The sequence below is a fragment of the Orcinus orca genome, chromosome 3, assembly GCF_937001465.1.
Source record: "Orcinus orca chromosome 3, mOrcOrc1.1, whole genome shotgun sequence".
Lineage (NCBI taxonomy): Eukaryota > Metazoa > Chordata > Mammalia > Artiodactyla > Delphinidae > Orcinus > Orcinus orca.
In genome coordinates, this window is record NC_064561.1 from 129,971,009 (window position 1) to 130,043,097 (window position 72,089).

The window sequence follows — 72,089 nt, forward strand, 5'->3', positions numbered from 1 at the left end:
GTATCTATACATACAGTGGAATACTACTCAGTCATAAAAAAGAACGAAATTTTGCCATTTGCAGCAACATGGATGGACTTGGAGGGCATTATGCTAAGTGAAATAAATCACAGAGACAAATACTGCATGATATCACTTATATGTAGAACCTAAAAAAATACAACAAACTAGTGAATTTAACAACAAAGCAGTAGACTCACAAATACAGAGAACAAACTAGTGGTTGCAGGGGGAGGGTTCATATAGGGGTGGGGAATGGGGGTACAAACTATAGGGTGTGAGGCTCAAAGATGTATCCTACAACATGGGGAATACAGCTGATATGCTGTAATAGCTGAATGGAAAATACCTTTAAAAATTGTATTAAAAAAAAAAAAACTGAACCAACAGTTCACAGAGGAGGGATTAGCAACACAGTAGAAATCAAAGAAAAGTAAATTAGAATGAGGTATCAAATTAGCAAAGACCCCAAACAGTATGAATGCTAGAGATGATGAAGTGAAATAGATTCTTACATAAAGGTTAACGAATGCATTCATTTGGGATACCGCATTCAATTTTTTTGCGTATATACTCAGAAGTGAAGCTGCTGGATCATATGGTAATTCCATTTTAAATTTTTTGAGGAAACACCACAGTTTCCCACAGCTGCTGGCACTGTTTTTATACATTCCCACCAATAGTTTACAAGGGTCCCAATTTCTCCACATGCTCACTGACACTTGTTATTTTCTGGGGTTTTTTGGTAGTAGTCATCCTAATAGGTGCGAGGTGATAATCTCACTGTGGTTTTGACTTGCATTTCCCTAATGATTAGTGATGTTGGGCATCTTTTCATGGGTTTTGTTGGCCATTACTATATCATCTTTGGTGAAATGTCTATTTCAAGTCCTTTGCCCATTTTTTATTTGGCTTTTGTTGTTGAACTATAACAACAACATATATTCTTCACAGATTCTGGATATGAACCCCTTATCAGATACATGATTTGCAAATATTTTCTCTCATTCCATAGGTTGCCCTTCCATTCTATTGATTACGTTCCTTTGATGCACACAAGCTTTTAATTTTGGTATAGTCCAAATGGTCTATTTTTTACTTTTGCTGCCTGTGTTTTGGGGTCATATCCAGGAAGTCCCTGCCAAATCTGATGTCATGAAGCTTTCCCTCTATGATATTTTCTAAGAATTTTTATAGCTTTAGGCCTGGTGTTCAGGTCTTTGATATATTTTGAGTTAGTTTCTGTATACAGTGTAAGGTAAGGGGCTTCTTCATTTTTAAGAACTACCAAACAGCTACTGGGGATGTAAACTGATACAACTACTTTGGAGAAATATGGCAATATCAACACTAATTGAAAATACACACTATGACCTCACGATTACAATTCTAAGTATGTACATTAGAGAAACGCTTGCATGTGCATATAAACAATCCTTTTTAAATAACCTAAATGTCCATGTGACAGAATTCTCAAGATGGCCCTCTCATGATTCCTGTCCTGATTATTCAAGCACTAATCTAGTAACTGCTATGAAGGGATTTTTAAGATGTATAATTAAGCCCTTAGTGAGCTGACATCATTTATCAGGTGAGTCCTTTAAAAAAAAAAAAAAGGCAAAATTTTCTCTCTTGGCAGCGATGAGGAAGCCAGACAGATTTGACACTGTTGCCGGTTTGCAGATGGAGAGTGACATGCAACAAGGCAAGTGGACTGCCTTAAGAAGCTAAGAGAGGCCCCTGGCTGACAACCAGCAAGGATAAGGAGGCATGAGCATTAAAATGGCATGAACTGTATGAATCGGAAGCAGATTCTTCCCTAGAGCTTCAGAGAAGAGCCCAGCGTCCAACTGACACCTTGATATTGGCCTATGCAAAAAAAACACAGTTGAGCCATGAGAGGTAACTGACCTACAGAACTGGGAACTAAGTTTTAAAGTTTTGAGTAAGAATAAAAATGCTGTATGAGATGTACTGTCTACCACTCAAATTGTGAGACCCAAAACAGTACTGCATACTACTACATGCATTCTTATAGCAGTATAAAATCATGGAAGGACACACTCATTTCCTGAGAGTCATTCTCTTTTGGGGAGGGTAAAAAGGAAAAAATAAAATGGAATGATGTATTAAAGGGTTAAAGGGAGCTCAATTTTATCTGTAATGTTATTTTTTTTTTCCTATTTAGTATATTGACATATGTTAAGTCAGGGTAGCAGGTATTTGGTATATTACTACTATCTTTCTATTTTAAAATAATACCCCCTTTACTACAAATCTGTAATGCTATATGGGCCAGATCATTAAAATAACTGATAGTTATTTTTATTAAGAATTCCTTAATGCATTTTCAACTCTACATTTCAGAGAATTAAACTTATCTTACTGTTGCACTCTAATCAGAAAAATCAGAATTAAGTTTGTTTTAAAATACATTTAATAAAATAACCCAGTTTTACATATTTTACATGAATAGAATATTTACAGATTTCTTTTAAAGCATTTAATTAATGTTTACTATTTTGCCTTTTTCACTATATCCTTCAGTAGTACAATATTGTCCAGTGTTCTCTGTAACTAAAAAATTAGCTTCTTGGGTAATCCTCCTGGGGGGAAAAATGAGGTTGTTTACATTTAATCTTATAGCAATTTTAACCAGCCATTGCATTCCAACTACCTCTATTTTTACTCGCTTTGATTTTCCAATAGCACTAGTTAAACATTAAGCATACAGTGTTCCAGAAGGAATTTATGAAAAGAGCAGGATGCACATGGACAGTACTTGTAACTCTGAGGTATACTCAAAAGTGCCCATGTCCTTTTAAAAAGCATGATGTAAGTATTCTCAATGGAAGTAAACATAGCTAAAACACCACACTCAACTTTATCCAATTTAAATTTATACAAGTAAACAGGTCACAGTCTACATTTCTTAGCTGCCCTTCAGTCACTAGCTCTATATTAGCTATCTGGAGTTTTCTGAATTCCTTTCATTTCTTGTGAAAATGAGAGTTTTACCTTGTTCCAAGGCCTCTGTTCTCTTCCGTTTTGTTGCCGCGGCTGGGTTGGACTGCTCTTTTAAAGCGTCCACTGGACAGTTTGGTCTTGGCAGCTGACATCCAGGTGTTGGCCCTGGCCGATTACTGAAATACTTAGTTTTCAATGCCTTTCAGAAGAAAAGATACCACAGAAAGTAAGGTTTTAAGTGAATATATGAACTGTGTTTAAGAAAAGCTAACCGCCAAAATTGTAAGGAGCATTAAAAATACTATATGAATACACCCCCTCCCCAAGCAAACTTAATTTCAAGTATTTCGACATGCAGATTACTACAAATAAACATCTAGCAGCCTAAGACTGATTGATAATTCCATTACTATAAGAAAAAGACACTACCTTCAAATTTTTCCACAATAGCCTATACTAAGTACAAAATATCTGTAGTAAGATATTGTAAAATTCATCTCCCTACACATTATAGGCTCTGTAGTTCAAAACACAGAGAGAGACTTGTTTAAAAAGAACTTCCAAGTTTATTTGTCACATCTATATGTATTCAAATTCCAAATCACATAAATTCTTAAAAATAAAGCTTTTAAAAAGATGTGATAGGTTGGAAACAATGGATTAAAATCCAACAATCCACTACAGATTAATAGAAATTTTACTTGGAAGGACTTACCCAAGGTTACTTCTATTTACTACCAGTCCAATGTTCTATAATATGATATTTTTACTTAGTTCCAAAATTCCAATAAAAACAGTTTTATTCTAGATGACAAAAGTTCATACTTTATCTGCATCATAGTACTGTTCAATAGCCACAAAAATTTAAGGTATTTCCTTTTGGATAATTCTTTTATGAACAAAAAGAAGTCATATAAATTTGTCAAGCATACCTCCCCCTACTTGCCAACGTATTATATGCAGTAATAATTTAGAGATTTCTTACTTCAGAAGAGTTGCATTTATAAAATATTACTTGCAAATCATAGCAGTTCCATAAGTAAATTAAACTAATTTTGAGCTACATAGAGATCTAAGAAGAGTAACTCATTCCAACTTTTAGATATCTACAAGCCAAAACCCATTAAAAAAATTCATTCTATCAAAATACAACCCAAGTAAGTCATCACAACTAGTATTTTTCTATATATTTTGAGTTTTACTATTAATGAAAACAACTTTCTAGATAATCTGACCTGGTCTCAAGTTTCTTATGATGGAGATAATATGCATATATGCATGAGTGAAAAGGTAAAAATGAGTTACTTGTTTGAAATTAGAAGAGTAATTCCAATGGTAAAGTATCTGGTATATATATATTAATGTGGCATGTACTGCTACAAAGAAAAGGCTTGTACAAGTAAATGCATTAAACAATGATTTGGTAGTCTGTAATAAAATTAAGTGAAAAAAAATCCACTTTGTATCCCTCATATATTGTACATTAATATGTTTTGTGAGATATGAAGATTTGTGACATTTCAATTGGTCTCTTCCTTTATGAAGGCAAATCATTGTACCGTGTTGCGTTTTTGCACTGCCTGTCCCTGCCCCAGTTTTCTGTGCTTGTTTTTAAAACAAAGAAAAAAACCTTTTCAAATCTATAGGTCTTATATTTTTGTATTGGATAACATTTCCCTCTTCTTTTATAAGAGCAGGTATTCTTGGTCTTCCACATTTTTCTTGAGTTTCATTCTTATTTCCTTTAAAAAACTCAGTTTCAGTGTTTTTCTGTTTAGAATACCTTTCAATCTCTTGTAAGTATACAGTTGTATCAGACTATACCATTTTCTCCCTATTATCACTTTCTGACTGTGACAATGACCAGAATGCATATTTGAACTGCATTTTATGGGGAAAAAACAAAACACTTTTGGCACTGATTTTACCACAAAATTTTACTTAATACATAAGAGTTTAATTGAAATATACCAATGCCTTAACAAATACAAAACACTTTTTTTCTCTCTAGTGAACTATTTGAAAGCAAATTAATTATGAAATAGCAATGTATTTATATGTGTTTAAGCAAGAATAAACTCTCCTGTACTTGTGTGCATCATATACTTTAATACCAGTCTGAATAGTGCTTGTAGCTTAGGGAAAAAATAAAATTTGTTACTCCTTAAAACAAAATAGAAACACATCTTTTCGGTATTTAAAGAATGTTAGAAAATCTTAAGAAATTCTAAAGATATGCTAAAATACCTGTGTGGCTGTAATTCGAGTACACGGATTAAATAAGAATAAGCCTTGTATAAGATCTAGCAAGTCATCTCCTGCTGCAATGAAGATATGCTGTAACGGGATTCCAGGGAAACTCTTAAATGTCACAAAATCTGGAAGACTACACATGTCCTGTAAAAATATTTTTATAATTCAAACGTAAGTAAAGGATTGAAAGGCATGTAGATCTCAAATGAATAAATAGAACTGTCATACGGATGATATGATGATCTATGTAGAAAACCTCAAGAAAGCTATTAAAAAACTCCTACAACTAGTGAGCAGACAAGGTTACAGGAAGGTAAACATAAAAAAATCAACAGTAGTTCTCCATACTAGCAAAGAACATTAGATACTGAAATGAAAAACAATGCCATTTAGAATCACTCAAAAAGAATGATGGAATGCTCTGGTGAAAATCTAACAAAACATGTGTAGGACTCATATACTGAAAGCTATACAACACTGATGAAATAAATCAAAGCTCTAAATAAATGGTGAGACCCATCATGTTCGTGTATTGGAAGATTCAACACCATAAGGATGTCTATTCTCCTCAAATTGGTATACGGGTTTAATGCAATTCTTGCCAAAATTCTGGCAAAATTATTATAGATATAGACAGGTTATTCTAAAATTTATATGGAAAGGAAAAAGAACTAAAATAGCTAAAAACAACTTTGAAAAAGAATAGAAGTGGGAGGAATCAGTCTACCTGATATCAAGACTTAATATATAGCTACTTAATTAAGACTGTGGTATTGACAGAGGCAAAGGTATCATAAACAGCACTGTCCCCTCCAAAGACATTTTTAATCTCATACCTCATATAAAAATTAACTCAAAAAGGATCACAGACTTAAATGTTAAAAGTAAAACTATGAAACTTACAAGAAAAAAAATCATCAGGAATATCTTTTTGTTAGGACAAGAGTTCTTTGACTTGACATCAAAAGCATTATTCATAAAAAGAAAAATGATAAAAACAGACTTGATCAAAATTAAAAACTTTTACTCTGGAAAGACTGTGAAGAGGATGTAAAGACAAACTACAGTGTAAGAGAAAATTTGCAAACCACATATACAATCAAAGGACGAGTATCTCAAATATATAAAGTGCTCAATACTCAGCCAAAGTACAAACAATCCAATTAAAAAACAAGGAAAAGACATTTCATTAAAGCTATACAAATGACAAATAAGTACGTGAAAAGATATTCAACACTATTCATTAGTCATTAGGGAAGAGAAAATCCCTCAGAATGCTTAAAGTAAAAAAGTGACAACACCAAATGCTAGAGAGGATGCAGAGGAAATGGATTACTCATATATTGCTGGTGAGAATAAAATATGGTACAGCCCCTTTGGAAAGCAGTTTGCAGTTTCTTAAGCTAAATATGCAACCCATGACTCAACAACTGCACTCCTGGTCATCTGTCCCATAGAAATAAATGCTTATGCTTACACAAAAGCCTGTATGTGAATTTTTTTGGCCGTGCAGCTTGTGGGATGTTAGTTCCCCGACCAGGGATGGAACCTGGGCCCTTGGCAGTGAGAGTGCAGAGTTCTAACCACTGGACCGCCAGGGAATTCCCTTGTACATGCATGTTTATAATAGTTTTATTTGTAATAGCCCCAAACTGGAAACAATCCAGATGTGCTTCAATGAGTGAACAGTTAAGACAAACTGTGGTACATTCATACCACTCATCAATAAAAAGGAACGAATTATTGATACACACAACAATCTGGATAAATCGCCAGAGAATTATGTTGAATGTGAAAAAAAAATCAAGCGGAGCGGCTGGGCCCGTGAGCCATGGCCGCTGAGCCTGCACGTCCGGAGTCTATACTCCACTATCCACTACGGAAGAGGCCCCGCGTACCGCAAAAAAAAAAAAAAAAAAAAAAAAAATCAATCCCTAAAGCTTACATATTATATGACTCCATTTATAACATTCTTGAAATAACAAGTTATAAAAATGGAGAACATATTAGTGATTGCCAGAGGTTAAGGAAGGAGTAGGAGTGGAATGAAAGTGGGTATGACTGTAAAAGGGCTCTTTGTGGTGATGTCCTATATATTAACTGTATCAATGTCAGCATGCTGGTTGTGATTTTTATCCTAACTCTGCAAGATGTTACCACTGTGGGAAGCTGGGTAAAGGGTGCAAGGGATATCTCTGTATTTCCTTCTGCATGTAAATCAAAATAAGAATTTTAAAAAATCCATGGAAAACATCAGTAAGCAACTACTATTTAGAAAATCATGTCAAATAGTACAGAATAAATATTATGAACATGGCTCTGGAGTCACTAAGACCCAGACTGCAGCCCTAGCTCTGACACTGGGTAGATTCAGGCAAGTTACTTAACCTCACTAAACCTCAGTTGTCTCATCTGTAAAATGAGAATAACAGTACCTACCTTAATAGGATTGTTGGGAGAATTAAATATAATTTATGAAACCCTACCATTAATGGCATACAGTAAGTGTTCAATAAATGAAAGCTGTAAGAGCTGTATTTCACAATTAGAACATACAGCCAACTTTCAATTAGAAAGTTGAGGAAGTAACAGCACAAAAGAAACTCAATTTCAGTTTCAGATAATTTCATTATCGTTTTAACCAGAAGATAAAGAGACTGATCAAAATTTCTCTTTTCTAGTAATTACTTTTTCCCCAGAATATGAGGCTATAATAGAAAGGAAAATAAAAAGGTCTTCAATTATAATTTTTTTTTTTTTTTTTTTTTTTTTTTTTTTTTTTGCGGTACGCGGGCCTCTCACTGTTGTGGCCTCTCCCGTTGCAGAGCACAGGCTCCGGACGCGCAGGCTCAGCGGCCATGGCTCACGGGCCCAGCCACTCTGCGGCATGTGGGATCCTCCCAGACCGGGGCATGAACCCGTGTCCCCTGCATCAGCAGGCGGACTCTCACCACTGCGCCACCAGGGAAGCCCCTTCAATTATAATTTAAGAATGAACAAATGGGACTTCCCTGGTGGTGCAGTGGTTAAGAATCCGCCTGCCAATGCAGGGGACATGGGTTCAATCCCTGGTCCAGGAAGATCTCACATACCGTAGAGCAACTAAGCCTGCGAGCCACAACTACTGAGCCCGCATGCCTAGAGCCTGTGCTCCACAAGAGAAGCCACCGCAATGAGAAGCCCGCGCACCGCAACGAAGAGTAGCCCCCGCTCGCCACAACTAGAGAAAGCCCGCGCACAGCAATGAAGACCCAACGCAGCCATACATACGTACATACATAAATAAGAAAGAAAGAAAAAAGAATGAACAAGTGAGAATTTCACTGAACTGTAATATATAAAATTTAGCAATTTATATTGTTTTAAATTTTATCACAGATTTAGTATTTCTTTTTTATAGACATGTAATGGTTTAAAAATAAATAACAGGGAGTTCCCTGGTGGCCTAGTGGTTAGGATTCTGGGCTTTCACTGCTGTGGCCCAGGTTCAATCCCTGGTTGGGGAATTGAGATCCTGCAAGCCATGCAGCATGGCCAACAACAACAAAAAAATTATAATACTAAAAAATCTTGATTGTGTTAGTGAAAATTCAATAAATACACCCAAATCCATCAAGATATTGATAAACTAACATGGAACATCCATAAAATTAAATATTATATGGCTTAAAAAGAAAAAGGTCAATAATATTAAGTGAAGAGCAAGTTAGTTGCAAAAAAAATTTGTATGGTGTGATCCCTATTTTGCTAAAGAACAAAAGAAAAAGCAACTCTATATGTCTATATGTGCATTTGTGTTTGTGTGTGCATCCTCATAGCAAGGCTTTACAACAAAATAAGAGTGATTAACCCTGGAATGGGAATTACTGGGATGGGGGAGGGCTATAAGTATATAGAAGGCTGGATGGTATATCATAATTTTAACTTTTACTTTGTATAACTTTTGCAATGAATATATATTATTAATAAATTAAGACAATTAGTACATTTCTTTAAGTAATATTCACGTTATACACTATACAGAATTCTAACTAAATTTCAAAGAACATGTATGAAGGCTTACAGGCCACTGTTCTTCAGTTGGTGTGCCCAAAGTTTCAAATATTCTTGTTAGTTGATCAAGGTCTGAATCTCCTGGCAAAAAAGGAACCTGAAAGAAAGTGAGAGGCAGCCACTTCAAGATAGTTTTTGATAGCTGTTACATAAATAATACTATAAATTTAATTTAATAAGAAACACTAAACTATAACAAAAATTTAGTCTGAGGCATACTGGATACGGCATTAGATCCTGCCATTGCTATCCAAGTAAAGAGTACCATACTGTCCATTTTATTCACGCCTCTCATCTTTAATAAACACTTACTATGTAAGAGGCACTGTGCTAAGCCCTAGGCATTTAAACAAGGGAACAAGACAGTCCCTGCTCTCCCCTGGGGTGGACATGGTGAACAACGATGATACCAGTAAAGCAGTATTTACAAGATGATGTGTTCAGTGAGAGCACAGGATAGGATCCTAGCCCATATGGGAACAGCACCTAACCCACTCTGGACAGGTGAGGGAAGGCTTCCTACAGGAAGTGGCCATGAAAGTTGACAGATGAAGATGAGAGTTGCCGCAAGAAAAGTCTAAGATGGAAGAAGAAAACTATCCTAGCAAAAGGGCAGGTGCAAAGGCTGGGAGGCAAGAGAACACATCTCTATTCCAATATTATTTAAACAATCTCTTGGCAAATTCTTTCTTTGAAGAGGTATACTGGCCAACTTTAAGAGGATAAATAATTATAAGTTACATATATACAGTGGAATATTACTCAGCCATAAAAAGAAACGAAATTGAGCTGTTTGTAATGAGGTGGATAGACCTAGAGTCTGTCATACAGAGTGAAGTCAGAAAGAGAAAGACAAATACCGTATGCTAACACATATATATGGAATTTAAGAAAAAAAAAATGTCATGAAGAACCTAGGGGTAAGACAGGAATAAAGACACAGACCTACTAGAGAATGGACTTGAGGATATGGGGAGGGGGGAAGGGTAAGCTGTGACAAAGCGAGAGAGAGGCATAGACATATATACACTACCAAATGTAAGGTAGATAGCTAGTGGGAAGCAGCCACATAGCACAGGGTGATCAGCTCGGTGCTTTCAGTGCCTGGAGGGGTGGGAGGGAGGGAGACGCAAGAGGGAAGAGATATGGGAACATATGTATATGTATAACTGATTCACTTTGTTATAAAGCAGAAACTAACACAGCATTGTAAAGCAATTATACTCTAATAAAGATGTAAAAAAAATAATAATTATAAGTTAAACGTCAGTAAGCTGATAAGAAATGATCAAAATCTTTGCTACACAAAGACATTATTTTCCAATTCATTTCTCAGACATGTAAGTATACAGGAAAGGAAAAAAAAAGGAGTTTTCTCTACTCTGTGAGTTAAGAGGCCTTTGGCACTGTTAAAGGCAATGAAAAAGTTTATAGAATCACTGGGAAGACATGAAATTAAGTACCAAGTCTCCAACATTTTTATTACTGTGGACCTCTACCAGCAACAAAACATAACAAAAACACCTCTGCCAGTTATCAATATACTCCAAATTCACCCTTTTTGACTCTCCATAAAAATGGATCTGGGCCCTTTAAATATTTTTCCTTTGCCAAGTGAAGCTTTGTCAGTAGAGAATGCAGGAGAGACATCACAGGAAGGAAAGTTTTGCTTCCTGGTTCCAGTCGGCTTGCCTGGCAGGCTCCTGCACCACTCTCAGCTTCTAGAATTGGTACCAGGTTCCTGCAGTGTGACCAGTTTCTTCAGTGTTCAGCTCCAACAGTGCATGGAGGCCAGCAGCTTCCCTCTAGAATGCCCTGAAGATGGTTTTGTAGCAGTGCCTCTAGAGAAATGCTTTCCTCAGCACCTGAAATACCCTGAACAGCTTTCCTCAGCACCTAAGAGGACAGATTTCCAGCAAGTTCAGCACAGCTCTACAGCAGCTTCTCGGCCAACCAGTGAGCCACACTGTACCCTCTTCAAGAGGTCTAGATCTCAGCCCTGGGTGCCCTGTCATTGGGTGCTGTCCTTAGTCCTAGCGTTACCCCTAGGTATAAGGGTGACTGCTCTTTATATCTGCTATTCCTACATTCTTTAGAGTTCTCCTTATTTTTGTTAGTCAATCCCTCATTACTACAACCTCTTGTCATAGTTAGTAATTCTTTATATTAAACTTCCCTTTTCAAATTAATGTGTGGTTTCTATATTCTGATTGGACCCAGACTTAACATAACCCCTATTTAAAATATGTATTTATAATAGCGTGCTATAATGTATATTAAATGTGAATAAAATAGAAACTAGAAGGGATATTAAATAACATTTCATAAACCTTTTTTTAAAATATTTATTTATTTTTGGCTGTCGGGTCTTAGTTGTGGCCCATGGGCTCTGTAGTTGCGGCATGCGGGCTTAGTTGCCCCGCAGCATGTGGGATCTTAGTTCCTCTGACCAGGGATTGAACCCACGTCCCCTGCACTGGAAAGCAGATTCTTAACCACTGGACCACCAGGGAAGTCCCCATAAATCTTTTTAGACATGCTCACATTTTCTTCTTATACCTTCTTCTTCTACCTTCTTATACCTTCTTATACCTCTGCTACTTTGCAAACCACCAACGTAAATTGTATTATGAGATCTGAAGACAGGGACACTCATCATCATAGCCTTAGTTTTGTGAGCAAGCTTGCAATTTAATCAGATTTTAAGGATGGCTGTTTTTGTCTGATGTAAGAAATTTAAATTAAAATGAGCTGCCTAATGCGTGGACTTTGGATCCCTCACAATGTGTTCTGTTGTCTTCAATGTGGCTTTTGAGAAGTCTGATGCCATCTTTTCCCTAATCCTTTACTTTGGTTTCTGTGTAAGCTTTTCATGTTTTTTCTCTCTGTGGAAATAAAGGCTTTTTCCTAAGAACCCCCGGTATTCTGAAATTTCACCATGTGTCTGGGCATGGGGCTTCTTTCATTCATTGTGCAGAATCTTTATGGCACTTCCAACCTATTCACATCCATCAATGCTGGGCTATTTTCTTATGAATTTCCTACCCTCGATTTTCTTTCTTCTCCTTTGCTGTATTCTAAGATCACTCCTGGATCAATCTCCTAATTTTCTTATCTTTTCCCTACTATAGTCCATCTCTTTTATCTTTTGGTTCTATTTAATGAAAGAGTTCTTTAGCTTACTTTTCTACTATTTTTGTTTGCTTTTAGTTATCCTTTTTGAAAAATTTCAAGTATACTTTATTCTTTGATTGTTCCTTTAGTAAAAGAGCATCATGTTCTTGTTTTATGTATGCAGTATATTCTCTCAGTTCTCTGAAAATTTGGTGCAGATGGGGAGGCGAGGATGAATTTTCTTCTGCTACCTGATAGTTTCTATTTTTTCCAAGTTTCTTTTTTAGTTTGTTTCAGTCTGTCATTCATGTTGGACGCTTTCATCAAATACCTGATGATCCTTGCCAATTATCTGGTTATCCTTACATGTTGGAAGCAGTCATTAAATACCTGAAAATCCTTGATAACTATCTGGTGATCACTGGCTAACCATTCATATTTAAAGATAAGGTACTAAAAAAGCTGATTCAAAGCATTCTATCTATGAAAAGAGCTTCTTAACTCATGGCCTTTATCTAGAAAGATCGGACAGGTAGCTTAATGCCAGTTACCTACGGGTCTATTCTCTGGGACCGTTCAGTTCTTCCAGTGAAGGATCCTCTAATCTTTTACCTGAGTTAAAATGAGTTTTACACTGGCTGCCAGGGTTCTGGGAGCTGAACAGGGAAATAAGTTGGAGGTTTTACTGTTTAGTTTGCAGACTTTCATGTAATGTGTGTTTTCACCCTGGCATCTCACCCCCATCCTTCACTGTGTCTAAGGATGCCCATGTCTAGAGATTCCTCCTTCAGTTTCTTTGGAGAATAAACCTTTCCCTGGTGGAGGAATAAGTCAGGAGGAAGTATAGCTGGGGGAAGGAAAGTAACCTGGTCGTGTCGGGGACCTTGTTATTAAGTGCTCAATATACAGGTTTTTCAACCAACCCTTCTGTTTTTAGTCCTGCACCTCATTATTGCCATCAATGATCACTCTCATTGCTCTCATTAGCACTCTCATTGCTAATCCTCCAGGATTCTGTGTGCCAAACAAAATTTGCGTTCAGTTGGTATCCGTTTCTGAAGACTTTTAGCCTTCTTCATTTCTGGCTTCATATCCTCTGGCATAGTGTTACAGGCACCTCCTAATTTCAAACATTTATGTTTGTTTCTTTTTAGAGATAATTTCTGAGGGGGGGGAGATTTTTGCCTTGCCATCTTAAAAATCCTCAAGATATAATTATCACTTTATTTTAAAATGTCTTCATTGTATTAAGCATCAATGCAACGTTGACTAAAAAAATCCACTGTCTGGGACTTCCCTGGTGGTCCAGTGGTAAAGAATCTGCCTTACAATGCAGGGGACGCTGGTTCGATGCCTGGTCAGGGAACTAAGATCCCACATGCTGCAGAGAAACTAAGCCCACGTGCCACAACTACTGAGCTTGCATGCCTCAAGTAGAGAGCCCGCATGCGGCAAACTACAGAGTCCATGCACTCTGGAACCCATGTGCCACAACGACAGAGCCCACGCACCCTGAAGCCTGTGTGCTACAACTAGAGAAGAGAAAACCCTCATGCTACAACTAGAGAGAAGCCTGCACGCCACAATGAGAGATCCCACACGCCTCAACGAAGATCCTGCATGCCGCAACTAAGACCCAACACAGCCAAAAATAAATAAAATAAATAAATAATAAATAAATCTTTTTTTAAAAATGATTTGGCCTCCCAAGTCCTAGTCAGTATTTTTATATTTGTTTGTTTGTTTGTTTGTTTATTTTTGACTGCATTGGGTCTTCGTTGCTGCGCACAGGCTTTCTCTAGTTGCGGTGAGCAGGGGCTACTCTTCCTTGCGGTGCGCGGGCCGCTCATTGCAGCAGCTTCTCTTGTTGTGGAGCATGGGCTCTAGGCGCGCAGGCTCAGTAGTTGTGGTTCGCAGGCTCTAGAGTGCAGGCTCGGTAGTTGTGGTGCACTGGCTTAGCTGCTCTGCAGTACGTAGGATCTTCCCGGACCAGGGCTCGAACCCGTGTCCCCTGCATTGGCAGGCAGATTCTCAACCACTGCGCCACCAAGGAAGCCCTTTATTGTTCTTTTATCCTGTTCTATAACAGCTTCTTAGAGGACACCAGAATTTAACCAATACAATTGTGACTAAGCATATGAATGAAAACTTTTCAGTTTTAGGAAAAAGAGTCCAATTAATCCTAAAAGGAAGAGAAGTACTGAGTTCAACAGTACAGGAACCCAAGAGGGACTTCCCTCTGGTTCTTTTCAGTATGAGTCCACTCGTGACTTCTCTTTTAAAATTGTGTTGAGATTCATCTTTTTAAGAACAATGACATTGTAGAAATTTATTTTTTCTTTCTCAGGTCTTTACAGAGAGGCAGGGATCACAAACCAAATATCAGAAAATCAGCAAGTTTTTTAATGCAATAGGCATGAACAATAACGTTCTTGAACATCTGATATCCTATAGCCTCTAACACCCATGTGAATCCAGAAGCCTATGCAAAAACTGATGGAAGCTCTGTTCTGAGCTGATACAGCCAAACTGAAGTACTGGAATGTCAGAGGGCTGAAGATCAACCACAGGCCAAGCCATTAGCTCTGGATCCTCACCATCTGGATGAAGTAAGAGTATGGCAGGCAGCTGCTGGTTGATCAAATTTTTGTATCACCACATCATCTCTAGGGAATGCTCTAATGCAGGCCAGTAGGATGCCCAGTGACCTTCCTATAAAGCATAAAATGTCTCCCCCAAACTACTTCTTATTTACAAACTAAAATGGTTATCTTTGAAACTATCTAGACCAGATAGTGGCATTTGCTCAGTAGGTAATATCCAAGTTTAGATTTTTTATTAATCACTATGTCTCATAACATGATTAAGAAAAAAGAACATAAACAGATCATAAATTAAAAAGTAGATTTGTGTTATTTAGTGACATAATACTCCACTAGTATAAATATTTCTCAATTCCTTTTCAGAGGTCAGAATGCAGACCAATTTGCTTCTAAAATGTTTTAAACTATATAGACTACTTTGGTTGGATATAGGCTTATTATTGCTCCTGTTTTCTAGTTATTAAACCTTCTATAAAATTTATATAGGAAAAAAACACTTTAAAGAAGTTAAACGCTTATATTAGCAAATCTTCTGAATTATCCTGGCTTTCAACTATTATCTATTTGGACTGCAGAATCTCACCACAGATTTAGAACTGTGTGGACAGCATTTCCAAGGATATTTTCAAATGAGTACAGAGACAGTTTAAAATAGGAAACATTTTTCTTTAATTGTGCTGGAAAAATATATGGCAAAATGGTACAGTTCTTCACCAAATAGGGCTGCCTGTCAACTCCTTCATAACCTTAATAATAATTCCAACAACGATGCCAATGGTTAGCAAGACTCCAACTATGACTTCAACCAGGTCCACAATTTCTAACCCATTTATTCTCAACTGCTATCTCTCTCTCCTTACTTTCTAAATGGAATGATCAGTCATAACACTAGGGGCTATGGAATTCCGTTTCTGTCTTGGTCATGAATGAACTGGGCTTTTGAGAGTTAACAGATTCTCAAATGTACCCTTCCAGTAAACTCTGTTTTTGTGAGTAGCATAGTTGTCACACCAGGTGATTCAGAGGACCCATTACTACAGGGATTACTTATGTCATCTTCAAGCCTAAATGTGAGGGTTTCTTCTACAAGCATTCAGAAGGGTGAGCATCTCAAAATGATGCATAGAACTCACACTAAACTAAAAAAGACATTTAAGAAGGTATCTTCTCTCTGGCATACAGAAGCTATTTTCTGTGTTCAAGGAAATAAATAGCTGTATTTTTGTGTTTTGGGTTCACATTTCTTTAAATACACATGGCTTGAGGAGAGGGGGAGTAGAGGCTGGAATCTGGAATGTAAGAAGGAAAAACACTCAGCCTCAGTGTGATTTCCCAATATTCCTCTGCCTTCATCATTGAGAAGGGCTAAACTAAACTTCATAGCTAAAGAAAACTTACCAAGTTGGCATCTTTCTCTACAGTGAGGGAAGGGAGAGGATGTTTCATTGTAAGATGGTCTCAGTTTGAGAAATGCTATAGGACCACCATGTCTGCTCTGCTTGAACAGAACTAAAATGCTCCTCTCATACAATATTTAAAGTTATGCAGAGTTGCATCTGCAGTGGCTGGTATTACGTATCTCTTAAAGTGTACTTTTAAACAGCCCAAACAAAAAAGTACCAGAAGTACGTAAGTTTATCCTAACACTTTTAGTTACTGTAGAGACAGTACCATATTACAACCCAATGAGTTTTATTATAGTTACATTTCAGAACACAGAATGATCTGTAATAAAACCTTTATTGTCCTAAGTGGGAGATCTCATCTCGCATTAGCATTAATAAAAAGGTTGTACTTGGCAGAGGTTTTTTTTTTATTAACCTGTTTGTTGGCTTTTTGTTTCAAGGATGGTACTCCTCTCTGGGAATTACCTCTGGGAAGATAATTATTACACAAATTATAAAAACAAATTCCTATAACAATACTGAAGTGTGTACATCAATTCCAGACTTACCCTTAGGAGCAACTCTGCTAATATACAGCCAACAGCCCACATGTCCACACCTACACCATACATTCTAGCTCCAAATAGTAGCTCAGGGGCCCGATACCACCTGAAGAACAAAAAGAAATACTGTCATTTTAGGATGGAATTAAAGTATTTCTTAGAGAAAATTCCTCAGCAAAACATCATCTACTGATGACATGCACTTTTATGGATATATTAACTCAAGAAAAATTGGCTATAAAATCAACAAGTTCCATATTACTGCCAGGAAATTACATACACCCTTAGTCCATTCACTCTCCCACTTTGAGATGAGTAACACTTTCTTTCTCCAGGAACCCTCAACACCATCCTTCCTCTCAGCTGATGACCTTATTTCCTACTTCACTGAAATAATGCAAGTAATGAAAAAAAATTTCTACAGACTCACCTTCAGTCATTTGTATTCTCAAAATCCACCTTCCCATCCATAACTACAGATGAACTATCCATGATTGTTTTTAAAGTCAATCCCTCAACCTGGGCACTGACACCCCACTCTCCTACCTATTTTCAAGGATATTGCTCCTGCAATTCTCTCCTCTTTCTCCTACATCAACTTTTTGTTCTTACTAGATTTTTAACATCAATGTCAAACATACCATTATTTTTTCTAGCCTTAAAAAATAAACTAAAATATAAAGACACAAAAAACAAAAACTTCTTTGGACCCCACTTCCCCTAACATTTACCCCTCATTCTCTGGTTGTCTGTTCTTACTGTCTCCATTTCCTCTTCTCTCATCCTCTTAAACCCGTTTCAGTCAGGCTTTCATCCCACCACTCCACCAAAATTGCTCTTGTCGAGGTTATCTAAATTGTTAATTCTCAGTCCTCACGTTAATTTGACCTATTAGTAGCATTTGATTTGCAAGAAGAGAAAGTATGAGAAACGAGTAGATGAAAACCAGTGGCACACAATACTCATGTATGTGGGTCCCTGTTTTCCTGAGTCCCCAGTGTTCCTGAACGATGGGCTTAATCTTTCCAGAAATTACATGAACAACTACCTATATATCCCTTACTTTCTACTCAGGGCTCAGGTGACTGACACTCAGTGAGATCTGGAGAAAGGTGACAAAGTAATTTAAAAGGATAGAGAATCTGATGACTTCTCAGATCCTTACAAGAGTCAGAGAAATTAACAAATGTCATCCTGACAACATAAAAGCTACCACCCCTATCTATTTAATGTGATTTCTAGTTTTTATACATAAGAAGTATAAACAGAAAATGGAAGCAACTAATAATATGCAAAACCCAAATATAAATGCACTGCTTTGTTTAGAGAATTTTCATTCACACTGAATGATATAAAATGTGGAACCAAGACTGACCAATAAAATAAACACAGGCCCCCCAAATCACATGCTTATGTACAAGAATAGGCACTACAGTTCCAACCTACCTAACTAAACTGTATAAGAAGTATAAATTAGTCCCCAAAATAACTTGGTAAATCTCTGAGGACTGAGTTAAATTCAACTCCGTTTGAAGGAAGGGCTGTATATTTTTTTTTTCACTGTGGTAAGATATACACAATATAAAAAAGGGCTATATTTTTAATAAAGTACCAATAGTAATCCCTGAACTCTGCCAAAAGTTCAGAGAAGACAAATGATGCTCATCTGTGTAATCACAATCATTTGCGTATATCCTACACAATATAAGGTTTCAGTTAGTTAAGGAATCCTTACCTGGTTACAACCTGATGTGTATAAGCTCTATTGGGGCTCCCAAATGATTTGGCCAGGCCAAAATCTGCCAGTTTTAGAACTCCATTTTCATCTAGCAACAAGTTGTTTGGTTTTAGGTCCTATATAATAGAGGTTTTAAACAAACAAGTAAGCAGGGTGGAGAAGAATATCACAATGATACATTTAGTTGGCTTAAATTTAAACTTAGCAGAAATGGGGTAACACCCCAAATCTAAACAACCACCAATATTATTTTTATTGACATAAAATCCTACAAAGCAAAATAAGATTGGCCATATTACTTAGTGAGACATTGGGTCAAGGTACTTAATTTCACGAACCTATTTCACAGGTTTGCTGTGAGGATTAAATTTAATATTTCCTGTAAAAGCCCTAGTGTAGTGACTGGCTCATAGTAAGCACTCAATAAATAGCTGCTGCTATTTAATTTAGTAACAATATACATGGGGAATTCCCTGGCGGTTCAGAGGTTAGGGACTCTGCACTCTCACTGCTGAGGGCCCGAGTTCAATCCCTGGTCGGGGAACTAAGATCCCACAAGCCACAAGGCCAAAAACAAAACAAAAACAAACAAACAAAAAAAACCCCACTATGTATGAACTTCAGTAAATAAAAATATTAGGCACTTACAAGGATGAGGAATACAGTCTTCACAATCTATGCTAAAAATATATTAGCAATAACCTAAAAGGGATTCCAAGTGTAAGTATGAGAATTACTAACTATAACTTACTTATTTTTAGCTATTTTATCTAAATAGGGTGCCTAAGAACATCTACCTATCTAAATTATCAGCCTTGTTCTAGTAGCTGAATGCTCCTAACAATGACTCAGCCATTTCAGAAATTTTATTTCATTATTTCCTAGAATTTTAGAGCTACTAGAAATATTTTTCCAAAGGTATTTTTGCATTGCATAATTTAATCCAGACTCCCACTGTTTTTGGTTTTGTTTATTTTTTTCCCATTACAACAGTATAGCACAAAGAACACTGGACTTCAAGCCAAAATGTCTAGGTTCTAATACTATTGTCAGTTTTCAGCTGCTGACCTTGAAAAAAAATACATAACTTTGGTCAGCAACTTAGCTCTTTAACTATGAAAAACATGAAGGACTAGGTCTCTTCCATTTCTAAGTTTCATATAGTAATTCAGAGTCCTCACAGCACCACGTAGTGGAACTGAAGGGAGCACACAGAGGAAGAAGGTTGGATAAAATGGCCCAGTTCTATTTTGTAACAATTTACATACTCAGATCTTTTGTGTAATATATTGGCTACATAAAGTCTGACTACAACATGAAGAAGCAATAATACTTGGTTAAAAACCTTACCCTATGTAGAATCCAATGTTGATGTAAATATTCTAATCCTTGAAGAGTCATCAACATGTAGGCTTTGATGTGTGATGGTGTCAGCACAAGACTGTTATCTTTTATTATAACCTGTAAAGCAGGCATACAATATACAGGTAAGCTTTATTACTCCAAATGGACTCTACTATATAAAATCATTTACAGACATAAAATGGATTTATTCATAGAGGAGAATCTCAAGAGAGCTTGCCTAACTCTCCTTAGGAAGTACTGTCAGAACCTCCAATTATATGGTTAGGGAAAGTATCTTTGGTTTGGAAAGAAAGCAGTGCTTTATGTCCTACTGCTTTGTTTTTAGGCATCCATGTAGCAAACATCTGTTGTTTTCACTTGTCCCCAGATACATAGCCCCTTCTGACAACAGCATTCAACACTCCATCTGTTCCCAGCTTAGTCCACGTGGTTAAAACAGGACTGTGCACTACCTGTAGACTTCAGAGGTAGACACACGACCCAGGCATGGTCAGTCACCACACTACAGCCTGCTTTCCAGACTAGCTCAGGGATGGATAAGTGAGCCAAGCCAAGGCAAATATTGGTGCTAGAATCAAAGGGAACAAAGCACTTTCTTTCCTCAGGGATTATTAAACTCTAAGGACAGAAGCCTGCAAGTGCCTGAGCCACTATATTAAGAAATTCTACCCATGAACAAGGCAACAGAGAGAAAACACTGAGTTAAAGTGAAAGACTGTGTTACATTAGCATTATTTGTGAACTATGCTTCAAGTCAGTCAGTTTATTCCTAGACTTTTCGTTATATGAGATAAAAATTCACATTTTCTTTTTTTTAAATAGGTAAAATATACCCTTTTAATCTCACAGTTCTATGAATTTCAACAAACACATCCAGTTGTGTAACCACTACCATAATCAAGACATAGTTTCATAACCCCCTAAACTCTCCCCAGGCCATTCTCTACTCAATCCTCCCCTCGATTCACTACCCAGGCAACCACTGATCATTTTTGTTCCTTTAATTTTGCCTTTTCCAAAAAACCATACATGGAATCATATAATATCAATAGCTTTTTTTTTTTTTCGCGGTACGCGGGCCTCTCACTGTTGGGGCCTCTCCCATTGCGGAGCACAGGCCCTGGACACACAGGCTCAGCGGCCATGGCTCACGGGCCCAGCCGCTCCACGGCATGTGGGATCTTCCCGGACCAGGGCACAAACCTGTGTCCCCTGCATCGGCAGGCGGACTCTCAACCACTGCGCCACCAGGGAAGCCCAATATCAATAGCTTTTTGAGCCTGGCTTCTTTCGTTTAGTGTAATGTATTTGAGATTCACCTATACTGTTGCATATGTTAGTAGTTTGTTTCTTTTTATTCTCAAATAGTATTCCACTTTATGATTACACATTCACTTAATGAAAGCTATTTGGGTTGTTTCCAGTTTGGGTAGTGACAAATAAAGCTAAACATCTGTGTAGTCATATGTTTTTGTTTCTCTTGGATAAATAAATACGTAGAGGTAGTATTTACTAGATTGTACCTCAAGTGTATATTTAATTGTATAAGAAACTGCCTAACTGTTTTCCAAAGTGGCTGCATCACTTTGCATTCTCATCAGCAGTGTATGAGAATTCCACTTGTTCCACATCCTTGGAATGTCCATTACTGAGATTCAATTAATATTAATGAAAAGTATAAAATCTTATTTTTCTCAAAAAGAAACCTGGCTTTCAAAAGGATATTCTGTGATAATATCACAAAGAAGTTCCAAATCCTCCGAAGCCAAACACTCATTTTTCGAAAAAGGAATGTCAATAAGGTATTGGGAACTTGGTAGACACAATGCTATTGAAATCCAACTCTTGTATTTAACCCTGGGAATATGGCTAAATGATTCAGAAGATCTTTGACTTGAGAACACATCTAGATTTCAACAAAATTAAGCATTCTTTTGATTGCCAGTATCTTCAAAGGTAGAAAATAAACATTTAGATTCTCTTTTGATAAACAGAGAAAAAAATTCCTCCAGGAATTTTATTCTTACCTCTAGGTCAGTTTCCATAAAATCAAAGACAAGGCTAATATTAGATTTATGTCCAAAAGCATCAAGGAGCTGCAAAGCAAAATTAAAAAAAAATCAACATGTGATTCTCTATTAAACACTTGACAGTATTAAAGTAATTTTTAAAAAGTTAAACAAACATTTGGATTGTTGATAATTCTCTGTAAAGTTTAAATAATTTTATTAAATTTAATATTTATCCTTTTTTTGGGCTAGGAATTAGTACTTTGAAGCACAGGATACTAAACCTTACTATTAAAAACAAACTAACTACTTAACCTCTCCCTCCAAATTTTGGAGTTATAATAAAGATATGAATTAATGAAAACCTCATTTAAGTCTCCAATTTAGAAAAATTCCCAAACTTGGTACTTAAGAACATCCTACAAATAGCATCAGCAGCTATCATTCATTGAATGAGCGTGTTCTCTATGCCAGGCACTATCCCAGGTACTTTACGTGTATTCAGTCTCATAACAACACTATGAGGTAGGGACTATGGCACAGAGTTCAAGGGAACTTGCTAAAGGTCTTACACATGCTAGAGCTCTCTAGGCTTCAAAATGATCTCTGACAAAATCAGCCTGTATGCCAATATTTAATTTATTTCATCAGTTGTATAGTTTTTAAGACACTGCCTACAAGAACAATTAGGATAGAAAATAAATTTCAGCCTTTTTGCAAGGCTCATCTAGAACAACTTATCTTGCTGAGCCTTCAATCAACATCTACAACATTCAGGAAAGGCAGGGTCCCAAATCCCAGAAACAACTTAGATCATACTCACACCAATTATATTTGGATGACTTAGCTCCTGTAATAATTTTATCTCTCTTAAAGCTGTTCTATTTATACCTACATAAAAAGGCAAAGAAAAAAGTGAAAAATAATTCTGAAATCTCAAACCTTCTTGTAAACGTATTTTTTGGGAAAGGTCAGTCTGATGAAATAGCGATGACTATTCCTCAGGAAAAAAATAACAATTTTTATGACATATCTGTTTCCATTTTATATTGCTTTATTTTTAAAATAGCTTAGCACAGACTATGATAAATGGTGAAAAAAGTATTCATGTTATCTGTGAGATATCAGATCTGAAGACTGCTGGAACAACATGTACACAAGTGTGTAGCATATAGGTGAGAAGTTAATGGCTCCCTTCTCTTGCCTTATGAATATCAGTGGCAGATTCTTTAAGCTAACAGCAAACTAGTGATTATATACCATCTTGCCCAATGTGAAGGATGGAACTCAACATTTAAAATAAAATCTGGTACTAGTTATTACAGAGATGATGGATCCTTTATATAGGAACTATTTCTTGATGACTAAATAGGACTTAGCACTCTAGCAAATAAGGCTTTGGAAGAAGGGGTAAAAAAAATCTTTCCCCTCCATACATTTACTCTATAGTAAGCTTTGTATACTTCCATGAATCCGGAATTTTCAAAGTAATCAGAAGCTCAGAAGAAGAAGAAACAATGGCTTGTAACAACACCTAAAGCAGTAATGAAGACAGCAAGACAAGTCACTAATAACCTTGCTGTCTTCCATCTACTTAGGTGACTTGAATATTCTTCTGAACACCCAAATGGTGAAAATCACAAATATCCTATCTCTATCCTGAGTCTATCTTTACTCTTCTGGGACCCTGCAATAACTCTATCCAGAACCACTGTTAACTTTAATTAATACTTTGTTCTCTTCCTCACTGAGAATAAGAACCTTTCCTGTTCCGTCAGATTACATGAAATAAGTTACTCACCATCTTTAGCTTCTGATCTATGTCCAAGTTTGATCTGGCAGAGGAAAAAACAAACACATTAGAAATATGTTAAATTATTTAGACCAATACAAATATATAAACACTTCAAGGACTTCACTGGTGGCACAGTGCTTAAGAATCCACCTGCCAATGCAGGGTACACGGGTTTGAGCCCTGTTTCAGGAAGATCCCACAGGCCGTGGAGCAACTAAGCCCATGTGCCACAACTATTGAGCCTGCACTCTAGAGCCTGCGAGCCACAACTACTGAGCCCGAGTGCCACAACTACTGAAGCTCGCACACCTAGAGCCCGTGCTCCGCGACAAGAGAAGCCACTGCAATAAGAAGCCCACGTACCACAACAAAGAGTAGCCCCCGCTTGCCACAACTAGAGAAAGCCCCCTGCGCAGCAACAAAGACCCAAAGCAGCCAAAAATAAATTAATTAATTAAAATTTTAAAAATTTCTTTTAAAAAAAAATAGCAAAAATATGTAGCAACTCATATGTAGCTAGTATTAGTAGGCAAGAAGGGAGTGGGAATCATGAATCAGAAAGGCAAAATTAACAATATAAGAAAGGATCAAGTACCTATCATTCCTTTCCCCTTAAGTTTTGAATTACACATCTTTGTTAGATTAAATGAGGAACAAATAATTAAACGCATAGAGGCTAATAAACAAAAGGAGCACTTCAAGTTAGACTACTTCAGAGGAAATGCATAACACACAAAATAAGATGCTTAATGTGTCCAACAATATGCTCCCAGGGACCACATTTTCCAAAAAGAAAAATTACAAATTGAGACGGATATAGAAAATGGTTAAACTGTTGTTACTGTGAATAAGCACATCAAACTGCATTAACAGGTTCAGTCTTACACAAAACCAAGTACCAGGTTAAAGAACAAGAGCTAACTACTTTATACAATGACAATGTAACCAAGAATACAAAAAAAAAAAATCCTACTCCAGAAAATCAACTATTCTACTTTAAAAAGTATCCCCCACCTATATACTACAAATAGAACTTTTAATTTAAAGGTAGGCTATTTATTATAGCACCAAAAAATATAAGGCACTTAGGAATAAAGCCAACAAGAGATGTATGAAGCTTTCCATGAACACTATAAAGCACTCTTAAAATATGCTTAAGAAATGAGATCAAAATAAACATAGATAGCATGTTCATGGATAGGAAGACTCAATATCATAAATACGTCAAATATGTCAATTCTCTTTAATGGAACTAAATGTAAAGTACAAGAGCATTTTTCAAGGACATTGACAAATGGATTCTAAACTTTATATGGAAAAGTAAAGAGCTAAGAACAGATAATTTAAAACATTATTACATTTTCTAAACATAATAAAAAATAGACTAGTTTCATGAAGCCATCTACTTCATCACCCAGATTCAATAATTACCAATATTTTGCCATACTTACTTCATTCATTCATCCTCCCCTTTTTGCTGGCTACAATATACACTTTTTCAAGTCCCAGACTTCATGTTATTTCATCCCTATATACTTTAAGTAGGCACCTCTAAAATGTGGACATTTTCTTACATAACTATAATGCCATTCTCATACCTAACAAAATTAATAATAATGCCAGAGTAGCACATAATAACTAGTTCATATTCAAATTCTCCTGATCTGTTTCAAATTTCTCAACTGACCCATAGAGTAAGCGAAGATAATTTTGAAGAAAAATAGCTATGTGGGACTTACCAGACTTCAAGACTTTATAAGGCAATAGTAATTATAGGCTTATTGTATTGGAGCAGGGATGGGGGGAAAAAAGTCAACCAGTAAAAAAGAATAGTGTGCCCAGAAACAGATCCAAGTAGAAACTGGAACTTGGCATTACAACTCACCAGGAAAAGGACATACTATCAATAGTGTTGAGAGAGCTGGGGGAAAAATACTGGATCCCCATACTACACAACAAAGAAAATTTAATTCCAAATGGAATGAAGACCTAAATGTGAAAAGCAATACTTTAAAATTTTTAGACGAAAATATAGTAGAATTCTTTATAACCTGGAGGTAGGGAAGCACACAAAAAAGGGAACCAATAAAGGAAAAACATGGACAAATTTAACCAGATTAAAATTTTAAATATCTGTGCCTCAAAACATACCATAAATCAACTAAAAGTCCAGCCAAAGACTGGGAGATGATGATGGAAAAAATTTTTACATACTGAAGTATGGAGAAGTCATTCTGGCTTATACATGATTTAACAAACTTTTTGCTAACTAGAACAGCCTGTTTTGTGGTCTATCAAACACACATTGTACATCTGCTTTTAACCATTGAAAAAAAAAGGGTGCATTGTCCCCGAAGTAAAGAATGTCCATTTTGAAGATAGGGATAAATGCCTCCCTTCCAGGGACTTCAGTAGTAGTACTCCTTTGATGATAAGGCTCCCTTCCCGGGAGCCATGGCCATACTGACTCACTGTGTACTCGGTGACCTGTCTTCGGCTGATCTTTTTTTTTTCTTTTTTTGAAACTTTGAAGGAATGTACCCCTGTCATGCTTGATGTTTTCTGTTCTGACAAGATATAAATTATGCTGAAAACCATACTTCTTCAGAACAGTTCCTCAGAGCTATCTGACAGACTGTCTTCTGGACTATAATCCTCAGTTTGGCTTGAATAAATACTCTTCTATTCTTATTACAGATCAGTAATTTATTGTTTACAGCAACGAGGGTATCTCCAGTGCAAATTTCTGATAAAGGATCGGTATCCAGAATATATAAGAAATTCCCCACCAAATCAACAGGAAAGAAAAAAATGTAAGCAACCTAACAGAAAAAGTCTAAAAAGCCAATAAATCTAGGAAAAGATGATCAACCTCACTGGTAATCAGAGAAGTATTAATTGAAAAAACAACCATATACCATTTTCGATCCACCTAATTGACAACTGTTGTAAAGTCTGACAATACAAAGATGGTGAGAACGTGGTGGGAGGTTAAACTGATCCCACCATTTTGGAGAGCAATTTGACAACATATGGTGACATTGCTGCGTAGTCTCTATGCAGCAACAATTCATAATTGGTTTCAACTAAAGATACATTCTCTAGAGAAACTCACATATGTATAAGAATGTCTGTAGAAGGACTGTATAAAAGTAAAACATTTTAAAAAAAACAGCTTAAATGTTTATCAACAAGAGTTTGAATAGACCAATTTTAGTGTAGCCACATAATAGAATCTAATCACTGATGAGCATGAATAAACCAGATCTACATGTATCCAGCTGGAAGATTTCAGAAATAATACTGATTCAGAAAAACAAGTTGCAGAAGAATATTGCGTGCGTGCGTGCCTGTGTGTGTGTGTGTGTAGGGAGAGAAAGAGTTTAGAAGTATGCAACACTATATATTGTTGAGATACATAAAACAAATACTGAAAAATGAGAAAGGCTCCAAAAGGCTACCATAGGGGACTGGTTAAATAAACTGGGAACATAAATTCAATACAATTGTTTAAAAAGGATAAGGTAGATTAATGATGTCTTAAAAGTCCGAAATACAATAGGCAAAAGAATACAGAATACATAGCTTATTATCCCTTTTTTTGTAAAATTAAACATGTCAGTAAATGAGTGGGAGTAGAAATTGAGTGTTGGGAGAGGAAGGTGCACAAGCACCACATCTCCAATGTTTACAGTAGGAAGTATAGAAAATGTCTAAAACTAGGGAAAGCCACTCAAGAAATAATGATAAGCATACTATCTAAAGAAATGGATGTAAATAGCAGAGAAAACAGTTTTGGAGTTGAAAGTGATTGCTCCAAGGAGTGAAAACCAGGGGTAGAGGAGACAGGCATGCTTGGCCTAGTAACTGACTTTTTTTAAAAAAATATTTTGAGAAATAACTGGTTTAGTAGAAGGAGAAATATTTCTGCTTTTTTTTTTTTTTTTTTTTTTTTCTGTACGCGGGCCTCTCACTGCTGTGGCCTCTCCCGCTGCGGAGCACAGGCTCCGGACGCGCAGGCTCAGCGGCCATGGCTCACGGGCCCAGCCGCTCCGCGGCATGTGGGATCTTCCCGGACCGGGGCACGAACCCGCATCCCCTGCATTGGCAGGCGGACTCTCAACCACTGCGCCACCAGGGAAGCCCTCTGCTTTTTTTTTTGAGGTACAGTTTATGTATACTATTATATAAGTTTCATATGTATAACATAACGATTCACGATTTTTAAAGGTTATATATTCATTTATATAAAGGTTATATTCCATAAAACCACAAAGATGTACTATTTGAAATAAAAATTAAATGTAAAAGAATATTCCATTATGAGTCACTTTCAAGGGGTACAAGTCTATCACTGAGAAATAGGATGAATTCTAAATCCTAGTTTATGATAAAAGTAAGCAAACAAGAAAACCCACTAGGATTTTCAGAAAACCACAGAATTCAATGAGATTATACCAATTTGAAGAGACTATACCAGTCAAGTCAATACATTTTTAATGAGTGTCTGCAAATGTACCAGACCCAGTCCTAAATATAATTCAAGTGGTAGTAAACAGAAAATAAACTCATAGGTAAAAGACTTTAGATTTTGATAAACGCTATGAAATAATAATAGAGAAATATGCAAAGAACACCAGGTAAGAAGGGAGGCACACCTGTTTTAGCTAGAATGACCAGCAAAGGTGTGTATATACAGGAGATATTTGACTGAGATCTAAATGATAAGGAATCAGTCATGATTCCTGATTACATGATTACTCAAGTTTTAGAGTAAAAATATACTAACCAGAAGGCAGAGCAGCAAATGCAATGATACCAGGACTGGGATGAATTTAATGTATTCAAGGGACAGAAAGGTCAGTATGGCTAGAATAAAGTGAACCAGGGGTAGAATCAGAAAAATAACTTCAGAAAGAATTAACAAAGTTAAGGGTTTCACAAGGGAGTAGCTATGGCATTGGTTTATAGAACATAAACTGGAAAAGGAGATGAGACACGTCAGAAAAAGTAAAAAAGATAACAATGGCAGGAATGATTGTGGAAAGGAAGAGTGGGAAGCAGGTGTTAAGAGTATGAGAGGGATATGCTTCAAAGGAATTAGGGATTTTCAAGGAGAAAGATTCAAAGCAGCAACAGGAATAATAAGGAAGGTGGTCACCTAAGCCACCAACAGGCCTGAGGTGTGAAGAAACCAGCTTCTCTTGAGAAGGTTATTGATTTCCGTAGTATGGGAAAAGGCAGTCAACCTGGGAGCACGACACCTGGATCTAAAACCTGGCTCTAGCAATTACTATCTGTGACATCTTGATGAGTCACCTAATCTCTCTTAGCTTCAGCCACCTCAAGTGTAAAACAGAGATACTTTACCTACTTCATGGGCTCTTATGAGGATTAAATGAAAAAACGAGGGTGAAAGTGCTTGGTATATAGAGAGTTAACTAAATATGACCTTAGTTTCTTGAATGAATGCGAGTAAAAAAGCTACTGAAACCATTAAAAAAAAACCCGCACCACAGCAATGTCATTAATGCTGGCGAAAGCCTTTCATGGTAAACCTGTACTCAGGAAATAAATGCTGGCGAAAGCCTTTCATGGTAAACCTGTACTCAGGAAATACAGATATACAAAGTGGATTCAGGTGAGGCAGAAATACGGCCCTGGAAAGGTCAGGTGTTCTGAGGACCCAAGAGACGAGCAGTATTTGTCCCCTTTTCCAACGTCTGCGTTTATAGAACAAACATAACACACAGCTTCCTCTTCATTTCAATTTCAATGAATGCAACAAAACACAAGTTCAACCCGAGTTCCACGTTGGAACACAAGACACTAAGAAATTCTATTTTCTTTGAAAATGACCTAAGTAACTCCTCACGAGCAGAAAACGGTCAAGAGAAGTAAAACGGCCTGACACCGGCTCCCATATACACACATCTTCAAGGAGACTCAAGGAAAAACAAATTGCAACTCACTTTCTTAATGGCGACAATTTGGTTGGTGTTCTTGTCTCTGGCCTTGTAAACCGTGGCAAACTAGAGAGAAGAAGAGGAATAAAGTTAAGTTGGTGAGAGTTTTTTTGGTTTGTGTTTGCCTTTTTACTTTATTAGATTCGGGGAAGCAAGGAACCCAGGGTTCTTGGAAAAAACTCGCGGCGGCTTGAAACGTGGTGGGGCCGTCCACGTCTCGTTCCAGTCTATTCTTCGGAGAAGGCCGCTCAAGGTCTCATGTCCAGGGTGGACAGAGGGGCCGCAGGAGGGGTCTGGGCAGCCTCCCGCAAGCAGAACGAGTAGCGTGGCCCGTCCGCTGGCTTCCACGAGAAAACCCGCGACGGTGTGAGGCGGCCCGGCGTTCCCCGCTCAGGGCCCTCCGAGCCCCACCCGAGAATCTCACCTGTCCCTCGCCGAGGAAGTCCAGTTTTTCATAACGCTTTGCTCGCGACTTCACGTCCACAGCCATCTGTCACGCGGAGCTCGACTCCAACTGAAACGGTGGAGCGCTCGAGACAGCGAGAATTTAAAGCACCTTAAAGCCTCCCACAGCCACTTCCGCCCACTGAGCGCCGATGCTTCATTAGCTCCGCCCCCACTTCCGGGGTGGGCGGGGATGCTGTTAAGTAGGTCCGGCCAGAGCCCGCCCTAAGGGAGCGGCAAGAGGCAGGGCTGGAGGGCTCTTCTGCGCCCCACCCCGTCCTACCACGTGACCGCAGATTGTACCGGAAGCGGGGTTCTCTCGGTGGTGGCTGTGTCACCCTGTTACCGTTTTAACTTAGATACTTTCTTCACTACCGAAGACGGATCAGCGCTCTGATACGATGCTCTGTGTTCAGGATTTAATAGGTGTGTATGAGTGCGGAAGGCTCGGCCTTGTCTCTGATCTCGCTCTCTAGTTTTTGCTCAAGGGTGTCCTGTCACCATGGTTACTGTGGACGCCTAAGCCGACAATTTCAGGTTACTTAAGCGAGTGCCCAGTTCTTAAGGGCTGATCAAGAGGAATTCTTAGTCCTTTATGAAGAAGCACGTCTAGGCAAAGAAGTCCCAAGTCAACTGAACAATTTTGTGCTGTGGAACAGACTTCTGGCCATCAGTTTTCTACCCTGTAAGGTGGAACTTGTAGACTACATCATAGGTGGTTGCGAGGATTAAATGAAACTTGCACAAAGTTTAGACATAGCGCTCAATGGTTAACTGTGATCAGTACCCAACTTTGATTCTCATAAGTTTTCATACAAATCAATTAATTCATTTATTCAACGAATATATATTGAATGCTTACAATATGCCAGGCTCTGTTGCAGACTCTGAGAAATCAGCAGGGGAAAAACAAATATCAGTGCCTTCCAATGGGAGGAGATAATTAAAATACGCTATGATACATAGTGATAAGTGCTACAGAGATAATAAAGCTGGGAAAGGGGATAGATAGTAGGGTTTGTGATTTTAAATAGGGTGTTACCAGAAAGACATTACTGAAAAGCCACTGCAGAGTTTTGAGCAGACAAGTGATATCGGACTTAATGTTTTAAAACTCGCCCTTTGACTGTTGTGAGAGATTACACTGTAAACTTAGAGGGGCAAGGAAAACCAAGAAGGCCAGTTGAAGAATTATTGCAGGAATCCAGATGGTTGTATTGAGGGTACCAGTTTGGCTTCTAGCCAATACGACTTGCTGACAGACTGGACATGGGTTGTGGGGGAAGAAAAGGATAATTCTAAGGTTTTGAGCTGGAGCATTTGATGCTTCTAAGAGTGGAGAATCCTGATTTTCAGATTTAGGTTGAAGAAGGCAGCAGAATACAAAAACTCATAACTTACTCAAGACAATACAGTGTAAAGGCTGAGTCCTTACTCTGGATCTAGGCTACCTGCATATGAATACTGGCCCCACAACTATTCATTTACTAGGTTTATGATTTGGGCAAATTATTTAACCTTTCTGTTGCTAGTTTCTTCTGTTAATAGGACCTACTCACTGGGTTGCTGTAAGGCTTAAATGACTGCACACGTCAGAAACCCTTAGGATACTGTCTGACAGTGTGCAGTTTATGTTAGCCATCACATAACTATTACTGGTCACGTTCCAGCTCTTTGTCACTACTTGGGTCTTTATTGAGCACTGATATATTCATTAAGCAAAATTCTCCTATGTTGCAGAAAACATACCATCTCTACCACTTACACCTCTTAATTGTGGCAAGTCATACCTAGTGATATATGGTGTCACGTGACTTAGGTAATCGTTCCTTCTAAAAGATATCACTGTTAACGTAATCTAACCTCACTTGTAGTAGAAATAAGCTACATAGTGAGCTAAATTTGAGGCTTGAGGTTCCCAAGTGTGCCATGGCATATGAATTGATAATCACATTATACCATGCTGCTGACAAGTAAATTCCTATATTGGGACATTTTAAATAGGGTAACAAAGGCAATGTTTAAGTGATATTCTGGGTTCATTAGGGCACTGTATAAATATAAAATACCATTCAGCATCTGTATAGCATTTTACAGTTAAGAAAGCGCTTTCACACACCAGTAGTAGCCAGCTTCCAAGATGGCCCTAATGATTCTTGCCTTCTGGTATTAATGCACTTGTGTAGTTTACTCACACAATGAAACAGGCTGTTCTGTGTGACTAATAGAGTATTGCAGAAATGAATGTGTATAACTTGAGTCTAGATCATAAAGAGGTATTGCTGCTTCTGCCTGTACACTTGGATCATTTGCTCTGGAGGAATTCAGCCATCATGTCATGAATTCATTCAGGCAGCCCTGTGGAGAAGCCTAGGTGGAGGGGAACTGAGGCCTCCTGCCAACAGCCAGCATCAACCTGCCAGCTATGTGAGTGAGCTATCTTGGAGATGGATGGTCCAGCCCCAGTGAAACCTTCAGATAACTGCAGCCCCAGGTGGCATTGATTGCAACCTCATGAAAAACACTGAGCAGACCTGCCCTGCCAAGCTGCCCCAGAATTCCTGACCCAGAGAAACCATGAGCTATTAAGTGAGTGTTGTTTTCAGCCACTAAATTTGGGGGTGATTTGTTACAACATAGTAGACAATACACTAATTTGATCCTGCCTATCACATTGTATAGTACTGGAGAAAAAACTGCAAGTTGGACAAACTGAGCGATTTGCTAACGGTTACAGATACTTAACTGTTTAACTCCTAAATGAAAACACAAGCTATTTACTCTAAGTCAAGCCCAAATTCTTTCTATGACACCATCCTCCTTGGGAGCTCATCCTATGACAGCAATTCCCACGAACATCCTTTTGCCATACCTCTAGTCATAAATTCTGTAAAAGTGATATATTTTTTCATTGGAACTTTCATGGCAGCAGCTGTAGTAAAGGTGGTCCTCAGACGGTACCAGTATTGGGGTTTCTAACTGCTGGCCCACGACATTACTCAAGCCACTCTTCATTTCCTGCACCTACTCTGAGAGCAAAAAAATTGCCTTGGGCTTCCTTTTACTGAAATGAGAAAGCTAAGGAGAAAAAAGAGAATAGTGCTAGTTTTTAAGAAATTTTTCCAAGTATATTTTTGAAATAATAAAAAAGAAATCATGAGTCATGTATTTCTCATGAGTTACCAGAATAGCTCATTGCTAGCACCAAACTCCTGTTTCACATTCAAGTTGGGCAACATTTATACTAGGCCACAATACAGAATTTACAAGAAAAGCAGATCCACTCTGAAATAGTAAAAAAGAAAAAAAAGTATAAAGATTAATCCATACACAACTGGGCAAATACAAAAACGTACTCAACAATTCTACTGTGTCTATTACTCATGAGTTCCCCTAACTATTAGGGATGACTTCTTTAACGCATATTCTAGAAATCATTAAAGGTATAGAAGAGAATTTATTTCACTTTGTGAGGCTTTACTTTCACAATCATACATACCCTTGGCACAGGAAGAGCCTATTAAAATTCTGTAAATTGCCTTAATAAGGTGAATAGGTTGATTTTATGAGGCTTTTGGACAATGAAGTTTGAGAAAGTTTATGCTTGTCAGGATTTGTACACATGATCACAATCAAAACAGTAAAATAAACCAAAGAACAAGACTTTCTTAACACCCCTAAAAACATAGTAACTTAAAATTTCTGGTCAAATGTTATTCCTATGCTATATTCATTTTGATCTCTTATTCTCCATTTGATACTGACATTTTTTTCTGAACACAGGTTACATAATCTTTTGTGTTAACTCCCTAGTCTTAATACCACAAAGGCATCTGTTTTACCATGGCTGTATTTTTATTATTTAGAGTACGATATGCTTATTGAGCCAGTTATTCTCCAGTAACGTTGTGAATGCAAAAACACTGAGAGAATTAAGAACAAATAATGGAGTCATTATTTCACTGATCCTTATCCAATTCCAGGAAAATTACTTCCAGAAAGCTTCAATTCTGCCGGATATATTCTTTCCATGTTTAAACAGAAACTGAAAGAGAAGTGAAATTATGGTAAACCTATGATTGTTCACTAGACATTGTGTACTTTTAATAGTTCAACACTGTAATGCTTGATAATTTGATTATCTGAGTAAATTAATAGGCTAACATTTAAAAATGTATACTTTAATAAGTATAAAGTATATAAACAATCAGGTAAGCTTGTGGAGAAGCTGACCAAGATACATAAATTAGGAGATACAAGTGTCCTAAATTTTCTATACTTTTTTTTTTTACAGAAATTTTATTAAAGTTGTTTAATGTACAATTTCTCATTTGTCATTCTGGAAGTCCTTCACTGTAAAGACTCTTCTTTGTCTGATTAAACAAACAGCAGCCACATTGTCAGTGATTATTCTGGACCTCCACGCTGAAAAGGAAGTAATAAAGCAATAAGATTAGGTGTTTCATTTACAAAGAAATGTTTTCATGGCCACTATACAAATTTGAAACATTTTAATCAAATGATCTTTAGGTTTTAAAAACAATTTCAGATTTTTCATAGCTTTGGGGCACTCCTATCAATGTTATAAAGAATTTCAGATCTGAAGAGGACTCAAGGTTGACGTAGATCAATGGTCCTCAAATTTCTTGGTCCTTTACACTCTAAAAAATCAATGAGGGGGCTTCCCTGGAGGCGCAGTGGTTAAGAATCTGCCTGCCGATGCAGGGGACACAGGTTCGAGCCCTGGTCCGGGAAGATCACACATGCCGCAAAGCAACTAAGCCCATGCACCATGACTGCCCAGCCTGTGCTCTAGAGCCCGCAAGCCACAACTACAGAGTCCATGTGCCACAACTACTGAAGCCTGCGTGACTAGAGCCCGTGCTCTGCAACAAGAGAAGCCACCTCAATGAGAAGCACATGCACCGCAACAAAGAGTAGCCCCCGCTTGCCGCAACTAGAGAAAGCCCACGCACAGCAACGAAGACCCAACGCAGAGAAAAGTAAATTAATTTAAAAAAAATTAATGAGGACCCTAAAGAGCTTTTTTCCATGGGGTATATATATTTTGCTATTTACCATACTATACTTCTACACATATATTCCTTCATGCACATTTACTGGGGGCTCGAACATCGTTTATTTCTCATAGTCCAGGGCTACATGACCATCCCTGTCTTAGCTATGGACACACCTTGACAAGACAATGGGAAGAACATGGAAATCAGCAATATGAAACTCCAAAGCCAATAACGTTGAGGTGTTTTCCACAGTATTGGGATAAAGAGCAACAACGTACTTGGATAAATTCAATTTCTTCTTGAGATACAAGTTTCCTTCTGTACTTCTGAGGTAAAGTTTTTATTAACTCTGCAGTGTCTGGTGGACCCGGATGCATCAGCCAGTCTGGCGATTTACTTCCCTTAGAATGCTGTGAAATTGAAGAAGAGTGAGACGGTAGTCCTGCTGATCTCAGAACTTCTGACACTGAAATTAAAAAAAAAAAATAGAGGAATTGTTCAGTGTCTTAAAATACTATTTTGAATTATCTATCATTAAATAATCAAGTTATTCTTTTTTTTTTTGCGGTACGCGGGCCTCTCACTGTTGTGGTCTCTCCTGTTGCGGAGCACAGGCTCCGGACGCACAGGCTCAGCGGCCATGGCTCACGGGCCCAGCCGCTCCACGGCATGTGGGATCTTCCCGGACCGGGGCAGGAACCCGCGTCCCCCCAATCCGCAGGCAGACCCCCAACCACTGCGCCACCAGGGAAGCCCTCAAAGTTATTCTTAAAATGATAAGTATTACAATCCAAGAGATAAGTATTGTAGAGTAACTTCGTTGGGTAGCTATATATAGTTTCATAAAGTTCTTTTTAAAGCAAATGAGGTAGTTTTAAGTGAATGAATTACTAAATTGAAGAGTAAGTTCATAAAATAATGAAATTTCTAGGTAGTGGAGTTCAACCCGTATGGATAACTTACATTACTTAAATTTTGTCATATGGTAGAGATTACAGGTAATACCATACAATGGAGAATAAGAAAGTTGGTAAATGCAGATGAGATTTGTTTTCTCCATACTTGTTTGTCACCTATATCTTAATTTTTCAAGAGTTACAATAAGTTAAAAATATCCATACAAAATTTGTTAAAATTCTCCCTGAATTAAATGTCAAGTATCTTATAATTAAAGACAGCTGACAGAGCAGTAAGAGAAAAACAGAACTTGTTCAGAATCTTCAGTTACTGTAATAGGCAATGATTGTTAAGTTCTAAGGCAATCCAAGAAATATTTACTGCCTCAATGAACAGATAAATCAGTGAATGAAAGAAAAGGTTAGCTGGGAGAGAAATATAGGAATGGTGGTTATTCATCATAATCTCTGCAAATATAAGCATGGGACATTCTTCTGAAGGACAGAAGGTGGAACAAAAATTCCCATATATAAACACAGTATCATTAAAAATTCATAAATACCTACTGTCAAGTTACTACTTTTTTACAAGGAGGTAATAGAAAGTTAGTTAATGCAACCTAACATACCATTGTGATCTAAGCTACCATTGTCTACCGGATTCTAAAATGAGAAATATTGTGTATAATAGAATATTCATGTATAAATCTGCATGTACATATCTTTTTAGTATAAATAAACTACAGCTTACCATTGGGTTTAGGATTGTCTCTTCTGTCAGGGAACCTTATTAATGGAGTATGTGGCTTGACTACCTAAAGGAAAAATAAAATGCATGAAAAAGAAATGAAGCACTAAAATAACCTCATTTACTACATAAGAAATAATCTAATGAACCTCACAAGCAGATGCTTTTGTTAAAATAAAATAACTTAGTACCTGACAGCAACTTTAAATTTTACTATTTTAAATTTTACTCTTTCCCAACAAGGACAGCTAGTCTATAAACTATTATCTGATATTCATAAGAACTTTGTACTTTATACATCACAAGATATTTTACTGTACTGCCTACTGACCTCAAAACAACCCTATAAGGTGACAAGGATTTTATGTTGCATGACTTCTAAATCACCCTGCTGATTGGTAAGAATTGCAAGTTTCCTGACTTGTATTGAGTGTTGTTTCTCTACTATGTTAATACCTAGTGGTTTAGATAGAATAGGATAAAAAGCATATTGAAAATTAGGTAATCAAAAGAATACTTTTTCTGACTACAAAAGTAACCCATGTTCTGTGTAAAAAATTTGGAAAAAACACAGAAAAGCACAAAGAAGAAAACACCATCTATAAGCCAAAACCCACATAAAATAGATTTAAACATTTGATAGCCCTTGACTTCAGCCTTTTTCCTATACCCATAGAAATACATGTATTTAGAACACTATTTTTAATAAGATATTTGAAGAGTATTAATGTTTTATCCCTAAAATTCCAGTTAATGCTACAGAGGAGCTTAAGCAGAACTTTCAGTATGAAATCTTCTGAATATATATAAAATGCTGAGACTCTAATAAACAGAGTACTATTTTTTACTAACGTAATCTATAAGTTGCTGTGTAACTAGTGAGACAGGTGTGTGTTTATCTGCAATATATTTGTATATATGTACTACACATTACACATTTTACATGAGTACAGAAGCAAATAGGCTTGTAGGGATGGGTCTGAAAACTAACCACCATAATTCTGCTCCTGTGAGAAAATGCTGGAAGATAGTTGTCTCCCTAAGCATTAAAGCATGTTCACATCTTTCGTGTTAAAAAACAAACCTTCTCACTCCACGTAGTACCTGTTTCTTTTCATAGCCAGGCTTCTTGAAAGAGTGTTCTTTCCTTCCTATAGTCCTAAGCTTTTCAGGATAAACTTCAAACTCGCATTTGGCACACACAGGCCCATCATGATCAGGTCTCTCCCTACCTCTCTAGCCTCATTCCCCACCACTGTACCTTTCACTCCAGGTATTCTGAAGTACTTTTCATTTCCCTAACTCCTCATACCATTTCCATCCCCATTCAATCTACAGCTTGTGTGCTCTGCCACGAATCTCTCCCAGGTCCCACCCCGCTTCCATGCCTCCACTTTCATCTGACTGCTTATCTTTGAAAACAGCTCAACTGTCACTCCTCTCTAAGAAGATTCCCGATTCCTAAATCTGATTTAAAAACTCCTCCTGTGTTTCCACAGCAACCTGAACATCCTAAGAATATTGTGTAGAGGACAGTAAATGAGCCAATGATTACAGGAGAGCAAAGCTCCTGGAAAGGCAGAGATGGAAAATTAAGTACTTCTGCAGAAGTAGCCAGTACATAGTAAATGCTCAGCAAACATCTGACAAATGAGTGAATAGACCATTTGTAGGTAAGGGCTAACTGTATAGGTATGTAAGTATGTATACACACACTTAAACAAATGTACATACACCAGAGAGAAAGAATCCATTTCAACATTGCTTTTGTACACTTAAAAATATGGTTGGGCTTCCCTGGTGGCGCAGTGGTTGGGAGTCTGCCTGCCGATGCAGGGGACGCGGGTTCGTGCCCTAGTCCGGGAGGATCCCACATGCCACGGAGCGGCTGGGCCTGTGGGCCATGGCCGCTGGGCCTGCGCGTCCGGAGCCTGTGCTCCGCAGCGGGAGAGGCCACAACAGTGAGAGGCCCGCGTGCCGGAAAAAAAAAAAAAAAAAAAAAAAAAAAGGTAATATGCCCATATAGATTAAATTCCCACAGCTTGGTATCCCCCCTTTTTAAGAGAAAATTTTAAAAATACATAAAAGTAGACAGAGTAGTATAATAAACCCTGATAAACACATCACACAATTTCAACAGTAATCAATCTTATTTCATCAACCCTTCCCCCATTAAACAAATCCCAGTCATCTCATCTCATCTGTTAATACCATCTACATGTATCATGTAACAGAAAAGGATTTGGTTAAACCATAGTCCCAATACTTTTCCCACACTTAACAAAAATAATTCTTTAATATCATCTATTATTTAGCTATGCTCAAATTTTCCTGTCTCAAAATTGTCTTTTTTAAACTCTAAATGTAAATACAAAGAGAAACAAATAAGTCTGTCAATTAGTTGACCAGCTTATAACTAAGGAAAAAAAAGGAGCTAATCCAAATAACTTTCATAGTGCTTGGACTATATACCTTCAGTCTAAAGACAAAAAGAAATACAAAGAAATCTTGAACTTTTTACTTAGTAGGTTGGTTGTATAGATATAGCTATACATTTTGTATATATTGTAGGACTAAGCAAATGAGTATATACATATATTGATGTTTGTGGAAGGCAGGGATTTCCCTGTGAGAGAAAGAACATATAAATATGGGATGAGGGAAGGCAAGGAAGAATACTGTAGTGTTAAGACTGGAATCTGAGGGAATCAGTAGGAAGTCAGGATAAATGCCATGAGTTTATTCAACCAGCCCCCTGTTAATTTGGGTTGTTAATTTGAGTCGTTTCCAATCTTCTTCCAGTTCTCATATACCACTGGGCACACCCCCACTCACCCCAGCCCCTAGCCTTCCTCACTGTGGACATCTCCCACCAGAGTATTCTATTTGTTACAAATGATGAAACTATATTAACACGTCATTATCACCCAAAGTTTTACATTAGAGTTCATTCTTGGTGTTGTACGTTCTATGGGTTTTGACAAATGTACAATGACATATTCACTATTATAGCATCTTCTGTGTTCTGCCTACTCATCCCTTCATTCCCCAATCTCTGGCAACCACTGATCTGTTTACTGTCTCCACAGTTTTGCCTTTTCCAGAATGTCATGCAGATGGAATCATACAGCATGTAGCCTTTTCAGATTGGCTTCTTTCATTTAGTAACATGCATGTATGTTTCTTCCATGATTTTTCCTGGCTTGGTAGCTTGTTTCTTTTTGAAATAACATTATAAATTATATTTGTATAATATACAAATATATAATTATATAATAATATAATATTACAATAATATAATTTGGGTTGAGTAATATTACATTATCTGGATGTACCACAGTTTATTTATCCATTCACCTACTGAAAGACATCTTGGTTGTTTCCAAGTTTTGGCAATTATAAATGAAGCTGCTATAAACATCCATGTGCAGGTTTTTGTTCGGACGTAAGTTTTCAATTCATTTGGGTAAAAGTGCGATTGTTCAACCATATGGTAAAAGTATGTTTAGTTGTGTAAGAAACTGCCAAACTGCCTCCCGAAGTGGCTGTGGCACTTTGCATTCTCAACAGCAGTGAATGAGAGTTCCCATTGCTCCACCTCCTTGTCAGCATTTGGTGGTGTCAGTATTCTGGGTTTCAGCCATTCTAATAGGTATATAGAGGTGTCTTACTGTTGTTTTAATTTGCAATTAATTCCCTAATGACTATGATGTTGAACATCTTTTCATATCATTGTCATCTGTATATCTTCTTTGATGAGGTGTTTGTTCAGCTCTTTTGCCCATTTTTTAGTCAGGCTGTTTTCATTGTTGACTTTCTTTTTTTTTCTTTTTTTTTTTTTTTTTCCGGTACGCGGGCCTCTCACTATTGAGGCCTCTCCCATTGCGGAGCACAGGCTCTGGACGCACAGGCTCAGAGGCCATGGCTCACAGGCCCAGCCGCTCCGTGGCATGTGGGATCTTCCCGGACCGGGGCACGATCCCGTGTCCCCTGCATCGGCAGGCGGACTCTCAACCACTGCGCCACCAGGGAAGCCCCATTTTTTAAAATATAAATTTATTTATTATTTTTGGCTGCGTTGGGCCTTCGTTGGTGTGCGGGCTTCCTCTAGTTGCAGGTGAGCGTGGACTCCTCATTGCGGTGGCTTCTCTTGTTGCGGAGCACGTGCTCTAGGGCGTATGAGCTTCAGTAGTTGTGGATTGTGGGCTCTAGAGCACAGGCTCAGTAGCTGTGGTGCATGGGCTTAGTTCCTCCATGGCATGTGGGATCTTCCCAGACCAGGGCTCGAACCTGTGTCCCCTGCATTGGCAGGCAGATTCTTAACCACTGTGCCACCAGGGAACTTTTAAGAGTTCTTTATATATCTTGAATAACATCCTTTATTAGATATTCTTTTTGCAAATATTTTCTCCCAATCTGTGGCTTGTCTTATCATTCTCTTCAGTGTCTTTTGCAGACCAGAAATTTTTAATTTTAATGACATCCAGTTTATCAATTATTTCTTTCATGGATTGTGCATTTGGTGTTGTATTTAAAAAGTCACTGCCAAACCCAAGATCATCTAAGTTTTCTTCTCTGTTATCTTCTAGAAGTTTTATAGTTTTTCACTTTACATATAGGCCTATGATCCATTCTGAGTTAATTTTTGTGAAAGGTATAACGTCTGTGTCTAGATTCATGTTTTGCAAGTGGATGTCTAGTTGTTCCAGCAACATTTATTGAAAAGACTATCTTTTCTCTATTGTATTGCCTTTGCTTCTTTGTCAAAGATCAGTTGACTATCCTGTTATTTCTACCTTTCTAAGTCTCTTAGTTTTAGCTGTGCCTCATATATAGCATAGCATTGAATATTCATTTGTTGGCCAATATGAGAATACTTTTAAAAGGGCAGTTACACCATTTGAATTTATAGATATAACTCACAAGTTTGGTGTATTTTCTGTCATATCATTATATGATTATTTAAATATAAAGTGCTTTGTCATATGATCTTTTTCTTTGCTTTCATTTGTGGGGTTTGTTGTTTTGTTTTTTGGTATTTGGAAAGATTTGTACTTTTGTATGTTTATGTTATGTTGCTACCTTTAGATAATACTCTTAGTTGCCCGTTTCTGAGATACTATCTATTGGTTCACTATTATGAGAAAGAATGAAAGTAGTTGATGGTAATCTCTTCTCTGCCTTCCCTCCCCATCTTTTACTACCAATTAATAACCAGAGGCAATTAGCAAGTTTATTCTACCTTCTGTATACTCTTCCCCTTATTCCCTCCATTTTAAAAGTTTTATTAGATCTATACTGTCAAAAAAAATAATATTACCAACAAGTCTTTCTCCCTTATCTGCATTATTTAGTCTTAGTTCTATAGTTAAATACATTCAGTGCCTACATCCAGTTCCTATATTAAAACAGCCACAAGTACAAATAAGTATTTCTTAGTTGTCTGAAGCTCATTCTCTGTGAGAGCTGTAAGAAGAGCTTCAGGGAACAATATTCCCTGAGTTATTAAAGGTTAAGAAGAGTTTGTGGCCTTTACACTTGAAGGTCAATGTAGCTAGATAAAGCTTTGGTTCACATTTTCTTTAACTACCTTAAATATGTTATCCACATGTTTTCCTTAATGAAGTATTATTGTTGAAAACTCTGATAACTTCCATTCTCTTTTAAGTGCTTGGTCTTGTCGCTTGTATCACCAAATAATTTTTTCTTTAAAATTTAATGATTTTACTAGAATATACTCATTAATCAAACATACTGGATCAAATCTACAAGGTATAACTTTAAGTTTTCTTTTGTAACAGGAAAGTTTTATTAAATTATAGGTTTTGAGACTTGGTCAACTCTATCTACTGTCACTTTTTCATAGACTACTTATTATACAAAAGTTGCATCGTCTTGTCTTTATCGTCTCATCTTTATCGTCTCTATGATTTTCTCTGAAACCCTTTCACCTTTTTTCATTATCAGTGATTTCTTTTGGATATTATTCTATTAAGGAATCCACTTCTATGATTCATGAAGCCCAGGCAGAGTTAACAGTGATGAGTTCTGGAGGTAACACTCCACTCTGGACTTTCTGGTTATAACCACCATCTCCTCTCTCTACCTCAACTGAAAACCGAGCCTCATGAGGCCTCAATCCCTGCCCTCCTGTTCGTGGAAGATGCCAAAGCCAACTATGTAAGAGGCTTTTTTAGAGGAGAAGACAACTCTTGTCTTCCCAGAAGACAAACCCTCTACTTTGCTTTATAAGGCAGATAGCAACCCCAAACTGCAGACAGGCTGGGACCTGCCTAGGCCTCAATCATTATCTGTGACTTTTAAAAAAAATCATTTTTCTCCTTTCCTCCACTATTTCCTTTAGCAAAACTTCCAAGTTGCCTATTGACCTTCATATTCTTTCCAGTTTAGCATCTATTCCTGAAAGGTTCTTTTCTTTTACTCTTAATTCTTTACTGAGTTCAGAACTGTACCATCCCTAAAATCTTAATCTAAAATCTAAACTCAACTACAACCTTTTAACTTACAACTCTCTTCTCTGTTATTTCCCACCATCAGTTCCAGCAAGCCCTTCATTTCCTTTATCGTTCCCTTTTCTCCCAGTCAATTGGTTCCATCCTGACTTTACTTCCTTTCTCATCTAGCCTAGAACCTACAGTCCATTCAAAAACCTCTTAGCACTCTCAACTGCCTTGCTGGAGGTTTATTTTCACCTCACCTGTAAAGCTCAAACCCTGAATTAATCCAACCACTTATCTTCTTCCCCTGTGTCTCATGCAGCCAAACGATTTCCTGAATGATGAACTATCTCCTTTCTACTATTGCATCATCCCAAACATATCAAATATATACTGCTTGGCATTTATTTTATTATTATTATTTTTAAATAAATTTATTTATGTATTTATTTTTGGCTGCGTTGGGTCTTCGTTGTTGCACGCGGAATTTCTCTAGTTGTGTTGAGTGGAGCTACTCTTCGTTGTGGTGCGTGGGCTCCTCATTGCGGTGGCTTCTCTTGTTGCGGAGCATGGGCTCTAGGCACACGGGCTTCAGTAGTTGTGGCACACGGGCTTCAGTAGTTGTGGCACACGGGCTCAGTAGTTGTGGCTCAGGGGCTGTAGAGAGCAGGCTCAGTAGTTGTGGCGCACAGGCTTAGTTGCTCCGCAGCATGTGGGATCTCCCTGGACCAGGGCTTGAACCTGTGTCCCCTGCACTGGCAGGCAGATTCTTAGCCACTGCACCGCCAGGGAAGCCCCTGCTTGGCATTTAGCAGGCATTTAATGAACACTTATAAATTACTCTTCTAAAATTACTTCTGAATACCCTGTGGTCCAGCCAAATCCCTCTACTTAATGGTGACACTATGCTTTGTGAATTCCTATCAGTTTGTGCCAGCCTGTTGAAATACTACTCTTTCTTAAAGACACCAATCAACAGCCAAATTCTAAGCTCTGTGGAGGCACCATGTATTGTCTTGGCACTGCAGTCTCAGCACTGAGTATAGGCCTGGCACAGAAGTACTCAATACATTTTGCTAATGTTAACATGTAATTATTACATAATGTCAGCACATACTGCTTTGTATTATGAACCTGAATACAAGTCTTTGCAGCTTTGTTAAAAGGAGACAGACCATTTCTTACTGTATATCTCACAGCATCTTTTTTATTGTTGTTGCATATATCAATAGTAAGTTCTTTATTATTGCTGTGTACTGTTCCATTTTAACAAATCTACCACACCTTATCTTGCTAATGGACATTTGGATAATTTCTGGTTTAGGGGTTATTATTAATAAAGCAACTATGAACATTTTTATATAGTTTTTTAAATAGGTATATGCACTCATTTCTCTGAGATATAAACCTATGAGAAAAACTGCTTGGACATAGGGTAGGTATGTTTAACTAGTATTAGAGGCCCACAAAAGTTTTTCAAAGTGACTGTACCATTTTATATTCCCACTAGCATTGTATGAGTTTCAGATGCTTCATGTTCTCATCACCACTTGGTATTGTCAGTCTTTTTAATAATTTTGGTGGGTGTGGTAGTACTTCCTGGTTTTAATTTGCATTTTCCTGGCAAATAATGATGTTGAGTATCTTTTCACTGGCTTAGTGCTCATTTGAATATCTTGCTTTGTGCAATATCTAGTTTTTCTTACCCATTTTAAAAACTGGGCTATATATTATGGACATATATAATTATCTATTATGGATACCAGTCCTTTGTCGGACGTTCTCCTGTCCTCACAGCACCTTTAACGCTCAATAACTACCCGTTGAATGAATATGTGAGGATCATTCGTTGCAATGGGAGCAAAGACTGGGATCTAGGATTCTCTTTCAGAGCGAAATAACTTTAAGAAAAGGTCTTTTAAGAGATGTGCAAAGGGAAATGCACTTCTCGTGTCAAAGTTAAAAGGTAATTGTACAATAATATACTTTAAAAGTTGAAAAAAACTCGTGTAAAGCAACCACAAAAGTGGAGATTGTCGCCCATTATATACCAATTTTACCTCTCCTATTTAAGCTAGAGGTCACAGCTGGAGAAGCAAAAACAAAAGCTGTCAGGAGTTAGTAACTGATGTGTGGATTAACAATAAAGTTCCTCTAGCGCCAATCTAAATTCAGGGGAAAAAAGCTTAGGAAACCAACACTAAGACATATATTACAGATAAACTTAAATATGTATTTTTTCCATTCTCCCCCATCCAGCCTGTAACCAGACGCTGGTTGGTGGGGGAGAACCCGCCTCCGGCGAAGATGCAGCCCGCGGGGCCAGTTCTCTGGCCATTCCCAAGACCTTGAAGGGACACCAGGTCAGAAGCAGGGTTCGCTTCCTTTCACTAACCGCTACCGCCTTCCTTCCGATTGGCTGATCCGCGACAACACAGACAATACTGGTCGCTGATTGGCCAGGATATTGCCAGGACAGCCAAGCTGCAGATTCCTAACAGGCTAACGAGGTCCCGGTGGAGGGCAGTCCAGGGACTTCGGAACAGCTATGTGCCTACCTGCTGAGATGCACTCCCGCGGCCTGGCTCGAACCCTCAGCTGCGGTCCCCGGCTCACTGCCCGACCCAACGAGCTCAAGGTCCAATTCTCACATTCACCCCGGGAAGCCGCTGCTGGCCCTATGCAGGGCCGTGGTCACCGCGCAGTCTCCACCACCGCCTTTCCTCCCCAGCGCCGGTGCTAGAGTCAGCACCATCCCTACTGCCTACGGCGCGGAAAGGCAACCGAGTCTCCTTACCTGAACGACCCTGCTGGCAGACGCCATCTTGCTGCCCATCATGACCCCCGAGAGGGGCAGCTTCCGGGGCCCTGGCTAGCAGCGGCTATAACAGGAGTCCTGGGCGGCTGGGGGCGGGCTCTACCTGTGACGTCACGGAGGAGGAGCGGGCGCTCGGGAGAGACCCTCCTCCACTGCGGAGCTAGCCCCACCCACTTGTGCCTGAACCGCCCCTCCTCTCTTCCTGCCTGGGAACTGACCCAGGTGTTTCCCATTGCTTCGTTTTGCAGACGAAGGTTTGTGGTATTGTATTTATTTCGTTCACCGGCCTATGAGTGACCTGGGACCATTTCTTCTCCAGATAGGCAGTTTCCAGTTTCAGTGTAGTCCAAAATTTAATCTGAAACCAAATAAGTAATATAAATTCTTGTGGCTTCCTAAAACGAACAATCTCGTTAAAGTTTAGGAGTAAGAAGCAAGCTCAGAAAGAGTGGTCAGTTCCGGGTCTATACAAGGCCACCTCATACTCCGTTGCTTATTATTTTTTTTTTATTGAAGTGTAGTTGTTTTACAATGTTGTATTAATTCCCGTTGCTTATTAACATTTCTCGATTTGGTATTCTGATTCCTTTCTCTACCATTAGTCCTGATATTAAACTACTGCTACTCGGAGTTTGAGAAAACTCAGAAGTTCAAGTTTTTCTTTTTGAAACATGAGCCATCCATGTCATTCCACCACGTTATATTAAATTCTATGGTAAATATTAATGTTTACAATGTTAAAAATTTTTAATACACAATATGTTGCAGCCATTTAACTTTGTAGGTAATGCAGCCTTACACTATTGTAAATATTTAGAGTGACAAATTTGTTTTGATGATCTAGGTCAATGGTTTCTAAATCTAGAGGGTTATTGAGCCTAAATATGGGCCCTTCTGATTCAGTATGTGTGTGGAGGACACCAGGAATCTTTTTTTTTAAAGCTTTCAAAGCTTGTTTTAGCAGCACATATTCTAAAATCGGTTTGATAAAGTGGTTAAATGGGCAAAGCACATGAACCGGTAAATTACAGAAAAGAAACACAAATTGCCCTTAAAAACGTTAAAAGACATTCAACCTCCCCTATTCTAAGAAAAATTTAAACTACACTGAAATGCTATTTTCAATCCGTCAAATTGGCCAACAGACAGAATTTGGAGAATATGATTTGGGGAGGCTGTAGGGAAAGAGGCACTAATGTATATCGTTGGTAGTGATGAAATGAAACTTGTATTTTAAGACAGGACAAGAAAAATTAAACATAAAATTCTGTGTGTGTCCCTTTGGGCCTCCTCCCTCCCTAATGTGCACGTGCATCTGCATTACACGTTAACCAGAGCTCATCAAACATGGGAGCACTTGCTCAACTGCAAAGATCTTTTTGTTTTTTTCTTTCTTCTGACACTAGCAATGTAACTTCTTAAAACAATAGCCTTCTTTCCCAGATCTGTAGGGGGTCACGGTGACTTGCTGCTCCCATGGTTTATGCATGCTTGCTGAACTTTATGTAAAATATCGGTTTGTCATTTTGATGTACAATCCTTTGTCTCAAAAATATATGACTGTGCCTTAGACTTCTAACAGGCGGAAAAGTTCTCAGAGCTTTCTGAGAATCGGCCACCTGGATTATAATCCTGTTTGGCTTGAATAAAATTCCTCCCCCCCCACTCTTATCTTGATAGTTAATTGAATATCAACTGAATAGTTAATTGAATTTTCATCGACAGTGGGAGTAAAAGATGGTACTCGAAAAAACTACATACTGAATGGCTCCAAATATATGACACTCTGGAAAAGGCAAAACTATGGAGACACTTAAAATATCAGTGGTTGCCAGAGGTTGGGGAGAGGGAGGGACAAATAGGCAGAGCAGAGGGGATTTTTAGGACGGTGAAACTATTCTGTACGATACTATAATGGTGGGTACATGTCATTATACATTTTTCAAAGCTCATAAAATATACAACCCTTGGGTGATAATGACATGTTAATGTTAGGGTTCAGTAGTAACAAATGTACCGCTCTAGTCTGGGATGGTGACAGCGGGGTGAAGTTGTGCCTGTGTGCGGGAAGTAGGTATACGGGAACTCTGGATTTTCTGCACCATTTTGCTGTGAACCTAAAACTGCTTTAAAAAATAAAGTGGGTCTTCCCTGGTGGCGCAGTGGTTGAGAGTCCGCCTGCCGATGCAAGGGACACGGGTTTGTGCCCCGGTCCGGGAAGATCCCACATGCTGCGGAGCGGCTGGGCCCGTGAGCCATGGCCGCTGAGCCTGCGCGTCCGGAGCCTGTGCTCCGCAACGGGAGAGGGACAACAGTGAGAGGCCCGCGTACCGCACACAAAATAAAAATAATAAAAGTGTATTAAAAAAATTTTTTTAAAGTCACCATTGCCGAAACCAGATAAACTAATGTGTTTTTAAAGTTCAAAAATGGTGACTATACTTGATGACATTGTATTGTACAACTGAAATTTACTAAGAGAGTAGAACTTAAATGTTCTCACCAAAAAAAAGAAAAGAAAGAAAAGGTAAATATGTGAGGTGATGGATGTGTTAACTGGATTGTGGGAATCCTTTCACAATGTATACATATATCAAATCAACACACTGAAAACTTTAAATATTTTACAATTTTGTCAATGACCTCAATAAAGCTGGTGGGGAAAAGCTCAAAAGCAACAGCAGCTTAGATGCCTAGTACACAGACTTTTCATTTACATTCAGAGAAACAGCAAGTTTCTATGTGAAAATCTACAATATTAGATTCTCATTCTGGTCATTTAAGAGAGAATTTATTGGCTACTTTTCTAAATAAAATAAATATTTGTCATTTTCCTTTATGATTATACTTAAGAGATGAAGAAAATGGGCAAAGAATTCCATGATTTTTTTTTTTTTGCGGTACGTGGGCCTACTCACTGTTGTGGCCTCTCCCGTTGCGGAGCACAGGCTCCGGACGCGCAGGCTCAGCGGCCATGGCTCACGGGCCCAGCTGCTCCGCGGCATGTGGGATCTTCCCAGACCGGGACACGAACCCGTGTCCCCTGCATCGGCAGGCGGACTCTCAACCACTGCGCCACCAGGGAAGCCCACAGGTGGATTCTTAACCACTGCGCCACCAGGGAAGCCTGAGATTTTTTTTTTTAATTTTATTTTTTTATACCGCAGGTTCTTATTAGTTATCTATTTTATACATATTAGTGTATATATGTCTAGATATTTTATTAAAAGATAAACTTTCCAAGTCCTGTAATACCAAGAAGTTTCCTGGGAATACCTGATGATAAATTCAGAAAATGTCAAATGCAATACAAATTACTGGTCATATTGGTATGAATTTTGTTTGGGAAGACTGCCAGGAAAATGCTCTGACTTTTCTCTACTTGTGGATTTATTTGTAAGTGTTGGCATTCATACTCCACAGAATTCTCATCCAGGCCCCTTCTTGATTAGTTCTTTCTAGGATGAAGATGATAAAAGTAGCTGAAGCTGAGGCAGCAAACCAAATCCTATCTTATCTTCCTGCTGCTCAGTTTCAATCACCCTCCTGTCATCACATCATTTGATTACTCATCCCATGCAAGTCTCGTGATTTTCGTCTTGTAAAACAAAGGATGTTGTCCACCCTCCAGTTCTACAAGGATCAAGTCATTAGCCACTGCAATACCTGACCTACAGTATACCCTAAAAGGAATTCAGAACAGGGAAGGCACTCTGTGCTTTAGGAGAACAGGCAAAACAGGCCCTTAGATATATTTCAGGAAATTTTGTGATTCTGGTTTCTTGCATCCTCCCATACTTAGAAAAGCACTAAAATCCTTAACTGGTGTATCTGTTCCTCTTGACTAGCAGTAACCTTCTACTGAGATGTATACTGGATTGCACATACTTATTAGCCAAAGTCACATATATAATTGGCCTGTCCCCCTACCTGTTCGGAGCAGTTCCTCAGAGCTCTCTGAGAGGCTGTCTCCTAGTCCTCAGTAGGACACAATAAAACTCAACTCACAGCTCTTACATTGTGCATTTTTCTTTCAGTCAACAGTCTATATCCTGAATGCTATTACTTGACTATTTTCATGGACCTGTGGAGCACACCATCTGATTCTACCTTATATTGTGTCTTAACGTCCCTATCTTATCTGGCCTTTGACTTTCTTGTTCCATGTACCTCGTTCCTGACATTTGCTGTACATCTGTTAGGTAGAACTCATTGTGTATGACAACTTCCTGATGTGATGCAATACAAAGTACCCAGAACAACTTGTGAATTTTCTTGATAAAAAAAAATTGAAACTACTTTAATAAAGCACTTAGATCTGACTTCTGATTTACAGGAATAAAGAGGTGAAACAAGCTACCTACACTACTAGGAAGCAATCAGACTAATCAGAATAGAGAACTTTCTACAGGGCAACTGGTTCCTTCAAGTCAATGACTGTAAGAAGAAGAGGTTGGGGGGTACATATAATCTGTTGCAGCTACTCAATTCAGTTCAACTAGAGATCTTATGATGGGGTTACATCCCAATAAACCTATCCTAAGTTGAAAAGATCCTAAGTCAAAATGAATTTAATACACCTAACCCTTTTTTAAATGTATTTTTTAAAGTCTTTATTGAATTTGTTACAATATTGCTTCTGTTTTATGTTTTGGCTTTTTGGCTGCGAGGCATGTGGAATCTTAGTTCCCTGACCAGGGATTGAACCAGCACTCCCTTCATTGGAAGGTGAAGCCTTAACCACCAGACCGCCAGGGAAGTCCCAATACACCTAACCTTAAATGTGCTCAGAACACTTAACATTAACCTACAGTTGGGCAAAATCATCTAACACAGCCTATTTTATAATAAAGTGTTGAAAATGTCATGTAACTTATTGACTACTGTACTGAAAGTGAAAAACAGAATGGTTTAAGTATACTGGTTGTTTGCCTCTGTGACCGTGTGGCTGACAGATGTGGCTCGATGCTGCGGCCCAGCATCATGAGAGTATTGTTAGCCCAGGAAAAGATCAAAGTTCAAAATTCAAAGTATGGTCTCTACTAAATGCACATAGCTTTTGCACCATCAGAGTTGAAATATCCTAAGCTGAACCATCATAAGTAGGAGACCAGCGTATGCTATTGTAGAGGGAAAGCAGCCATAGATAATATGTAAACCTATGGGTGTGGCTTTGTTCCAATAAAACTTTATTTATAAAACCAGTCAGCTGGTAAATCATAGTTTGACATGATGAAACAACCAACCAAACAACCATCACCACCACCACCATTTTTAAGAAAAATGTATTAGCAAAAGCACCACTAGCCTGGATTTTAAAAGACTGTGACTGTTTGAGATGTAAAAAGATATTTGGGTCCCCAACTAAGAAAGCTGTTCAGATGGGCATAATCTCTAATGCCCTCTTCAGATATGGCCAAAGTTAGTAATGGATAGGGAGAACCTCCCAAAGGGTAGAATGAACTACAGATAAAGAACTGCTTCCAGAGAGCCAAATCCAAAGGTGTTCCCTGTCCCCTAGGAAAGGGCACCTCCTATCACTTGCCAAGCAATATTTCAGAATTGCTACAGTCCTCCTCCACTATTGTTTGCTGGCTGTATGAAGCAGTATAGCTTGTCTTTTCAGTTCATAGGTCTCCAGATCAGGAAGAGCTACATCGGAAATAATGTGAAGACTCTTTGAACTGGTATGACTAGATGACATTGTTAGCTTACCTTCTTTGGGGAGAGGTGCATCTTTTACATGCAAAAGGGAAGTTAATATTTAAGACCAAGGTAGCAGGCTGTGGTACACTATATTCTTTTCAGCAAATATCCATTTGGTTTCCCCAGCACTTCCCTACTGTGAGAGTATACTTTCGTGCCCCAGTGATGTTGAGCTTGAGTGGAACCTAGGTGGAAATAATGTATACCTGTTCCAAGTAGAAACGAAAGGTGCTTGTATAATTTGACTTGGCCTCATAAGCCATAAGCATGTGTTTCAGATAGTGGCTGCACGCTCAGCCTGGGTCCTAGAATGATCAGCCAAACCATGGATCCAACAGAGAATATGTTTCTTATAAGCCACTGAGATTTGAGGTTTTTCAGCATGATTTCCAAGAAAGCTAACTAATACAATTTCTCCCTCAGAGCTGGGCTGTAAGAGGGAGCACACAACAGGACAATAAAATCTTAGGAAAATGCAGAAAGTTTTTCTGAGGATGGTGGTAACCCTTTGAGTTGGGATTCACTAATAAAGCGTGCATCTATGATTTATTTAATGCTGTATCTTTGGATCAGGAAGGTATTTTCCAGAATATTTTTCTATGAGAAAAATATAACTTCTTTTATAATTCATGTGGACCATTTCCAAGAATACACTGTGGCAAAAAGAGTAACTACACATAAGATTTAAAAAACTAGGGCTTCCCTGGTGGCGCAGTGGTTTAGAGTCCACCTGCCGATGCAGGGGATACAGGTTCGTGCTCCGGTCCTGGAAGATCCCACATGCCGCGGAGCGGCTAGGCCCGTGAGCCATGGCCGCTGAGCCTGCGCATCTGGAGCCTGTGCTCCGCAACGGGACAGGCCACAACAGTGAGAGGCCCGCGTACCACAATAAAAAAAAAAAAAAAAAAAAAAAAAAAAGATAAAATTTAAAAAACTACACATAAATTATGATTTATCAAAACAAATGAAGCAAAACTATAAATATTCCAAAGAAAAGTTTCTAGAATTCAAATCTCTTTATTTTTGTTACTGATCTAAAGAACAGATTTCAAATGCTATTACCACTGCAGTGCATATTTTCCAGTTTAAATTCCTTCTTTTTTTCTTTAAACGTCATTATGTCTTTTTCAACTAGAGCAATTTTTTAAAAATATTTATTTATTTATTTGGTTGTGCCAGGTCTTTCAAATGCTATTACCACTGCAGTGCATCTTTTCCAGTTTAAATTCCTTCTTTTTCTTTTTAAACGTCATTATGTCTTTTTCAACTAGAGCAATTTTTTAAAAATATTTATTTATTTATTTGGTTGTGCCAGGTCTTAGTTGAGGCAGGTGGGCTCCTTAGTTGCAGCGCACCGGCTCCTTAGTTCTGGCTTGCCGGCTCCTTAGTTGCAGCATGCAAACTGTTAGTTGAGGCATGCATGTGGGATCTAGTTCCCTGAGCAGGGATCCCTTAAAGTCCATCTTAAAAGAATGTTGAAAACACTACATTGTCTATAAAAATTATCAACAGCTCCCAATTAATAAAGAGCTCAAATTAGTTTTCCAAAACTGGAATTGGATTCTATAAAAGGTGGCAAGTTCTATTTTTTAATAAGATAGAATAATATTTATTCTTTTTATTTTTTAACTTAGAAAAGTAATACACAATAAACATAAAAATACAAAAGAAAAAAGTCACAAATTTTCTATAATAACCACAACTGTTAACATTGTGAATATGTTTTTCTTTTTCTTTCTTTTTCATGAGGTGCTTTATTTGGGTGTCTGTTTAAAAATGCATAAGGGGGAGTGAGAGAACTGGGGAAATGGTGGTCAAAGGGTACAAACTTGCAGTTAGAAGATGAATAAATTTTGGAGATCTAATGTACAGCACTGTGATTCTAGTTAACAATACTATATTACATACTTCAAAGTTACTAAGAGGGTAATCTTAAATATTCTCACCATGATAAAGAAATGATAATTATGTAACATGATGGAGGTGTTAGCTAATGCCATGGTGGTCAAATCAACATGTTGTACATCTTAAACTTACACAATGTTATATATCAATTATATCGCAAATTTTTTTTAAAAAGGCAAAAGAAAATCTCTAGTGAGACAGAACTAAAATGAGATTTATTTGAATAAAATACAATTGACAGTTGAAAAAAATAAAGATGTGGATATGCTTTTCTAAATTTCCAATATTTTGGTTGACAAACAAATACAGAGAAGTATTCCAAATGAGAGTTGGGACTTACAGGAATGTTGTAAAAAAAAAGTCCACATTCAGTGGAAAGCTGGACTAGATATCTTTTGGGACACTTCCAAGGCTAACATTTTCAGATTCTTTTAGATTATGCCAGTCACTTTATCATATTTAAAGCAGTAAATTCCATGTACCACTGTTAAGCTAAAAAAAAATTGCAGTATTAGAACAGTTCCAAAAACACTGAAAAGCATTTCACTTGAAATTTGCAATTTAAATGACATTAAAGACAGAAACAAAAATACGTCAAAACAGAATTCTTATTGGATCATGGTGAGATTCTTCTCAAGCTGCAGAACAGTTTCCTTAAGGGCAGAATCCTCTGCCCAGTTGGCTTTACTCCCCAAAATGAGGTTCTGTAATTAAGAAAAAAATTTTTTAAATTAATGTTCTAAGTACTCTTAAAAATTTATCAAGATTTTAAAAAAATCCTCAGGACTTCCCTGGTGGCGCAGTGGTTAAGAATCCACCTGCCAATGCAGGGGACACGGGTTTGAGCCCTGGTCCGGGAAGATCCCACATGCCATGGAGCAACTAAGCCTGTGCACCTTAACTACTGAGCCTGCGCTCTAGAGCCCGCGAGCCACAACTACTGAGCCTACAAGCCACAGCCACTGAGCCCGTGTGCTGCAACTACTGAGCCTGCGCGCCTAGAGCCCATGCTCCGCAACAAGAGAAACCCCTGCAATGAGAAGCCTGCGCACCACAATGAAGAGCAGCCCCCGTGCACCACAACTAGAGAAAAGCCCGCGCACAGCAATGAAGACCCAATGCAGCCAAAAATAATAAATTAAATAAAGTAAAGAGGGACTTCCCTGGTGGTCCAGTGGCTAAGACTCCATGCTCCCAATACCGGGGGCCCGGGATTGATCCCTGGTCAGGGAACTAGATCCCACATGCCGCAACTGAGAGTTCGCATGCCACCACTAAAGATCCTGCACGCAGCAATGAAGATCCCAGTACAGCCAAATAAATAGATATTAAAAAAAAAAAAAAAGTAAAGAAAAACCTCCAGGCTAAATGAACACATAAAATTTAAAAACTGACATAATGGGGACTTCCCTGGTGGCGCAGTGGTTAAGAATCTGTCTGCCAATGCAGGGGACAAGGGTTCGATCCCTGGTCCGGGAAGATCCCACATGCCGTGGAGGAACTAAGCCCCTGCACACCAACTACTGAGCCTGTGTGCCACAACTACTGAAGCCCCTGCGCCTAGAGCCCGTGCTCTGCAACAAGAGAAGACATTGCAATGAGAAGCCCAAGCACCACAACAAAGAGTAGCCCCTGCTCGCCAGAACTAGAGAAAGCCTGTGTGCAGCAAAGAAGACCCAACACAGCCAAAAAATAAATAAATAAACTTAAAAAATAAAAAAAACCCTGACATGACAATAACTACCAATATTCATTGAGAATTTGCTTCGAGCAGACACTATGCTAAACAGATTAACATGAATTATCACCTTTAGTTCTAATAACCACTCTTCCTACACAAGGAAACTAATGCTTAGAAAAGTTATACAATTTCCTCAAGGTCAGCAACTTTTTTAAAAAATTTATTTATTTTAATTTATTTATTTGTGTGCAGGCTTTTTCTAGTTGCAGTGAGCGGGGGCCACTCTTTGTTGCGGTGCGTGGGCTTCTCATTGCGGTGGCTTCTCTTTTTGCAGAGCATGGGCTCTAGGCACGTGGGCTTCAGTAGTTGTGGCATGCAGGCTCAGTAGTTGTAGCGCAAGGGCTTATTTGCTCTATGGCATGTGGGATCTTCCCAGACTGGGGATCGAACCGTGTCCCCTGCATTGGCAGGCGGATTCTTAACCACTGTGCAACCAGGGAAGTCCCTCAGCAACTATTAAGTAGCTGGTAGGATCTTAACTCTAGATTCCCATCACCTGCATCCATGTTTTCCCCACTTCCCAACTTGAAGTCTAATGTTCTCCGTCGTTATACCATTCTGCCTCCACAGAGCTGCTGACATCATTTCCATTTATAAATGCCTAAGGTCTGACTGTAACAAAAAACCAAAGCCTTAAATGCTAAACAGACATAAATTCAAGATATATGTAAACAGCCTGATATTCAGTACTGAATTATTTAGTAAGACCAAAAACTAAATGAGAAAAAAAAAAAAGAAAAGAAAACTAAATGAAAATAAGCCTGAAAGTAATAGAACCATTCACTTTTGAAAAGTTCTTTACCCCGCTTCCTATTTTATAAAAATATTACCTGGAACACATGTTGAATAACTGTAGTAATCTGTATCTCCATCTCCAGGTTTTGTTGTATGGTCTTTATCTTCCCCGAATTTTCCATACTACCCAAATCATCTTTCTGTTTGTTCTTTTCAGTCTGTATTTCGAAAAGCTTCCTTTCTGAAGCTTGTTTTAACTCTATTGGGTTAAAAATAAAACCATATACTATATATGACAACTCCTATAAACAAGAATGTTGAAAACCTATGAAGCAAAACAGTTACTGATTATTTCAGTCAAGAGAAAATTTTTAATAAGCAGCATTTTAGGCTGCAGTTCCATTTTGATCTGAAAATGATTTCTCTGGTGCAAAACACCAATATTTTAATTTCATACTTAGTAATGTCCTCTGTGAGATGTTCAAGGTATGTATGTATGACAATGATACTGTCTACAAATGTTTGCTGTAGCATCATGTCAAAGAGGACTTACTCTGGGTTGCCAAAAAAATAGCAGGAGATATATGTAAGGAAATACTTTCCCCCCCTTTATTTACAAAAATTACAATATCAACAAGATGAATTTTCAAGGAAAGGTAAGATTCCCTTCTCCAGGGATAAATACCATCAACCATTTTTTTTTGTTGTTCCTGAAATGTTCTGAGAACTAAACTAGAAATCTTCCTGGTAAACCCATCTTAAGTTGAAAATATCCTAAGTCGAAAATGCATTTAGTACACCTAATCTACCAAACATCACAGCTTAACTTAGCCTACCTTAAACATGCTCAGAACACTTACATTAGCCTGCAAATGGGCAAAATCATCTAACACAAAGCCTGTTTTATAACAATGTGTTAAATATCTCATGTAATTTATTGAATACTGTACTGAAGGTGAAAAACATAATAGTTGTAAGTGTATTGGTTGTTTACCCTTATGATCACGTGGCTGATAGGAGCTGGGGCTCGATGTTGCTGCCCAGCATCACAATGGAGTATGTTACTAGCCCAGGAAAAGAGCAAAATTCAAAATCTGAATTCAGTTTCTACTAAATGCATATCATCATAAAGTCAAAAAATCATTAAGTCGAAACATCATAAGTTGGGGACAGATAGTATTTGAAAACATAAATGGGTGTATCTCAGGAGCTTGGTTCCTTGACAGGAATGCAATGGAAAAAAAGCCAAAGGGTGATTAGATCAGATGACCAGGACTACTTCTAATCCTGAGATTACTTACAAAAAGGCAAATCTATATAATATTTTAAAATAATAAATCATGCCTATACTGTTAAATGAAAAAAGCAGTTTACAACACAGAATAAAATTATGCCAATTTTATTTTATAAATAAGAAGCATTGAAGATCGATTATCTCTTGATAAAATTAAAAATTTAACTTCCTATGTATGTTTTTCTGTTTCTAAATTCTTTATAGAGAATATGTGTTACTTCTGAAATACATTTCAATAAAACATTTCAATGCAAAAAGCCATCTCATGTTCATTAAGTTAAAAAGCTGTAGAACCATATGCATCAAGTGATCATTTAAAAATTATGTTTAGGGGGCTTACTTGGTGGCACAGTGGTTAAGAATCCGCCTGCCAATGCAGGGGACACGGGTTCGAGCCCTGTTCTGGGAAGATCCCACATGCCGCGGAGCAGCTAAGCCCGTGCGCCACAACTATTGAGGCTGCGCTCTAGAGCCCACGAGCCACAACTACTGAGCCCACATGCTGCAACCACTGAAGCCTGTGCGCCTAGAGCCCGTGCTTCACAACAAGAGAAGGCACCGCAATGAGAAGCCGGCGCCCTGCAACTAGAGAAAGCCCGCGCGCAGCAACAAAGACTCAACGCAGCCAAAAATAAAATAAATAAGTTTGAAAAAAATTATGTTTATTTAAATACATTTATATGGGTGTGGAAAAAGGCCTGGAATGATGTACTCCTAACTGTGGTCACACAGGATGGAGGTATGGCTTTCACATTATACTTTTTTGTATTATTTGATATTCCTTCCCCCACTGAGAATATCTTAATTTTTGTGACTTAAAGTTCTAAACAACAAATCAAGCAAAATCCATTTTATATACTACTTTTTAAATTGCTATGTCCAAAATTTTAAGGAAATTAAAAAATTTTTCAGTGATTGAGAGATCTGGCCTTATCAATCTTCATATTAAGTGAAAATGTGTTCTCCAAAAAAAAAAAAAAAAGTGTTCTACATACGCAATCTCTTCTTTCTAACATCAAGCAATTTGTCTTCCAAGTCCCGGGTTTCCTGTTATTAGAAATAAAAAGATTAAGGCACATAACCTAAGAACACACCTATAATATTTAAATCACTGAATTTATCTATTCATATTTTCTAGAGCTCCAGTTTTCAATTCCTCTGTTTCCACACAACAAAAGGGAAAGGAAAAGTAGCTTAAATGATAAGTAGATAATTAGTCAGAAATAATGGAATTATGGAAAAGAGAGAAAATTTAAGGACAGTGAATTCCAACCCTATCAGTCTCTTTGGGCAATCCTATTTAGTCACATACAGTTACCAGCAAGAATGTTACTGAAATCATGAGAATGCATAAGCAGCTTTATATTCAGAGTTACCTGCTGTGATTTCATTACTGATTTATTTAGACTTAGTATTTGTTTCATGTTATCCATGAGCACACTGAAAAGGAATAAAAAATATGATTAACAGTTAAAAAAACTCAAGAAATCAGTTAGTATATATTTACTTTCATTATATTCACTGTACACTTCAATAGAAAGTCATTGTTTAACAAAATAAGTCTGGAAAAATTTGATGTAAACTAAATTTCTGTTTAGAATTAGAGATGCATTTCCCTAGAAAAATTTTTGCTCACAGACAACAAAGAATATCAAATAACATTTCTTTTGTTTTTTCTCTTGGCTGCACTGCACGGCATGTGGGATCTTAGTTCCCCGACCAGGGATCAAACCGGTGCCCCCTGCAGTGGAAGCTCGGAGTCTTAACCACTGGACCGCCAGGGAATTCCCCAGGAACATTTCTAAAAATCTCATATTTAGGGGGAAAAAACCCTAACAGCTTGCTAATACATAGCTTTTTTTTTGGAAACAGACTTTAGTTTTTAGACAAATTTTAGGTTCAAAGCAGAACCGAGTGGAAGGGAAGCCCAGGTACACGCTGCCCCCACGCTTGCACAGCCTCCCCCGCAGCAGAGCGATCCATTTGTTACAAATGATGAACCTACACTGACGCATCATTATCATCCAGAGGCCATGGTTTACATTAGGGTTAGGGTTCACTCTTGGTGTTGTACATGCTATGAGTTGACAAATGTATAATGACATGTATCTACCATTATCATATCATACAGAATAGTTTCAGTGAATAAAGTGCTTTTATCCCCATTTCTCCAACAAGTATTTCTTTTTTTTTTTTTTAATTAGTTAATTTATTTATTTTCGGTCGTGCTGGGTCTTTGTTGCTGCGCACGGGCTTTTTCTCTAGTTGCGGCGAGCAAGGGCTCTAGGTGTGCGGGCTCAGTAGTTGTGGTGTATGGGCTTAGTTGCTCTATGGCATGTGGCATCTTCCTGGACCAGGGCTCGAACCCGTGTCCCCTGCATTGGCAGGCAGATTCTCAACCACTGCGCCACCAGGGAAGCCCCTCCAACAAGTATTTCTGAGTGACTACTACATGGCAAGACTGTGCCAGGCACCAGGAATATAAAACAGAGTAAAACATAGTACATGTTTTCAAAGAGGAAAGAATCTTATGGGGGGAAAAAATAAATCCACAACCATCATATGGTTTCATTACAACCAGTAATGGATATGAACCCTTCTAAGAGTTGTGCAAAGGGTGGAACAAGGGAAATCCTTGAGTCTTAAAAGATGTAAAGTATAGTTGAACCTTGAACAATGCAGGTGGGGTGAGTGGTTAGGGACACCAACCATCCCACACAGTCAAGAGCACTGCTATCTCTGCCTCAGAAACAAAGGAATTAAATGACTCACCCAAGGGAAGAAAGCTGAAACAGTTTGGATCAAACCCTAGTTCTTCTGACTCCATATACTGTGACCTCTAACTAAACACAAACCTTCCCCCATACTTAGTTAACTTAAAGATCTGTAAAATGAAAATACAGGTGCCATATTTATTGAAAAAAACCCCAAACAACCTGCATATAAGTGGACTTGGGCAGTTGAAACCCAGGTTGTTCAATGCTCAAGTGTAATTATGAAGATTACCTAGATCAAGCAGTTTAGTACGGCTGGAGTAAAAGGGTGGAAATAAGACTGGATGAGAATAGTGGTTCTCATATTTCAGAGTGCCACATCCCCTTGGGAGGCTCGTTAAATGTAGACTGCCAGCTCCCCATCTTCAGAGATTCTGAGTCAGCAGGTTTGGGATGGGACCAGCAATGTGACCATTGTGAAAATACTAATTATCCTGATAATCAGCCAGGCGTGAGAAACACTGTAGAAGTTTACCTGGGAGGCTGAAAAAGGGGACTATTTGCACAGACCTGAGAGCTGAACTCATTTTCTGCTAGTTACAGCTATACGTGGTTGTAAACTTTAAGACAGGCTAAAGGCGCTGCCTCAGCCTACCTGGCCTTTGTGCTGTCTTTGGTGTCAATGCGATGAATCTATCCTGCACTCCTTTACAAGAATGTTTTAAGCTCTCCTTTCGTGGGGGAGCAATATTTAGAGAGTTCAAATTCAGATTTTAGGATTTATGTAGTCCTGGAGTTAAATGGAATATGGGAGGAATGGGTATCAGTCAGGGCTAAGACGTCCAGATAGAGAAAGTGCCAGATCCATCTCGGTACTTTTCCTGTGCCAACAGTGGGGGTGGTGGTGGTGGTGGTGGTATTTTATCACAAGATTAGAGCTTTGGGAGATAAAATCACAGGTAAGGCCCCGGTGGCCAGGCACTTAGGATCAGATTAGAGATGACCTTGATTGCCCGGCCAATTATTGTACCTACGCAAGATCATTTCTGCCAATACAAAAATGAGGAGTATATTTCCTATCTCATTGAGTTGTTGTTGGCTTAAATGAGATAGCATTGCTCCTGCTTTACAGTAAATCCCAAATGAAAGGTAACTTTCAAAACCTTCCTTCCGGGGCTTCCCTGATGGCACAGTGGTTGAGAATCCGCCTGCCAATGCAAGGAACACTGTTTCGAGCCCTGGTCCAGGAAGATCCCACATGTCGTGGAGCAACTAAGCCCATGCGCCACAACTACTGAGCTTGCGCTCTAGAGACTGCGTGTCACAACTACTGAAGCCCATGCACCTAGAGCACGTGCTCTGCAACGAGAAGCCACTGCAATGAGAAGCCCGCATACCGCAACAAAGAGTAGCCCCCACTCACCGCAACTAGAGAAAGCCTGCGCACAGCAACAAAGACCCAACGCAGCCAAAAATAAATAAATTTATTAAAAACAAAAACAATCTTCCTTCAAAATTCTCAGATTGGGGACTTCCCTGGTGGTCCAGTGGTTAAGACTCCACATTCCCAATGCAGGGGGCCTGGGTTTGATCCCTGGTCAGGGAACTAAATCCTGCATGCCGCAACTAAGACCTGGTGCAGCCAAATAAATAAATATTAAAAAAAAAAATCCCATATTGTATAGGTAAAACCTCCATTGCTTCTTAGGGTCCCGATCCATATGAAACAAAATGTCAACAGGACTATAAAAGTTGTAGTGATGAGAAGGGCCCACAGAAATTCTGTCATGTTTCTTTTTTTTTTTTTTGTCATGTTTCTTATTCCCCAGATAAAGGTGGTCGGCAGTGACAGGTAATTAAAAAAAAAAAAAAATTCACAGAACTAGTCATTATGCGGATCTCCCTTATTCCCATCCTTGCCAAATCCAGAAAAAATAAAACAAACAAACAAAAAAACATACCTAGTCTTGGTGTTAATTTTCTCCATGTGTTTTTTAAGTGCACTTGAAAGCTGCATCCTGTAGAGGAAAAAAGCTTCCATTATAAAACATGGTTAACATTTAGGGTACACTGAAAAAGAAAATTTAAAAATACGACAAGGTAAAGATTGATTTCTCTTTAAATATAACATAAAACAAAAGTAGGTTTTTAAACAGTATCATATGGGAAATACTTTGATAAGTAAGTTATAGAAATATGAAGGAACACCAATATGGATGCGGCTGTTGCATGCACTTGTGCATATGGCCAGAGAGGGGGGCTGAGCAGACCTGGCACCCAGCCTGAACTTGCTCTCCAAGCCGTCCACCTTGGTGCGGGGCTGCAAGGAAGCATTAAGGCACTACAAAATGTAATGTACAACACAATAAACATGTTTAACACTGCTGTAAGTTATATGTGCAAGTTATTAAGAGAATAAATCCTAAGAGTTCTCACCACAAGAAAATAATTTTTTTTGCTATTTCTTTAATTTTATATCTATATGAGATGATGTTCATTAAACCGAATGTGATAATCATTTCAGGATGCAGGTAAGTCAAAACATTATGCTGCATACCTTAAACTTATACAGTGCTGTATATCAATTATATCTCAATAAAACTGGACGAAAAAAAAGGTACTACAGAGATCAACAGGGGCCCAAAATGTGTAGAGTTAGGGGAATACAAAACCATACTTGACTGTGAACTTTAAAATGTGTCTATGTAAAAGCAAGCACTGTAATTTATTTTTAAATTCAAATAGCTAATAAATAATAATAAAAAGGCAATCAGGGGCTTCCCTGGTGACGCAGTGGTTAAGAATCCACCTGCCAATGCAGGGGACACAGGTTCGAGCCCTGGTCCGGGAAGACCCCACATGCCACGGAGCAACTAAGCCCGCGCACCACAACTACTGACCCTGCGCTCTAGAGCCCGAGAGCCACAACCACTGAGACTGTGTGCCACAACTACTGAAGTCCACACACCTAGAGCCTGTGCTCCACAACAAGAGAAGCCACTGCAATGAGAAACCCATGCACTGCAAAGAAAAGTAGCCCCTGCTCGCCGCAGCTAGAGAAAGCCTGTGCACAGCAATGAAGACCCAAAGCAGCCAAAAATAAATTAAAAAAAAAAAAAAAAAGGCAATCAGCTCAGCAATATTAGTCATTTCATTAAAGGGGGATATCTTAATAGCTCTGAAGCCACCTTAGTTAAAAAGTATGATCTATATAATGAGCCAGCATATGAAATGAGGGAAAAAAGTTCACTGCTAGAAGCAATTAAAAGGGATTTAACTACTTTTCAATTAAATGTAAATAAATTCATCTGGGACGGCCAGAAATACAAGGAAAAAACTGTTAAGAGTCACTCACTTAATTGAGATTATTAATTCAGATCATAAGTCTATAATAGAGACCACTGTTCGTCTTATTAACAACTGTATGCCAGCTCCAGCACAAAGCTTACAACACAGGAAGCACTCAAATATTTGTTGAATGAATTTTAAAATATATATGCAAAGCCTAAAATTAAAAATATATTTAAACTCACTGACAATTCTTTTACTCAATTAAGAGTTACTGGAATAGGGGACTTCCCTGGTGGTCCAGTGGTTAAGAACCCACCTTCCAATGCAGAGGACACAGGTTCGATCCCTGGTCGGGGAACTAAGATCCCATATGCCGCAGGACAACTAAGCCCTTGAGCCACAACTACTGAGCACACAAGCCACAACTAGAGAGCCTGCATGCCGCAACTGTTGAGCTTGAGCGCCCAAACTAGAGAGAAGCCCAGGCACCGCATGAAGATCACGCGTCCCCCAACTAAGACCCGATGTAGCCACAAAGTAAAATAAATAAATATTAAAAAAAAAGTTACTGGAGTAAATGAAACCATATAATCATTTCAAACACAGAATGAGATTTATCCTCACACTTTAGTTGTCTTGACTGACATTTCCTTATTAACCCTATCTTATGTAACTTCTTCAAATGAAGACATTAATGAATGATGTAACTTTTCTCTCAGGGCTCAAAATTTGTGGGACCATTATCTAAACATCATTTTGATCGATTACTTCAGACTAGTTAAAATATCCCCTGCACCTTGAGTCATACCCATTTTGCATACTTAAAAGGTAATAATTGGGCTTCCCTGGTGGCGCAGTGGTCAAGAGTCCGCCTGATGATGCAGGGCACGCGGGTTCGTGCCCCAGTCCAGGAAGATCCCACATGCTGCGGAGCGGCTGGGCCCATAAGCCATGGCCGCTGAGCCTGCACGTATGGAGCCTGTGCTCCGTAACAGGAGAGGCCACAACACTGAGACGCCCGCATACCGCAAAAAAAAAAAAAAAAAAAGGTAATAATTACCTGTCTAATGCAAGCTTTTTCATTTCAAAAGCAATTTTTGCCTCTTCAATTTCTTTTTCCAGTTCTTCAATTTTACTGCCAAAGAAGCATGAACAAAAGAATTTCAGCAATATCAGAAAAAGTAACTACTTGAAGAAAGGTATAAAGTAAATCTTTGAAGAAAGTAAAATGCCTGTTCTCTAAATAAAAGTATTCTACAGGCTCCCAACATCTATGCATTTACAGATTTGGTAAACTGATTCCTGCTATGATACTTCGCTAAGTACCTTGTTAAGGTGTGGAGGATGCCAAAAGTGTTAATATGATCACTCATGTGCATGTAAGTCTACATCCCACATCAACAACTTCTCAATACGTGCATGACAAATTACTTGGAAAAAAAAAGGAAAGGAAAAAGAAAGACAATATTATAAGGTGGATAATATTATTAAATCTGTAAAAACCACAACTAAAATTTTAAAATATGACCTACGCTTCAATTTGCTTTTCCTGCATGATTTGTTCTGGAGTTTTTTCTTCATCTACAAATAAATAAATTTTTGACGTTAGTAGTATTTTACTAAAGCATTGTCCAAAAGAAATATAATGTAAGCCACAAATGCAAACCAAATATGTAATTTTTAATTTCATTTCCACACTACAAAAGAAACAAATGAAATTAATTTTAATATAGCTTATTAAACCCAACAGATCCAAAATATTATCATTTCAACACGTAATCAATTTCTAATTACTACTGAAATATTTCACATTCTTTTCTTCTGTGCATATTTTACATTTACAGTCCTTCTCAATGAGGACTAACCACATTTCTACTAACCACAACAGTCACATGGAGCTAATGTCTACCACATCGGACAGCAGTTATGGAATGACAGAAAAAGAGTAAAAAATGAACAAGATCACAGGGCTTCCCTGGTGGCGCAGTGGTTGAGAGTCCGCCTGCTGATGCAGGGGACACGGGTTCGTGCCCCGGTCCAGAAGATCCCACATGCCACGGAGTGGCTAGGCCTGTAAGCCATGGCCGCTGAGCCTGCGCGTCCTGAGCCTGTGCTCCACAACGGGAGAGGCCACAACAGTGAGAGGCCCGCGTACCCCCCCCAAAAAAACAAAAAAAACAAAAAACAAGATCAATGTAAAAAAAACCAACTGTATGTCTATATATTAGCAACAAACAATAGGAAATTAAACTTTACATGTAAAATTGCACGCAAACACACAAAATACTTAAGGATAAATTTAACAAAATACATGTATGACCTCTACACTGAACATTACCAAATACTATAAGTTAATTTAATTTAATTTAATTTATTTATTTATTTGTTTTTGACTGTGTTAGGTCTTCATTGCTGCGTGTGGGCTTTCTCTAGCTGCGGCAAGCAGGGGCTCTTCTTCGTTGTGGTGTGCGGGCTTCTCACTGCGATGGCTTCTCTTGCTGTGGATCATGGGCTTTAGGCACACAGGCTTTAGTAGTTGTGGCTCGCGGGCTCTAGAGCACAGGCTCAGTAGTTGTGGTGCATGGGCTTAGTTGCTCCGTGGCCTGTGGGATCTTCCCAGATCAGGGCTTGAACCCATGTCCCCTGCACTGGCAGGCGCATTCTTAACCACTGCGCCACCAGGGAAGACCCCATTACAAAATACTGAAATGGAAAGATAAACTATTTATTTGTATTGGGAGAATCATTATCGCTAATATAACAATTTCACCCATACTGATCTATAGATCCCACTCAAATCCCAGTCAAATCTGTAGAAATTGACAAACTGATTTTAAATGCACACAGAAAAACAAAGGACCAAGAATAATTAAAGCAATTTTGACAAAGAATGTTGAAGGACTTACAAGAGCTGATAATCAAGACTTACTATAAAGCTACAGTCATTCAAACAGCATGGTACCATTGTAAGGATAGACAAATACCTCAAAAGAACAGAAGAAAAAGTCCAGAAATAGACCTACACATATACAATGGATAAAGAAAAGTCTTTTAAACAGTGCTAGAAAAACTGGATTTCTATATGGAAAACAAATGAACCTTTATCCTTACTTAGCGCACACCATACACAAAAGTTACTCCAAAAGTAGCAGGGTACAAAATTAATGCACAGAAATCTCTTGCATTCCTACACACTAATGATGAAAAATCTGAAAGAGAAATTAAGCAAACACTCCCATTTACCATTGCAACAAAAAGAATAAAATACTTAGGAATAAACCTACCTAAGGAGACAAAAGACCTGTATGCAGAAAACTATAAGACACTGATGAAAGAAATTAAAGATGATACAAACAGATGCAGAGATATACCATCTTCTTGGATTGGAAGAATCAACATTGTGAAAATGACTATACTACCCAAAGCAATCTATAAATTCAATGCAATCTCTATCAAACTACCAATGGTATTTTTCACAGAACTAGAACAAAAAAATTCACAATTTGTATGGAAATATAAAAGACCCCGAATAGCCAAAGCAATCTTGAGAAAGAAAAATGGAGCTGGAGGAATCAGGCTCCCTGACTTCAGACTATATGACAAAGCTACAGTAATCAAGAAAGTATGGTACTGGCACAAAAACAGAAATATAGATCAATGGAACAGGACAGAAAGCCCAGAGATAAATCCACACACATATGGTCACCTTATTTTTGATAAAGGAGGCAAGAATATACAATGGATAAAAGACAGGCCTCTTCAATAAGTGGTGCTGGGAAAACTGGACAGCTACATGTAAAAGTGAAATTAGACCACTCCCTAACACTATATACAAAAATAAATTCAAAATGGATTAAAGACCTAAATGTAAGGCCAGACACTATAAAACTCTTAGAGGAAAACATAGGCAGAACACTGTGACATAAGTCACAGCAAGATTCTTTTTGACCCACCTCCTAGAGAAATGGAAGTAAAACCAAAAATAAACAAACGGGACCTAATGAAACTTAAAACCTTTTGCACAGCAAAGGAAACCATAAACAACACCAAAAGACAACCCTCAGAATGGGAGAAAATATTTGCAAAGGAAGCAACTGACAAAGGATTAATCTCCAAAATTTACAAGCAGCTCATGCAGCTCAATAACAAAAAAACAAACAACCCAATCCAAAAATGGGCAGAAGACCTAAATAGACATTTCTCCAAAGAAGATATACAGACTGCCAACAAACACATGAAAGAATGCTCAACATCATTAATCATTAGAGAAATGCAAATCAAAACTACAATGAGATATCATCTCACACCAGTCAGAATGGCCATCATCAAAAAATCTAGAAACAATAAATGCTGGAGAGGGTGTGGAGAAAAGGGAACACTCTTGCACTGCTGGTGGGAATGTAAATTGGTTCAGCCACTACGGAGAACAGTATGGACGTTCCTTAAAAAACTACAAATAGAACTACCATATGACCCAGCAATCCCACTACTGAGCATATACCATGAGAAAACCAAAATTCAAAAAGAGTCATGTACCAAAATGTTCATTGCAGCTCTATTTACAATAGCCCGGAGATGGAAACAACCTAAGTGCCCATCATCGGATGAATGGATAAAGAAGATGTGGCACATATATACAATGGAATATTACTCAGCCATAAAAAGAAACGAAATTGAGCTATTTGTAACGAGGTGGATAGACCTAGAGTCTGTCATACAGAGTGAAGTAAGTCAGAAAGAAAAAGACAAGTACCGTATGCTAACACATATATATGGAATTTAAGAAGAGAAAAAAATGTCATGAAGAACCTAGGGGTAAGATAGGAATAAAGACACAGACCTACTGGAGAATGGACTTGAGGATATGGGGAGGGGGAAGGGTAAGCTGTGACAGGGCGAGAGAGAGTCATGGACATATACACACTAACAAACGTAAGGTAGATAGCTAGTGGGAAGCAGCCGCATGGCACAGGGACATCGGCCCGGTGCTTTTTGACCGCCTGAAGGGGTGGGATAGGGAGGGTGGGAGGGAGGGAGACGCAAGAGGGAAGAGATATGGGAACATATGTATATGTATAACTGATTCACTTTGTTGTAAAGCAGAAACTAACACACCATTGTAAAGCAATTATACCCCAATGAAGATGTTAAAAAAAAAAATGGGTAAGGATTTGAATGGATATTTCATAAAAGTAGATTTATACATCTACTTCATAAAAGTAGATGTATAAAATGCCAATAAGACATGAAAAGATAATCAACAACATTAGTTATTAGGGAAATGTAAATTAAAACCACATGAGATACTACTATATACTTACTAGAATGGCTAAAATTTAAAGACTGACAGGGGACTTCCCTGGTGGTGCAGTGGTTAAGAATCCACCTGCCAATGCAGGGGACACGGGTTCGATCCCTGGTCTGGGAAGATCCAACATGCCACGGGGCAACTAAGCCTGTGCGCCACAACTACTGAGCCCGCGTGCGACATCTACTGAAGCCCACACCCTAGAGCCTGTGCACTGCAACTACTGAGCCCACACGCTGCAACTACTGAGCCCGTGCTCCACAATAAGAGAAGCCACTGCAATGAGAAGCCCACACAGTGCAGTGAAGAGTAGCCCCTGCTCGCTGCAACTAGAGTAACCCGTGCACAGCAACGAAGACCCAACGCAGCCAAAAAATAAATTAATTAACTAAAAAAAAAATGGTGAGGGCTTCCCTGGTGGCGCAGTGGTTGAGAGTCCGCCTGCCGATGCAGGGGACACGGGTTCGTGCCCCGGTCCAGGAAGATCCCACATGCCGCGGAGCGGCTGGGCCTGTGAGCCATGGCTGCTGAGCCTGCGCATCCGGAGCCTGTGCTCCGCAACGGGAGAGGCCGCAACAGTGAGAGGCCTATGTATGGCAAAAAAAAAAAAAAAAAAGGTGAATTTTGTTACACGAATTAAGTCACAAAAGGAAGATGTCAGAAACAAAAAAATACATACCACATAAATCCATTTACATCAAATTCTAGAACAGTGCTGTCCAAACCACTGTTCTGTTCTGTGATGAATGAAATGCTTAATATCTGCACTGTCTAATATGGTAGCCACCAGCCACATTGTGGCTTCAGCATTTGATATGTGATTAGTGCAACAAAGAATTTTAAATTTTATTTGATTTTAATTAACTTAACTTTAAAAGGCTACCTGTAGCTAGTGGCTACTGTAATGGACAGCACTACTCTAGAAGACAAATCTATAGCAACAGAAATCAAATTGATGGTTGCTGGGGTCAGGGTGGGGATTGAGTGTGAAGTGGCACGGGCAGGTGTGACACAAATGTTCTACGTCTTGATTGTGGTGGTAGTTACAGAGATGTATACATTTGTTAGAACTCATCAAATTGTACCCTTAAAATAGATGCACTTACTGTAAAAAAAATTTCTTCATGCAATAAAGTCTCAGTAATATATATATATATAAATATATATATATAGAGAGAGAGAGAGAGAGAAAGAGAGAGAGAGAGAGAGAGAGAGAGAGAGAGAGAGAGAGAGAGAGAGAGTGTGTGTGTGTGTGTGTGTGTGTGTGTGTGTGTGTTACGCGGGCCTCTCACTGCTGTGGCCTCTCCCGTTGTGGAGCACAGGCTCCGGACGCGCAGGCTCAGCGGCCATGGCTCATGGGCCCAGCCGCTCCGCGGCATGTGGGATCTACCCAGACCAGGGCACGAACCCATGTCCCCTGCATCGGCAGGCGGACTCTCAACCACTGCACCATCAGGGAAGCCCTCAGTAATATATTTTTTAATGGTAAAACACTAATCAATTTTAGACAAATATCTTCTCTCAAAGACTACAACCTACTTATGGTTTGCTTCAAATCTGTCCTCTCCTTTAGTTGTAGAAATTCTAGAGTGTGGACTATTAAATCTACTCAAGTTTTCAGATGTCACAAGCCCTTAAAAATAAAATTATCTATACAGGGAAAACAAGAACTGCAGGAGGAGGCAGACTCTTTTATCACTTGGATTTTAGCTTTAAGGTCATCTTCTCGAAGAAGCCATCTCTGATTCCTCTGTCTAAAGTAGACACTCCCTCTCATCACACCAATATTTCCTTCATCACATTTATCTCATCTCATAATTATCTCACATGTTTCTTTGCTTACCTGTTTTGCTACATAGAATTTAAGCTCCATGAGGGTAAAGTCTGCCTTGTTCAACACCATATCTCCATCCCTAGCATCAATTCATTCAACTATGAGTGCAGGAATACTCATAGAGATAATTCTTCAGTGGTCCAAATTTTGAATAGCTTTTCCCTTATACCTCGACATCTAAGATCAAATATACATTTTTTTTTCCTTTTCTTTTCTTTTTTTTTGCGGTACGCGGGCTTCTCACTGTTGTGGCCTCTCCCGCTGCGGAGCACAGGCTCCAGATGCGCAGGCTCAGTAGCCATGGCTCACGGGCCCAGCCGCTCCGCGGTATGTGGGATCTTCCCGTACCGGGGCACGAACCCGTGTCCCCTGCATCGGCAGGCGGACTCTCAACCACTGCGCCACCAGGGAAGCCCTAAATATACTTTTTTATTATGTGGGCTCTCATGCCAGAAAAAGCATTAGGTATGTCGTACTTCTCATCTCTAAGGTAAACATAATTGGTTTAATACAAGGAACATGGGCTTTGGAAACAAGAACACCATTAATTCCTCCAAGGGAAGGGCAGGGACCTACTAACCATCTTTGAGTTAAGCATTTTTAAATTGAAGTATAGTTGATTTACAATGTTGTATCAGTTTCAGGTATACAGCAAAGTGATTGAGTTTTACATATATATATATATATATATATATACACATTTATATATATTTTATATATGTAATAGATATTCTTTTTCAGGAGGTAAGCATTATCGATGTAACAAAAGGGATATGGCTTTGGAGGCAAGAAGGCCTGGTTCATATCCTAGTTCCTATAGTTACTAGTTACAGTAAGCAGAAAAGAGGCTGGGGGGCCCATTTTTTTAGGGTTTGGTTTGGTTTGGTTTGGTTTTTTGCAAAATATGACTTTAGAAACCCTGGAATGGAGATGGAAAACACACCAGAAATGCCTTCAGATCTATGGCCTTAAAGAGAGCTTGAGCAGAGCTCAAAAATTACCTAAGTTCAAACACGGATTCAGGGAAGTGATTAAGACATCTATGAGGTCCCTCGGCTTTTCCATAATTTTTTTTTTTAAAGATTTATTTATTTATTTATTTTGGAGGTGCCAGGCCTTAGTTGCGGCACATGAGATCTTCGTTGTGGCACGTGGGTTCTTTTAGTTGCGGCATGCGTGTGGGATCTAGTTCCCTGACCAGGGATTGAACCCGGGCCCCTGAGCTGGGAGCGTAGAGTCTCATCCACTGGACCACCAGGGAAGTTCCTCCACAATTCCTGATTCCACCTAGTGTACTATTTGATTTTACTCTTTAAGCTTATTTCATAGGGAAAGAAAGAGTAACCAAAATCTATCTTTGTGACC

At 38.4% G+C, this 72,089-nt stretch overlaps 3 protein-coding genes across 5 annotated transcripts in view; all 3 read right to left on the reverse strand.

Moving 5' to 3' along the window:
- Positions 1-2,419: 2,419 nt before the first annotated feature.
- On the reverse strand, positions 2,420-30,430 carry CDK7 (cyclin dependent kinase 7). Of its 2 annotated transcripts, XM_004270774.4 has the most exons (12): positions 30,236-30,430; positions 29,818-29,877; positions 23,852-23,885; positions 22,874-22,941; positions 22,069-22,137; positions 20,027-20,137; positions 18,674-18,792; positions 16,945-17,044; positions 9,284-9,370; positions 5,215-5,364; positions 3,019-3,166; positions 2,420-2,606 (listed from the first exon to the last, which is right to left on the reverse strand). In XM_004270774.4, the coding sequence occupies exons 1-12, from the start codon at positions 30,299-30,301 to the stop codon at positions 2,578-2,580; spliced, it is 1,041 nt and encodes a 346-aa protein (XP_004270822.1). In that variant the 5' UTR covers positions 30,302-30,430; the 3' UTR covers positions 2,420-2,577. The 2 variants fall into 2 exon arrangements, with proteins under 2 accessions (XP_004270822.1, XP_033285837.1); XM_033429946.2 differs by lacking the exon at positions 22,874-22,941 and having other exon boundaries at positions 30,236-30,421.
- A 3,407-nt stretch (positions 30,431-33,837) lies between these two features.
- MRPS36 (mitochondrial ribosomal protein S36) lies at positions 33,838-46,309 on the reverse strand. Its single transcript, XM_004270773.4, has 4 exons — positions 46,176-46,309; positions 36,924-36,987; positions 35,555-35,742; positions 33,838-34,680 (listed from the first exon to the last, which is right to left on the reverse strand). The coding sequence occupies exons 1-4, from the start codon at positions 46,215-46,217 to the stop codon at positions 34,663-34,665; spliced, it is 312 nt and encodes a 103-aa protein (XP_004270821.1). The 5' UTR covers positions 46,218-46,309; the 3' UTR covers positions 33,838-34,662.
- A 6,577-nt stretch (positions 46,310-52,886) lies between these two features.
- CENPH (centromere protein H) overlaps positions 52,887-72,089 on the reverse strand; it is a 21,763-nt gene continuing 2,560 nt past the window's right edge. Inside the window, exons 3-9 of one of the 2 annotated variants that reach the window (XM_004270772.3) lie at positions 65,115-65,163; positions 64,643-64,717; positions 62,253-62,309; positions 58,954-59,017; positions 58,573-58,624; positions 56,379-56,542; positions 52,887-54,511 (exon numbers count right to left, since the gene is read on the reverse strand). In XM_004270772.3, coding sequence (XP_004270820.1) covers positions 54,416-54,511; positions 56,379-56,542; positions 58,573-58,624; positions 58,954-59,017; positions 62,253-62,309; positions 64,643-64,717; positions 65,115-65,163 — 557 coding nt within the window. In that variant the 3' untranslated portion in view covers positions 52,887-54,415. The remainder of the gene's footprint in view (positions 54,512-56,378; positions 56,543-58,572; positions 58,625-58,953; positions 59,018-62,252; positions 62,310-64,642; positions 64,718-65,114; positions 65,164-72,089) is intronic. The other variant, XM_012533394.3, reaches the window with a different exon arrangement.

Excerpts from the sequence above, each read along its gene's own strand:
- CDK7 (XM_004270774.4), bottom strand. The coding sequence starts at position 30,301 with ATGGCTGTGGACGTGAAGTCGCGAGCAAAGCGTTATGAAAAACTGGAC. Across the intron at positions 20,138-22,068 it reads TTATGGAAACTGACCTAGAG|GTTATAATAAAAGATAACAG; the intron begins GTAAGAATAAAA and ends CCTGCTTTACAG. Across the intron at positions 5,365-9,283 it reads CAACTGAAGAACAGTGGCCT|GACATGTGTAGTCTTCCAGA; the intron begins GTAAGCCTTCAT and ends ATATTTTTACAG.
- MRPS36 (XM_004270773.4), bottom strand. The coding sequence starts at position 46,217 with ATGATGGGCAGCAAGATGGCGTCTGCCAGCAGGGTCGTTCAG. Across the intron at positions 36,988-46,175 it reads CTGCCAGCAGGGTCGTTCAG|GTAGTCAAGCCACATACTCC; the intron begins GTAAGGAGACTC and ends TTTTTCCTTTAG. Across the intron at positions 35,743-36,923 it reads AGACAATCCTAAACCCAATG|TGTCAGAAGTTCTGAGATCA; the intron begins GTAAGCTGTAGT and ends TTTTAATTTCAG.